Source organism: Capsicum annuum, chromosome 11, assembly GCF_002878395.1.
Source record: "Capsicum annuum cultivar UCD-10X-F1 chromosome 11, UCD10Xv1.1, whole genome shotgun sequence".
In the NCBI taxonomy this organism is placed as follows: Eukaryota; Viridiplantae; Streptophyta; class Magnoliopsida; order Solanales; family Solanaceae; genus Capsicum; species Capsicum annuum.
The window spans coordinates 174,049,623-174,121,711 of NC_061121.1; positions in this window are offsets into that span (position 1 = coordinate 174,049,623).

The following is a 72,089-nucleotide window of genomic DNA, read 5'->3' on the forward strand; positions in this document are numbered from 1 at the left end:
GAAGTAGCAGTACTGGTTTAGTAGTAAAGACAATATCCTTAATTTGAAAAGGAATTTCAAGTTTGCTTACCAAGTTGATATGCATCATAGATGCGAGTCTTCTTATAATCAAGCTTTGGAAGACTAGTGATTTCATGTTTTGCTATTTTTTCAATTTGTCTCGTGCTTGAATAACTAAACTTTATATTCCAAACCTAAGAATATTTAGAAATAGAGGCAAGATAGATATGTCCTTCTGTCCTTTGATAGTGTCTAGGACATATATATTTTTATATCTATTTCCAACAAGAATTTTCTTGCCATGCCTTTCAATTTTACATCCTTCATTTTTGAATCTTAATTTTAGACTAGCATCACAGAGCTAACTTATGCTCAACAGATTGTACTTCAAGATTTTACCTTAATAAATATTAGTGATATCATATGATTCATTAAAGGAGATAATACCAATACCTATTACTTTTCTTTTAGAGTTGTCTCCAAAACATATATCACCTCTATCAAAATCAGCTATAGTTTTAAAGAGGCATTTGTTTCCTGTCATGTGATTTTAACATTCACTATCAAGATACCCTTTCCCCTTTAGATTTTGAGTGGTGTCCCTGAAAAATAGATAGATAACTTAAATCTTGGTAACCAAGTATTCTTGGTTCCTTGGGTTAGTACTTGGATTGGTAAACTCAATTTTGGATCTCCAAATACATTTACAAGGATTTCTAGAACGAAATTTTCAATAAGCATTAATAGAACAAGTTTGCCACAGTGATTACTAGAATGAGAGTATCATTAGTGGTTGAACAAGTATCATAGGTACTATGACTGTGACTGTCTTCTTTGTTTGACTGACTAAAGTTAGTAAATAGTTGAGATCTTTCACAACTATAATATCTGTTATGACAGATATTATGATTGTGACTACTTTCTTTGGTCGACTTACTGGAGTTAGTTGACCATTAAGATCCTTCACAACTATAATATCTCTTATATTACATAGATCTACCACTGTCAGATTTGTCAGCTAACTTAGAAGAACTACTTCACTAATTAGATCTGACAATACTGTGACTAGATGTTTTTTCAAAACTTTTTATTTTGACTTTTAGTTCATCAATTTATTCTTGTGGAAAATCTTTTTCAATTTCACAAACTTCAATTCTAATTTCCCAGTCCCTTTCATCTGAACATAATCTAGAAAAATGCTTTGAATGAGACCCAATTGATCCTACTTCCAAATTTACACCATCCATAACACACTCACTCTTATTCACTTCTCAATGTCGTTCTCAAGAAAAAGATGCTAGCTGAATTGCTAAAATTCTTGTGTCTTCTCCATAGATTGGCTAGTATCTACTGCAGATAGTGAAGCTGCCAACCACTCGCTTCCTTGAAAATTTGGAAAAATACTCTCCCGATACTGTCCTCCACAAAAATAACAAGAATTATTATCACTCAACCACTATCTAACCCAAGTTGATATATCACGAAGTGTGATAGAAAAGTAAATATAAATAAAAAAGGAGCAATAATAAACTATGCATAACTCAATATAGATAAACTAAAAATAAGATAGTTTCTTAGTTACAAGCTGGCAATGGAGCCAAAAACTTATTGCGCCCAAGCGCACATGCAAGTGTACGTGGTATCACCAAGTAATATAGTGGCCTTTTATAGGCCAAGTGTCGATACCTCAAAGATTTTCTTTAACAACAATCTAATTCAAGTTCAACTATTAAGAGTAAATTGGTATACAGGGAACCAAAAAATTTTGGAAGTTATAACTAACTGTAAACTAAAACAAAGCGGTAAACTAAATTGCTTGGACAATCAATGGAGAGAAACACAGGGTTAAGACACCGCGAACAATCATACTACATTATGGACTTCATTGTTAGTTTAAATATTCTTGATATTAATTCATGGGTTTTATTTTATGATCATGGCCTTTTGAGGCTCAAATCACCTATCTAACCTAGCCCCACTACTATGTCGTTGAGAGAAGATGTGAGAACTAAGTTAAATAAATTAATATTTCATCCTATAAGTGAACCAAATCGGGAACTTAGGTAACTTCCTATACTAAATTCGAATTATAGTTTTATTCAATTAGAAGATTATAATCTTATTCTATCTATCCCACATTCTATCCTCTTGTTCCATCCCTCGGGTTCACAAGATGATTATGTATGTATTATAAAGGTCATGAATCCTTAAAATAGAGATAAAAAGGATAAATAGACAACCAACAATGATAAAAAACCATAACCAAATCAATTCACAGCAATAGAAATCATGTTCTTGGCCTTAACCCCGAAAAATGGTGTTTATGTGATCATAGATGTAACTGTAATAACAATGAAATAATACATGTTAAAATCCATAAAAAAAAATAATTTAATAAAAACCTTAATTTAATTTTTCTCCATCACTCTTATATTCCCAAGGTCGTCCATGGTGTGTAACATAATATTTAAGGGTTCTATTTATAGGAGGACACAAGCTGCTGATTTTGACATATATCTGTGGTGCACCATTATCGTGTTTTGAAACTTGAATTGAATTCCTAGGACTTATCCAACTATGTGTCATACCCCTAAACTAGCGCCTATGGTCCTTGGCATGCCAATGACTCCAAAACATCCGTGTTTGCTCAAATCTTGTTTCATGTGGTTGTCCATCCTTTTCAAGCCTTGTGGTGTGGTTTAAACTTGATTTACAGAATGTTTGTAATCCATATATCATAATTATAAACTCATAAATAGTCCTATAGAATAAAAAAACACGTATTAGAGCCCACAACGACATACAATTCAAGACTATGAACTAGAATTTTAAATGAAGAACTAGTTTTGTCCTTTTGATCTTTAACTTATTATTTTGTCTCCACTTGTTTTGATTGAACCTTAAACAGTATAATCAAGTTATTCTACACATAATTATACAATCATACCCTTAGTAACTCATTACGTACACTATAATCTATCGAGATCAACTAGAACAACACATAGCTCAAGCTAGTAATTGATTCCAAACTTGTCTGAAAAATACCTTAAACATTTTTATCAAGTATTTTAACATGTATATTCCCTATTATACAAATATTTACTCATTAATCATAATACAAGTCCTTAAAACAAGATATAATAAGCCAGGATAGCAATACTGAGGTGTATAAATCCACCTCAGATCTCTTTTCTATCTATTAATAAAGCCCTTTTATCATCATGACTTTACTTAAATCAGCTAGGTCAAGATCTAATAGATTATGTAGTTTAGAGTATTCATTAGAAGAATTGGTTCTCACCTGACTAGATTCTCTTAATGCCATGAAGCATCAATCTCCAATGTTGTCATTTTCATTTTTAGATTGTCCTTTATCACCATAAAAATTGAAAGTTTTTTTACTTACTTTGGAGGTTCATATTCTATCTTCTAGACAATCATAAGAAATATGACATTCTTACCATAATTATTGCACTTACTTTAATTCCAATTGTAGTCAACATTCATCTTTCCTTATGATTAATTTGGTTTTCCCCTTATTTTATTTTTGGATCTCCTGTAAGTTTCAACAACTGTCATGGTGATGAAGGCAATTTCATATTCATCAAGGAATTATCTTCCTCTTTATTTGTAACTTTAAAAGCCACAAATTTCTTTTTTTCATCTTGCAGTTGGTCCTTCTTATTCAAAAGAGCTTTTTCAAAAGCAATACGATATCTTATAACATTATCATAGGTCATATTATTTAAGTTCATAATTTAAATAACCACAATCTTAGAGAGCCATAGAGGAGGCAATACTCTAAAAATCCTAGTGATCTGGTTTGCTACATGCTATGTTTTTCTTGCATCTTTGATTTCACCAATAATTTTGCCAAATTTGGCAAATGTTTCTTCTATGGACTCTCCATATTTCATCTTGAAAATTTGATAGTCATGCACAAAAAAAATTACAATTGTTTGTTTGACCTTCTTAGTTCCCTCATAGGTAACTTTTAATTTATCTCATATTTCCTTAGAAGTTTCATAGCATGAGATCTTTTAATATTGTTCACCACTGAGAGCATTATAGCATATTTTTAACCTTTTTATTAATCTGAATAATTTCCATTTTTTCATCAATGTAGTCCTCCAAAGGTGGAATTTTATTAGTAGATACTTGACCATTCTCTAATTTCTTTACATCCTTGTCTTTGTTGGTAGGGACAAGTGAAATATCACCAAGATTGATATCTTCTATACTTTGAAATCATAGGACTTAAATGTCTGTTTCAATCCTTATTTTACAATGAATAAAATGTTTTTCGTTGAAATAAATAGGTCTAGTTTGAGATGTTCCTTTTGAGAATAGAGCTCCTATTACACCCCAAAAAAATCATGAATTTATATAGGCACTTCCTATGTGTTTAATGGTGATTTCTAAAGTGAATTATGATAAGGAATGATAACGGGACCATTAGAAAGTGTTTTAGAAATTTTGGAACGCATTTTGAAACTATTCAAGACCACAAAATAGTAAGGTCCCACATTAAGGGTGTACCATAGAGGAAAGGCACACCATTATGTTGAAACTAGTTATGATTCTCGATAAGAGAATGTGATGCACGATAAGGGCATGCCATTCTCTTGGAGTGGTGTGATAAGGGTGTGTCATACCAAAGGGCATAGGAACACCAGTTTCATTTCTCTAAGCTTGGGTCAAGGGCTTTTTATTCTTTTACATATTAAAATACATTCAAAAAATATTAAACACAATACCCACCCACCTAAAGAAGAGCTTAGAGCTTCTTTTATTCTTTTATTCTCTTCTCCTAAAATCGTCAAGAACACAAAAGAAGAGCTTTACACCAAAAATTCAAGCTTCCAACATTTCAACTAAAGTTTCCCTTTAGCAACTAACGAAGTGTTGGTATGTGAGTTTGTACAAGGATATTCTTTCGTTCTTGTGCCAAAAGTTCAATTTTTAATTGATTTTGAAGAAATTGGCTTACTGTGGTTTATACCTACTTTTCTTATACTTTGAGATTTTGATGCTTTCTCATGAATTAAACATTATTTTTCAAATTATTTTATGTTTGCTTGTATTTTATCAATGAAAAATGATCGTAAGTATTGAGTTTGATATCTTTATATGAAGCTTCTATGAGATGATAAATAATTTAAAGTTTAAGCATAAGTTACTAAGTTTACAATAAGTTCAAGCTTATTAGTTAAAGTTAAAAGTATTACAGCATAATTAAAGTTCCAATTTTGATCTCATGATCTCAAATAAGATACAAAATCCAAAAGTTTCCTCATGAGTATGATTTAAGTAAGATAAGCATAGTTAGTTTTCAGTTTATAAACACATATGCTATTTTAAGGTAGATTTCATAAGTATGAGCATATATATGTATATAATTTAGGAGTAGTATTTAGCACTGAAAGGGGAATGTGGGTTTAGCGCATCTATTTCTCAAAAACTACGTGCCACTATAGGTTTAAGGGATAACTCCCAAGATTGTTTCCTCACCTCTAATGGGTTAAGTTAGTGATTACTCTAAGTAAAGGTTCTAATTTGATAAAAAAAAAAAAAAAAAGGTAGACCAACTCTCCTTAACGTGGGTAAGACATTGGACACATGCTAGCTCACATGGTTTATGTTAGTTATAAGAATCTCCCATAAATAAAACAAAAGTAATGATTTTAGAACCTAAGTGTAATAACTCACAAGCCTTTTTCAGATGTTATTTTATGATTTAGGCTCATTTTATTTATGCTATCAATTTTATTTATAATCAAGGTGTCCATCAACACTTAGCATTCATGTTTTTAAACTTAAGATGTTTATTAGATTTTACTTATTGCATTCATCCTCACATACTCAATACATTCTATAAGTATTGACCATATATATGTCTATGTGCTATATTGTTTTATACTGAATGATCTAGCGTTTGTCTCCAGTAGCTTGGATAGCCACGATCACCACTTTTTATATTCAGACAGTTAGTGAGGCCTCATAGGCTGAGGGCCAACTTCATGATGGTTATAGATACTTATTTCAATTATTCATCTTTCAGTTTGAGTCAACTAGCATTTGTACCAATGGCTTTTTAGTTTTACTTAGAGGCTTTTCAAGACTAGTCAAACTATATGTTCCTTTCAAGATTTTTCATAAATTTGAAAGTTATTAAGTAATGATATTTGTTTGATTATTCATATATTTGAACTCAGTTATAAGTTTCCTTCTGTTTTCCTCATATTTCAAGGTTATGTAGTAGAGTCAAAAGCTTAATAGGTATCATGGGTTAGCTTTGGACACTTATAGTCCCAAGCACCATGTAACCTCCACGGGGTACATTTAGGGTGTTGTAAACTTGGTATCAAAGCCTAAGGTTTTAAAAAGTCCTAGGGAGTCTGACAAGATACATTGCGTAGAGTCTTGAACATGGGTGTGAGGAGCACCACACTTATAAGGAAGAGGCTATAGGATGTATTAAAGACCATTCCTTATTTCATAATATCTATGTTTCTTTAAAGTTATCTCTATTTTCTTTAATTCATGCTTTTACATGACAGAGAATGCCTCCTCATAAATCTTACATATGTAGAAATGGGGATCAGCCAATCCTACGACCACCAACAGACACTCTGAATGAAAATGTCTCTCATGATGAGTTTTGAGATCCTTTCCAAGTTTTAGCTCGGGTTGTGAATGCTAATGCTTTGGATAATCAGCTAGAAGTATTCTCACTTCAGCAGAATGGTAACTTATCTGCAACTAAAGTTTTAGATTTTATGAGGATGAGTCCACCTAAGTTCTTTATGTTAAAGGTGAATAAGGATCCTCAGTTTGTCATTGATAAGGTGAATAAGATTACACATATTATGCATGTTACTAAAGAGAAAAGTGTGGAAATGTCTTCTTATCAATTGAAGGATATTGCTTATGACTGGGTTACTATGTCGAACGAAGGTAGGGGTCAGAATACAGCTTTTCTGAGATAGTATGTATTTTAAATAACTTTTCTAGATAGGTTATTTCCTAGGGATATAATAAATACTAAGTTATAGGTGTTTATGAACCTAACGCAAGACTCTATGTTGGTAAAGGAATATTACCTCAAGTTCACTCAACTAGCTAAGTTTGCACCAAAGTTATTGCTAGATTTTAGAGCTCGTATGAGTAAGTTTGTCACTAGTGTGTCTAATTTTGTAGTCAAGTAGTGTAGGACTACCATTTTGATTGGGGATATGGATGTTTCTTATTTGATGACTCTTGTTCAGTAGATTAAGGCTAAGAAACTGAAGGAAAGGGAGTGAATGAGAAAGAGGGCTAGAATTGGACGATTTGAATTTTAGTCAGCAAATTTTAGAAGGGAAAATCATTCACAATTTTAGGGTAACTCATCAATACCTGCACCATCCACAATCATTTCCCTAGCCCCCAGAACTAAGAAAGATCATTGGAGAAGAGCTTCGACTTATATATCCTAGGGTAGTGTTGTTAGGAGACCCAGTTATCCATCTTGCGAGAAATGTGGTAAGACCCATCCGAGTGAGTGCTTGATGGGAATAGACGGTTGTTATAGTTGCAGTAAGATGAGCCACATGATCAATGAATTCCCTTATTATAAGCAAGGAAGTAGAGAAGATCATGTTCATACTTAGTCCATAAATTCAGTAGCTTAGTCAGTCCACCCAGATCTACAGCAAGGTACATCATCTTGTACCAATGGTCGTCAATATCAAAACCAGTTTTATGCCATACCATCCCGTCAAGAGCAAGAGAGCTCCCCATATGTAGTCACTGGTATGCTTTATATCTTTCACCTTAATATGTGTGTTTTTAGATTTGGGGTCAAATCCTTCTTTTTTGACTCTATTTACTATGGTGAATTTTGGAATAACTCCCGAGGGTCTTTCTGAACCCTTCTTAGTTTCTAATCCTGTGGGTGAGCCAGTTGTCGCTAAAACAATATACATAAAGTACCCTATTATCATCCTCTATAAGTTCATATTAGCAAATTTAATAGAGCTAGAGGTGACAGATTTTAATGTTATTCTTGGATTGGCTCCATTCATTATATGTATCCATTTATTGTCACACGCGAGTGATGAAGTTTTAGTTTCCTAATAAGTCAGTCCTCATGTGTGAAGGTAGTTCAGAATCTCCCAAAATTCATTTTATCTCTTATCTTAAGGACAAAAAGTTAATATCAAAAGGGTATCTTTACCACTTAGTTCGAGTTAAAGATTATAAATTTGAAACCCCAACCATACAATCTCTTCTCTTAAGGTAAAAAAGTTAATATCAAATGGTTGTGTTTGCCACTTAGTTAGAGTTAAAGATACTTAGTCTAAAGCCCAAAACCTTCATTTTGTCCATTTAGTCAATGAATTTCTAGAAGTCTTTGTAAAGGATCTTCTCGGGGTACCTCCCAATAAAAAATAGTGTTTGGGACAGATATCCTTCTCGATACCTAACCTATCTTTATTACTCCATACCATATTGCTCTAGTTGATATTAAAAATCAGAAAGAGAAGCTCAAGGACCTTTTATACAAGGGGTTCATTAGGCCTAATGTTTCTTCATAGAGTGCTCCAATTCTATTCGTGTGTAAGAAGGATGGGACTCTCAAAATGTGTATAACAGACAGTTGAACAAGGTCACCATCAAGAATAAGTATCCCATCCCCAGAATTGCTTAGCTTTAGGTCACCTTATGTTTTTAAAGATAATCTAAACTTGGCGTACCATCGGTTGAAGGTTAAAGAGTGTGACATCCCAAAGACTGCTTTTAGAACCCGATAGACCACTCTGACTTTGTTGTTTGTCTTTCTACTAAAAAATGTTCCTATAGCCTTTATAGATTTAATGAATATGGACTTCAATAGGTACATGCACATGTTTTCCATTATTGTGCACATATGACATACTTTAATATTCTTAAAGTGAGGAGAAGCATACAGACTATTTGAGAACAATATTGTAGAGCCTTAAGGATCATCAGCTTTATGCACACTTTAGTAAGTGTGAATTTGGTTGGTGTCTATTACCTTTTTAGGTCATGTGATTTTAGGTTACAATATTTATGTAACGACCTGAGACTACCCCTAGTCTAACACAGTGCTTAGAACCACAAGTGATCATAATCTAACCCATTATACTTGCATAACTCGTGAACAATTAAATAAGTTACATAACTCTAAAAGAAATAAGCAGAAGGAATGTATTTTCTAAATACGATCAATATAAAACTATATTAAAATGATTACAACTCTTGTTATACAAAACAAAACTAGAATCAAATACATCAACTCTACTAAATGTCTATGAAGCCTCTACTAATACTGACTATAGGTAGTAGGGACATGACCCCCAGCTATCCATAATCAATAAAGCTAAATAAATAAAAAAATATACAACTCAAACTATGATTGACTTGAGCCATCAAAGCAAAAGAAGTCATCACCTACTGACGGGAAGGTGTACACTGTTTGATTATGATGTTTACACTGTTTGATTATGATGTGTGGGCTACAATTGTTACCTTTATTATGAGACAATGTAGCACTTATACATATACGTGGGTCAATACTTTTGGAATGTACTAAGTATGTGGGGTAAATGCATAAGTAAAACAATAACTAAATATACTCATAGACTTTCAAATAATGCATGCTAAGTGTAGATGACTCATATTGAGCTTGAATAAAACAAAGGTTATAAAACCATAAACATGAGTAATGAAGCATAAGGATAAACTTTGTGAGCCATAACACTAAGTTCTAAAAGCTTTACTATCTATTCTTCCTTTTGGGAGGTTCTTCTAACTGAAATAAACCATGTGAGCTATCACGGAGTCCAACGTCTTACCCATATTGAGGAGAATTGTTCTACCCTGTCCATCGGAATAGAACCTTAAATTGAGTGATCACTATACTTAACCTATATTGGGACTTAAACCTATGGTGGCACATAGTTTTGTGGAATGCGACCTTGGTCTCATACCTAACAAAGTGCTAAATACTACTCCCATATTACTTATATACTTATACTTTAGAAAATCCACCTTAAATTAACATAAGGGTTTATAGAATGAAAACCGGTTAAGCTTCTCTTTCCTAAAATCATAATCAGGATGAATGAATGTGGATTTCATATCTTATCTTAAGATCAAAAGATCAATCTTTTCTTTAAATCTTGGTATAAACTTATCAAAGGGCTTAAGAGCATCATCTTCTTGAAAGCTCAAAACTTGTACTTAGGGCTTATAATATATATTCTTAAATGCTTAGAAATTCATAACAAAACTTCATAATTAATAATCTTCTTGAAATACTTCAATAATTACAGTCAAAATAAAGAAATCAAAATCATAATATGAATCCAAAAAAACAAAACATGACCATATGTAATCTTGATGCACTTAAAGCTTTGAATTCATTCTTTCTTTCATATGACTTGTAACACAATATTATGCTTAAAACTCAATTGAAAATATTTAATCAATGTCTCAGAACATACTCATGGTATTCAAGCAATAAAAGAGAATTCTTCATGACAAGACATAAATAAATGAGAACAATTATGCACTTTAATACTTCAATCTTCTTGTAAATCCATAAACTTAAAACAAGATAATTTGGGTATCAACCCTAATTGCAAATCATATAATCTTAAATTCAAAATATGTTTTGGGCAGAAGGATAAAAGAGTGTCCTTGTTCATAAAGCCTACATACCTTAACTGGACGAATCCTTTGAGAGAACTTTGAATTTGGAACTCAACTCCTTAATTCTTGAGAGATGACAGCTGGATTTTGTTCTTGGAAAGAGAGAAAGGTTTTTGAAATCATATACTGATTATTTAGGGTTAAGAGAGTGGAGTTAACATGTTTAAAACTCCCTTAATTGGTTGTGGAGTGATTAGGGACGGTTTAGGGGTGTGAAAAGACTTTAACGCCCTTGATTTAAGTCAAAACAAAGCACTTTTGGCACTGTGAAATCACAATGCGATGCATAATCAATCACACACCCTCCAAGTGGGTGTCGCATGGCTAATCGGACACCCTTTCCATTGACCTTTTACGATTTTCATGTGACGCACAACCTTTGCTTGGCCATAAATTTTTTCTTAGATTTTGTATTAAGGAAAAATGGGTATCGTTGGAAAGCTAATTCAATTGTATACAATTTGGTGGGTCTTGATATGAAAAATTCCACCTATGTCAAAAGTTATACTTGTTAAAAGTTGACCCTCCTAGAATAGAATTTAAAAATTTGGCCAAATTAAAGGCTCTTAGCTCAACTTTGCTTTAAGTAATTTCTATGAACATTTCTCACCTAGAAAGCACTTAACATACTAGGATAATGATCATGAAACTTATATTCACATGGTAATAATTTGGATTCGAGCTTATAAACATAGGAACGACGGTTAGAATTCTAGCCTGAAAATACAGGGTGTTACATTATTTACACTTGGAATCATTCATCCTCGAATGATATATTGGAACTTATTAAGACTTTAGAAGTATGAAATAATGTATACATGACGTGTCTTCTAACAAAGGATATAGCTAAGTTGAAACATTAAAACTTCTATTATGAAATTGATTTCTGAGCTGACTTGACTCTATTGACTTATAAGTTGTTGATTTATGTTGAGAGATTAGAACTCACTTGAAATTCTCATAATATGATCTTACCTATAGAATTGTGAAGTGATAACTGATGCAATAGTATTCCAAGAGTCACTAAGGATGGAATAAAGTGTGTAACTACTCATTAGGAATTATTCCTCAACAAAACACGTATGGGATTCAAAAGAAGAGGTCTTCACGGCATTGCCAAGTACATTATGTAAGAACGAATCATGAGCCAATGAGACTAAGATCGTACAATGGGTATTACACTGTCTGAGCTAGAATACTTGGAAAACTAAGATCATTCATTGAACACTTAAGAATTGAATCATGACTAAATATCTGAACTTTAGATATAATGCATGGATTGAACTGAATTACCTCATGGAATAAACATACTCATGAAACTTTGAATAGTGAGACTAGATGGAAAGATGGAAAACCATAGGAACATGTCTGTCTAATTGCTAAACTAAATTATTGGCTATACGAATTGAATCATACTAAGAGCTCATACTTTGTTAGAGTCTTTCTTCAACACTCTTTGCAAGAAGTTCTAATAATATTTAGGGAGCAAAGAATCTTAGGCATGATCTGAATACGATATCTGAATATGGAATTAAAACATAGCTATAACTTTATGACATGGACTATAGGCCTATAAAACATAAGTTGGGATAAAATTAGTAAGCCTTAGGCAATGCAACTGTTAACTTTCAAGCTTAGCCATACTTCTAAAATACTCCCTCAACTATACTTTTCCCTTAAATACTATGCTCATTTGATTCAACTTATAATTCTCACATGGGCACATATAACTACTCTGACCAAAGTATGAGTCGAGCTTTATACTCTCACCACGTTCAAGCTTAACCCAAAATCACAAGGTACTGCACATGACACGATAATACTAGTCAGAACCATGAATTCAATACCCCAAGCATTTTCAAAACTTTTCATCTATAGAATAACTTTTCTTATCATTTCAACAACAAAACTCAACCACTTACTAGAAATTCATTAGCGCACAACACACCCATCCACAAATATACCAAATTGACATTCAACCCTATCATTAAAACCATATATAAACTTCTAGAAAAACACCCATAAAAGCCTCTTTCTTATATTCTCTAAACCTTTATCATTACCAACTTTCTTGCACTATTCTTAAGAAGATACATACAAAATATCAACTAACTATGACGTATATCAAAAGCTTGGCCTTAATATTACTTTACTTATAGCCTTAGATAAAACATGTATACAACAATCTTTCCTCAACAAGAAACATTTAACTTCATCACCACTATTACCTCCCCCTTAGATTAATGTTTCTAAACTTATGGATCTATTTTGTATTCCTAGAACTTAGCCATAATTTCTTCATTCTAATGTTCTAAATTTTTAACTCATGCGAATGAACCATACTTAAAACATACTAACTTCATTCTTGGACAATCCCCCTTCACGTTTACAATCCTTAACTTTCTATATCTTCAATAGTCATCTCCATAGACACACTCTCCCCAACAAACATACCTATGTCATTAAACACCTAACATGTATCACATTTCTAAACTTATATTTTTTTCTAAACCACAAGAATCAAAATTAGACCAAAAGAGTGAACATTATCTATCCATACTCCTTAGCTATTCAGAATATCATATACTATATAACTAGCATTCTTCCCTTTTAGAAACTCGAGGGTACTACTAACCACACACACCCTTTAATAATTTTAGAAAATGATGCAACCCCTATATCACCTTGGGTACACATCTAAATCATACCTACAATATCATACTTAATCTCAAATCAATAAAATTAAATACTTTCATGCACTGTTTCAAGGCTATTTGTTCACCTCCATATAACTAGCATCGCTAATCAAGCAATCATTATTTCCATCTTGATGATCATCCACTATTTAAAATTAGTGTCAAGTGATAGGCATGATTAACAACACAACCTCACATACTTTTCTCACTTGAAAGCTATAAAATAAAACACCAAGAAATAATAGTCCACTAGAACTTCATAACAACAATAATCGATCATAATCCTATTGTATACCTTATTAGAATCCATTATCACATCCTCCCTCTACACATTGCGACTATTTACCCATCTATACATCTAAATAACTTTAATTGCTCTATAAGTTTCAACTAAACTCCTTTTACAACCTTAAGCCTAAATTACTAATACTTAACCACTAAATACTTTATTAATATCCTATTATTTTCTAACATAATAAATCCCATCAATAACTCCTTTTCTATTTTAAGCAAACAACAATTCACCTTAACTAATAACTCTTTCTCTACCTTTCACCAAGGAACCTGTACCACATTTATTTCCCCTAAACTAACACACAAGGACATATCACCTTACTACTAACTTGATCATATGCAAAAGTTCATCTATATAGATTTAGTCATTCGCCATTACCAACCTTGTTGTCACTATACTTCTAAACCCATACTTCCAATTATAAGATAGTTCTACTACTTTTGAATCATAACACTCAATGTCATAATATCACTCAAATGTACACTCCAAATAACAATTTAGGTTCACACTATCATCTCTTAAAAGCACTAGCTAGATTAAAAGGGTTAATGAGGAATCTGAACAATAACATATTCTATTTTAACTATATAACTCATATGGATGAGGACATAAGCTTTCAACTTAAGGGACTTATAACACACTAGTGAGCTCCTCTCAACCCCTTTGTATATCATCTAAAGTTACAGATAGTAAATTTGAGAGCATTATCTTGGGTGAATTGGAATCTAGTACTCATGATATCTCAGAATAAAGATAGAGAAATATGGAGTAATGCAAGAATCAATAAAAGGTTTAAAAGAATAACTTTTCTGCACGATATAGAGTATGACAGAAAGGAGATATTGCTTAAATACCCTTTAGCCTCTAGAAGAAAAGTAATGACGTCTTTGTACCATTTTGCAAGACTCTACTAGACACAACTTTATAGACATCATAGGACACTTGAACTCTGTGCTTTGATACAAAGTTTGTCATGACTCAAGACTACCCCTTGTCAAAACACGATGCTTAGAAACACAAGTGATCATAATCTAACCCATTATACTTGCATAACTCGTGAGCTATCGAATAAGTTACACAAATCTAAAAGAAATAAGTAAAATAGATGTCTTTTCTGAATATGATCAATATAAAATTGTACTAAAATAATTACAACTTTTGTTATACAAAACAAAACTGGAATCAAATATATCAACTCTACTAACTGTCTATGAATCCTCTACAAATACTGACTATAGATAGAGGACATGACCCACAGCTATTCCTATTCAATACAACTGAATAAAGAAAATAAGATGCTACTCGAACTATGATTGTCTTGAGCCGTCAAAGCAAAAGAACTTATAACTTGCTGACTGGAAGCTACACACGGTCTGATTATAATGTGTGGGGTATAACTGGTACTTATATTATGAGATAATGTAGCACATAGACATATATATGGTCAGTACTTTTGGAATGTACTGAGTATATAGGGGTGAATGCATAGGTAAAACAATAACTGAATATACTCATAGACTTTCAAATAATGCATGCTAAGTGTAGATGACTCACCTTGACCTTGAAAAAACCAAAGGTTGTAAAATCATAAACATGAGAAATGAAGCATAAGGATAAAGTTTTTGAGTGTAATACCCCATAAAATTCTTAGCTTAATTCAGTCCTCTAAGCTTGTTAAGGGGTCCCAGACTTCGAAAATTCTAGCTAAGTATTCAGACTTAATGTCATTCTAGCCTTCAAAAGTTGGCAATCTTATTTCATAGCCCTTACATCCATTAAATGTTGATATTTGAGTTAATTTATAATCAGGAATATCCGTAGGTATTTTTGAACAAGTTTTAGATTTTTTGGACTTCATTTGAAGCTCCTTTGCAATCTTAAAATTGTGGATCAATTGGATCTTGGTGCGCCGCGTCAACTATCGCATTGATAAATATTTTCCCCAGCACCTAGTGTCAATTTCCAGTGAGTTGACGTGGACTCATACTATGCATTGGCTATCACATCAATTCCATTGATATGATGGGTCGGTCTGTGCGTCGATGGTGTAGTTTTTTAGTCATTAAAAGACCACATCCTTGCGGGTATTTGTTTTTCTTTCCCTCAACTATCAGCCCCCAAAACATAAAATTTATCACCATATAAAGCAATTAAACTTATCTATTCTCAAAAATGCTTAAGAAGAAAACCCTAGAAGATTCAATTTCAAATCAAGAACTAAAGATTTCCACCATCAATTTTCAGAAATTCCTTAACTAAGTTATGTGAAGTGTTCTTCCAAGGGTCCCTTCCACCCTTGTTGTCCAAGAAACTATTTTTAGATGTCAAGTATATGAATTTAATGAATTCCATATTGGATTTGATAATATCCATGTTTAAAATGATTAATTGGGTTTTAAATCCATGTTTCATGATCAATTTCAGGTGGGGTTAATTGATCTATATGTGTTACCATGTGAAATCATGATAAAGCCTTCAAATAGTAAATTTAATATTAAAACTGTGTGCTCACATGTTGATTAGTACTATGTTCATAATTAATGTCTTTCAAGTGATTGATGAATAAAGCATATGAGTTGAATAGTGAAGTTATATCATGTTAGCATGTGTTTAATTTCATGACATACAAGAGTTCGTTAAAATGCCCCAATGTATGAAGAATGATCAAATGCTTAGTTTATATGTTTTAAGTTTATGCCATATCTCTTATTTTGTGCTATCGAGTCTTGGGGGTACTTGTAACCAACAGTTTAGCTGATTATTTAAAGACATGGTCAGTCATAGTATAGTAACAATTACGTCACTATCAGTAGTACTCTCAGTCAGTTACAGAACTTAGGAAAAACTCATTAGACTCAGTATTCTTCAAGTCTAGTTTAATACTCAGTCCAGACCTCAGTAAACTCAGTCAGTTAAGAATTCAGTAGATTTCGTCAGTCCACGAAACTCAGTGTGCCCAGTTTAGTTCAGTTAAATAGCAATATCAATAACAACATAATCCAACCTAGTATAGACTAGAAATGTGTTCAGTTTTTATTCAGTTGGGAATAGGATTCAACACAAAGTTAACCTAGGGATGGGAGCATTCCTACCAGAAGAGGGTTTGACCCTTAGTAGCAATCCATTCATTATAAAACTACGTAGCCAACATAGGTTGAGATATTCTCCTTCCAAATATATTAAGGGTTGTTATATCTCATTCGAGTTATCCTGCCAGTGAGGGTTGACAGAAGAGATTCTTTTCAGAGAGGTTTAACTCACAGCTTGTTCTTACCCTTGGCACGGTATTGACACCTTTCCACTTGGGGTTACAGGTTGGACCGCAATTAGTTTAGAGAGGGGAATGTCAATTAGATTATTACCTTTCATAGTCTCGGTTCCAATTTCAGTCTCAGAATAGAACTCAGTTCTGTTCTACAGATTCACAACTACCAGACATAGTCCCTCAGCTCAGTACAGAACTCATTGTGGTTCCACAATATTTAGAATTATCTGATACATTCATTTAGATAGTCAGTAATATAGTATTCACAAACTTAGATATTGGTTATTAGTATTTAGATTTAGTTCTCAGTATTAGCACGATCTCAGTTACAGTCTATATATTCATTTATGTACTCTTACTTAATCATACTCATGTTATTTAGTTATTATTATGCATGCATCTGAAACCATGCATTTAAGCCTACCTCACTAAGAATACAAGTATATTCAAAGTACTGACACATATTTTTCGTTATGTTTTGATGTCTTGTATCATAGGTTCAGACGCATGGGCTCCAGAGCACCCTTAGCAGTTCCTATTCTCAGCTTTCAGAGTGATAGTGAGTCCTTATAGTTTGAGGACATACTTATTATTTATAGAACTTCAGTTTTATTTTAGTAGATAGAGTTATTTGGGGGCTTGTCCCATCCACTTTATTATTTAGATAGTTAGAGCCTTTCCAAACTAGAGTATTTTCAGATAGTTGTCCAGTTTTTTAGTAGTTATATTCAGATTTATTTATAGATGTTAACCTTATGGCATGTGCTTCCACCTATTTCCATAATTATTATAATATTTATTACATAATTATTGTACCAGGTACTAGTCATGGGTTAGCTTGTGGTCCTTCTGGATTGTGAGCATCGTGTAGCATTCGGGGTACAGACTCAAGACGCTACAAACTTGGTATTAGAGCCAGGTTTAACAGTGTCCTAGGAAGTTTGAAAGCCGCATCTAGTAGATTCTTGTGCATAGATATGTTGTGCGCCATACTTATGGATAAAAGGCTAGGAGATATTTTAGGAAAAGTTTCCCCTATTTCCATTTTTATGTCGTCCGAGTGAGCATGAGCTCCAATTACACTCTCTTTATAATCCTAGCTTCTCTTCCATTTATAAAATATTCCTTAAAAGAGGACTGAGTGAAGAGGAATAGGAAACCAGTCGGCCCCTCAGCCCATCTATCTAGATCCTTTAGGTGAGCATGCCTCCCATGCGGAGCTCAGAGAAGCCTTTACAACTCTAGCTCATTCTGTAGTAGCCCAGAATAAATGCTCAGTTGTTATTTTTGCCAACCCAGCTACCAATACTACTGCTACCAAGATTCGGGACTTTACCCGAATGAACCCTCCCTCATATCAGATGAGGACCCTCAGGAATTTCTTGATCAGGTGCAGAAGGTTACCAATATCATGGGGGTGACTGTTGTTGAAGCACTAAGTTGGCTGTATATCAGTTATAGAATGTGGCTCACTCATAGTTCAAATAGTAGAAAGCAGAGAGGGCTGTAAATGTAGGGCCCATAGAATAGAAGGAGTTTGCAGTTGCTTTTCTGGATAGTTTATTCTCATTAGAGTTGAGGGAAATTGAAAATTTTGGAGTTTATAAACTTGAAGCAAGAAAATATGACAGTGCATGAATATTCCCTTAAGTTTACTCAGTTGGCCAAATATGTCTTGCATATTGTAGTAGATAGCAGATCTAAGATGAGTAAGTTTATGTCAAGGGTGTCTAGCAGCGTGGTCAAGGAGTGCAGGACTACAATGTTGATTAAGAAGATGGACATGTCCAGGCTAATGGTCCATGCTCAGCAGATAGATAAGGCTAAGATTAGGGGGGAGGGAGAACAAGAGAGCGAGAATAGGTAGTTTCAAATTCACGTATCCTGAGTCAGGGGGTGGGAATCATTCTCAGTTTCACCTAAAATCCTTAGTTCTAACTCCGTCCTCAGCCATTTCTCCAGTGCTGAAATTTAGAGATGGCAACAAGGATAGCGCATCAGGCCCTAATCCCCAAGGCAGTGTTAACAGTGCCCGAACCAATTCTCTTTGCTAGAAGTGCAGCAAAAACCACCAATGTATCTGTAGAGCTGGAAGTGATGTGTGTTTTGGATGTGGCAAGCCAGGCTATAGAGTTAGACAGTATCCTCTGGTGGGTTTGCAGAGTCAGCATACCTGTCCCCTAGCTCAGTCCAGTCACCCAAATCAGCAGGGTGCCTCATTTAGTGCCACTAGTGGGCAACGCCCAAATAGACTCTATTATCTTTAATCCCGACAGGATCAGGAATGTTTACTTGATGTGGTAACTGGTACATTACAAGTTTATCATTTGCATATTTATGCTTTGCTAAATCCAGGAGCTTCGTTGTCCTTTGTTACTCCTTATATAGAAGTTGATTTTAAAGTCAGTCCCAAAATTCTAGCAGAGCCTTTATCATTCTCTACCCTAGTAGGTAAATCTATCATAGCCCAATGGGTATACAGGAACTGTCTGTATATGGTATCTCAGAAAGTCACTTCTACAGAGTTAGTTGAATTAGAGATGACTAATTTTGATGTCATTCTTGGCATAGATTGGCTTTACTCCTGCTATTCCTCAATCGACTGCAAAAATAGAATTTTCCATTTTCAGTTTCTGAATGAACCCATCCTAGAGTAGAGGGGTAGTACTTAAGCACTTAGGGGTCAACTTGTTTCTTACCTTTGGGCTAGAAAAATGATATAAAAGGGGCGTGTCTACCATCTTTTTCGAGTTCAGGACTCTAGTTCAGAAAGCCCTACTCTTGAATAAGTACCAATAGCATGTGAATTCCCAGACGTGTTTCTCAAAAATCTTCCAAGTGTGCCACCCAAAAAAGGAAATTGATTTTAAAATTGATCTTCTTCTAGATACTCAGCCCATATCTATTCTATCATATAGAATATCACCTGCAGAACTCAGAAAATTAAAGGAACAGTTGAAAGATCTCTTAGATAAGGGATTTATCAAACATAGTGTGTCTCCGTGGGGCGCACCAATTTTATTCGTGCATAAGAAAGATGGTTCCCTCAGAATGTGCATAGATTACTGTCAGTTAAATTAAGTTACGATCAAGAACAAGTATCCATTGCACAGAATTGATGACTTGTTTGACCAACTTCAGGGTGGCAGCTATTTCTCTAAGATAGACCTCAGATCAGGCTATAATCAGCTCAGGATCAGGGAATGTGACATCCTAAAAATAGCTTTCAGGACTTGGTATGGTCACTTCGAATTCTTAATCATATTTTTTGGTCTTACCAATACCCCAGCAGCTTTCATGGACTTGATAAACTATGCGTTCAAGCAGTACTTGGACATATTTGTCATAATCTTTATAGATGACATTCTTGTCAACTCCTGTAGTGAACATGATCATGCCGACCATCTCAGAATAGTATTATAGACTCTCAAAAACCATCAGCAATTCACAAAATTCAGTAAGTACAAATTTTGGCTAAGTTTATTAGCATTACTTGGCCATATCATTTCCGGTGATGGCATTAGAGTTGATTCCCAAAAGACTGAGGTATTGAAAAACTGGCCCCGACCAATCTCTCTGTTAGATATTAGGAGTTTCTTGGGTTTGGCTGGATATTACTGATCGTTTGTTAAGGGATTTTCATCTATTTCATCCCCTATGTCCAGATTGACTCTGAAGAAAGTCAAGTTCCAGTGGTCAGATTGTTTCTAGAAGTTTTTTTAGGAGTTGAAGACTTGACTTACTACAGCTCCAGTTTTGACCCTACTAGATGGTTCCGATGGATTTGTTGTGTATTGTGATGCCTCCAGAGTTTGATTAGGGTATGTTCTGATGCAGAGAGGTAAAGTCATATCCTACACCTCTAGACAGCTTAAGCTCCATGAGATGAACTATCCTACTCATGATTTTGAGTTAGCAGCAATAATGTTTACCTTAAAGATTCGGAGGAACTATTTATATGGTGTGCATGTTGATATGTTTAATGGTCATAAGATCTCGCAATATGTGTTCTCCCAGAAATACCCAAACCTCCATCAGAGAAGGTCGTTGGAGTTGTTGAAAGATTACGACATGAGTTTTCTGTATCATCCGGGAAAGGCTAACGTAGTGGCCGATGCTCTCAGTAGAATGTCTATGGGTAGTGTTGCTCAAGTTAAGAATAGTAAGAAGAAGTTAGCACATAAAGTCCATAAGTTAGACCAACTAGGTGTCGGATTAGTTGACTCAGTAGAAGGTAGTGTATGGGTGCAAAGTAGTTCAGAATCATCCCCAGTAGTTTAACTTTGAAATCGGTAATCTTCTCTTAGTCTCATAACCCATAGGCTAAAGGAAACTTTAAACAATACTTTTAACTCTTTCATATGTCTCATGGAGAGTAAAACTTCTTTAATGCTCAAGAATTCATAACTACTTTGAACTCAAGTACTTGAAATTCAGAATCGTATAACTTTGAAACATACTTGAAGGCATTACATTCACTTTAGGGAAAATACTAATATCAAGGGAAAATACTTTAGTCTTAAGGAAACAATTTATCTCAAAGCTTTAGTTTTAATGGAGATTCTCTTAACTGACATAAACCATGCGAGCTACATGGAGTCCAACGTTTTGTCCTCCCAATGAGGAGACCCCATGTTGGGGAGGAGCGTCATACTCTTTCCAGAGAGTATAACTTCAATTCAGTGACCACTTATCTCATCCTTGGGCCCAATATCTTGGCCTTAGGCCCAAAAATTATCATAACCTCATGCCCAACCTATGGTGGCACGTAGTTCTGGGGTAAGAAACCGTAGCAACTTACCCAACTCGGTGCTAAATACAACTCCCCTTAGATTATCTCGCTCATCTCATGAAAATTCACTTTTAAATAATATCATGGTTCATCAAGAACCCAACAATCAAATCTGTAATCTTATGTAGTGAAGCAGATTTCAAAACTCCATGACCATTATGTCAAAAAATTTCTCAATAATCTCAGAATACTCAAATCATAGGTGATTATAGCACAAAAGTTCATAAAAATTCAATTTTCAAGTAGGGATCATAACCCATAATTTAATCTCAAGGCAAAACTCATCAAAAGCATAATAGATAGCATATCGGTTCATAACGAATGTAGAAATATGGAAATTTCAGCAATTTATCTCAAAATCTCAACATACTCATATGCTTCAATATCTCAAACATTTCAACTATTAATTTCTCAAGGATTAAAATCATGGGGTATATACCCAACTACAATTTCTGAAGAAAACATGTGAAAATCATGCCATTAGACTCTCAATTCATGGGAAACATCGAAATATTACAATCAATAATAATGGGTGAAAACCCCTAATTCAAATTCATGTAAAATCTCATAGATTGGAGAAAATTATAGTTTAAATAAGTCTTTGGGCACAAGGGTGAAAGGATTACCCTTGTTCAAAACCCTACATACCTTAGATTATGAAATTAGATGAACAAGCTTGCTCTAAAATCTTCTTCTTACTCTTGACAGAGGGTTCTTCCAACCTTTGAACTTGGGGAACTCAAATCTCAACTCAATTTGCAGTATTCAGGGTGAGTTCTTGGATTTCTTGGAGAAGGGTTTTAGATTTTCTCTTGAGAGAGAAACCCTAGCCTTTGGATGTTTTGGGAGATAATGAAGCTATCAAGTTTGTTTGAAATATATCTGGTTGATAAAAGAGTGGAAAGACCAAAAAGCCCCTTGTTAAAACCAGTTAAAAACACTAAACGAGGGTTGCGATGGTCGAAGGGACTGTCCCACGCAAGTCCGATGGTCCATCAGGTCGTCCGTCGCATGATGACCAGAAAAGGGACACACTGCCTCAATGAGACAGTCATATCAATGTTCTATTGCAGGTCCGACGGTCCTTCAAATCATCCATCACATGATGGCCATGATGAGACCACACTACCTTAGTGGTGACGGTCTCAGCGACGGTCTGTCATAGCCTTGACTATCTAACATCCCAGCCGTCGCACTTGGGACAGGAAGGGGAGTTTCTTTCTTGGTCGCAATGGTTCAAGTGACAATCCATCACAGACTCGACGGTCTGTCGGATTGTTTGTCGCACCTGGGTGGTTCCGACAACTCTAACTAAAACGGCCATAACTTCTCACCCCGATGCTAGATTTTAACAAAATTGGTATCATTGGAAATCTAATTCAATTCTGTATATGAAAAAAAGTCAAATTTAAGAAAATTCTATATGGTTAAAACACCAATCACTTTGGAAGTCAATTCTCAATCTTTTAGGGCCAGAATTACACTTTGCTTGACTCGCTCTAAGGTTCATACTATGAGGGAACTTTGTGGGGTCTTACAATATCTCCCCCTTGAAAACATTTGTCCTCAAATGTAGTAGTTAGAGTAGGAACATAGGAAAATAGAGTACACAGAGCTAAAGCAATTTGTTAAACGGCTCAAAATCTCTCTAAACTCTTGAATACCCCAGAAATTGCAAGAACACATGCAATAATAGATATATAGCTGAAATTTAGATTAGAAGAGCTAAATTTAGGAAGAATAATACCTTCAGATCGATCTGAACTCGCTGAAAAGAGGTGTGGGTACTTGACTCACATGTCTGCTTCTGTCTCCCAAGTAGTGCCCTTAATTGACTGGTTCCGCCACAACACTTTGACCAAGGGAACCTATTTGTTCCTCAATCTATAGTTCTGAAAATCTAGGATCTCAATGGGAACCTTATCAAATGAAAGACATATACGTGAATCAGTAAATGCGAATGTACTAAGTATGTGGGGATGCATGCATTTATATAAAACAGCATCAATACTCTTTAATTAAATCATGCATATAATAAGTAATGACTCACATGGCTTGAATAAGTATAAAATATAAAGCTCATTAATAATGTAGAATGGAGCATGAAACACAAATCTCATGAGTCATCATAGTTTAACTTTGAAATTGGTAATCTTCTCTTAGTCTCATTACCCATAGGCTAAAGGAAACTTTAAACAATACTTTCAACTCATTCATATGTGTCATGGAGAGTAAAACTTCTTTAATGCTCAAGAACTCATAACTCATTTGAACTCAAGTACTTGAAATTCAAAATCGTATAAGTTTGAAACGTACTTGAAGGCATTTCATTCACTTTAGGGAAAATACTCATATCAAGGGAAAATACTTTAGTCTTAAGGAAATAATTTATCTCAAAGCTTTAGTTTTAAGGGAGGTTCTCTTAACCGACATAAACCATGCAAGCTACATGGAGTCCAACGTTTTGTTCTCCTAAGGAAGAGACCCCACGTTAGGGAGAAGAGTCATACTCTTTCCAGGAAGTATAACCTCAATTTAGTGATCACTTATCTCTGCCTAGGGTCCAATATCTCGGCCTTAGGCCCGAAAATTATCTTGGCCTCAGGACCATCCTACGGTGGCATGTAGTTTTGGTGTAAGAAACTGTAGCAACTTTCCTAACTCGGTGCTAAATACTACTCCCCTTAGATTATCTTGCTCATCTCATGAAAATCCGCTTTAAAATAATCTCATGGTTCATCAAGAACCCAATAATCAAATTTGTAATCTCATGTAGTAAAGTGGATTTCAAAATTCCATGACCACTAGGCCAAAACATTTCTCAATAATCTCAAAATACTCAAATCATGAGTGATTATAGCACAAAAGTTCATAAAATTCAAGTCTCAAGTAGGGCTCAATAACCCATAATGCACTCTCAAGTTAAAACTCATCGAAAGCATAATAGATAGCATATCAATTCATAACTCTTGTAGAAATCTAGAAATTTCAGCAATTAATCCCAAAATATCAACATACTCCTACGCTTCATTGTCTCAAACATTTCAACTATTAATCTTTCAAAGATTGAAATCATGGGGTATAGACCCAACTGCAATTTCTGAATAAAACATGTGAAAATCATGCCATTAGACTCTCAATTTATGGGAAATATCAAAATATTGCAATCAATAATAATGGGTGAAAATCCTAATTCAAATACATGTAAAATCTCATAGATTGTACAAAAGTATAGTTTAAATTAGTCTTTCGGCACAAGGGTGAAAGGATTACCCTTGTTCAAAATACCATATACCTTGGATTATGAAATTGGATGAACAAGCTTTCTCTAAACTCTTCTTCTTATGCTTGAGAGAGGGTTCTTGCAACCTTTGAACTTGTGGAACTCAAATCTCATCTCAATTTGTAGAATCCATGGTGAGTTTTTTTATTTCTTAGAGAAGGGTTTTAGATTTGCTCTTGAGGGAGAAACCCTAGCCTTTGGATGTTTTGGGAGATAATGAGGCTATCAAGTTCATTTGGAATATATCTGGTTGATAAAAGAGTGGAAATACCAAAAATCCCCTTGTTAAAACCAGTTAAAAACACTGATGGGGGTTGCGACGGTTGATGCAACAGTCCATCACAAGTCCGACAGTCCGTCGGGCCATCCATCGCACGATGACTAGAAAAGGAACACACTGCCTCAATCCGATGGTTATATTAATGGTCCATCGTAGCTTCGATGGTCTGTCAGATCATTCATCGCATGATGGCCAAGATGAGACCACATTGCCTTAGTGGCGACGGTCTTAGTGATGGTAAGTCGGAGCCTTGACGGTCCTTCGTCCTTGCCAATGCAATTGGTCCAGGAAGGGGAGTTTATGCCTTGGTTGTGATGGTCCATCGCAGACTTGATGGTTCGTTGGATCATCCATCTCACCTGTGCGGTTCCGACAACTCTCAATGAAACGGCCATAACTTCTCACCCCCAATGTCGAATTTGGATGAAATTATTATCGTTTGAAAGCTAATTCAATTCTCTACATAAAAAAAAGTCAAATTTAAGAAAATTCTATATGGTTAAAACACCAATCACTTAAGAAGTTACTTCTCTATCTTTTATGACCATAATTACACATCGCTTGACACGCTCTAAGGCTCAGACTACGAGGGGACTTTGTGGAGTATTACAATATCTTCCCCTTGGAAACATTCATCCTCAAATTTAGCTAGTTAGACTAGGAACAAAAGAAAATAGAGTACACATAGATAAAGCAATTTGTTAAACGGCTTAAAATCTCTCTAAACTCTTGAATACCCTAAAAATTGCAAGAACTCATGCAAGAATAGATATATATCTGAACTTTAGATTAGAAGGGATAAATTTAGGAAGAATAATACCTTCAGATTGATCTGAACTCATGGAAAAGAGGTGCGGGTACTTGGCTCTCATGTCTGCTTCTGCCTCCCAAGTAGCGCCCTCAATTGGCTGGTTCTGCCACAACACTTTGACTAAGGGAATCTCTTTGTTCCTCAGTCTATGGATCTAAAAATCTAGGATCTCAATGGGAACCTCATAGAATGAAATATTGTTCTAAATATCAGCACTCTCTAAAGGATCTACCATAATTGGAACCTTTTTATTCTGTATAGGTGTTTTGTGCACCACTCTTATGGATAGGAGGCTATGAGATATTTTAGGAAATGTTTCCCTTCTTTCAGTATTTATATCGTGCGAGTGAGCATAATATCCAGTTACACTCTCTTTCTAATCTTATCTTCTCTTATATTTATAGAATATTACTTAAAAGAGGACATAGAGAAGAGGAACAAGAGACCAGTCAGTCCCACAGCCCATCCATCTAGATCCTTTTGGTGAGCATGCCTCCCATGCGAAGTTCAGAGCAGCCTTTACCACCCTAGCTCATTTTGTAGCAGCCCATAATGAATGTTCAATTGCCATTTTGTCCAACCCAGTTGCCAATACTGCCGCTACTAGGATTCGGGACTTCACCCAAATAAACCAATCATTATTTACCAGGTCTAAGTCAGCCTCAAGAATTTCTTGATTAGGTGCAGAAGGTTATCGATATCATGGGGGTGACTGTTGTTCAGAGCGCTAAGTTAGCCATATATTAGTTATAGTATGTGGCTCACTCATGGTTTAAATAGTAGAAAGCAGAGAGGACTGCAAATATAGGGCCCATATAAAGGGAAGAGTTTACAGTTGCTTTTCTGGATAGTTTCTTCTCATTAGAGTTGAGGGAAATTGAAAGTTTTAGAGTTTATAATCCTAAATCAAGGCAATATGACAGTGCAGGAGTATTCTCTCAAGTTTACTCAGTTAGCCAGATATGCCCCATATATTATAGCAGATATCAGATCTAAGATGAGTAAGTTTGTGTCAGAGATGTCTAGCAGCATGGACAAGGAGTGCAAGACCACAATGTTGATTAAGGAAATGGACATATCCAGGCTTATAGTCCATACTCAGCAGATAAAGGAGGCTAAGAATTGGGGGAGGAGAGGGAGAATAAAAGAGCAAGAATAGGTAGTTTCAAATTCATATAGCCTAAGTCAGAAGGTGGGAATCATTCACAGTTTCACCTGAAATCCTCAGTTCCAACTCCGTCCTCAGCCAGTGCTCTAGTGTCAAAATTTAGAGATAGAAAAAGCGATAGGGCATTAGGCCCTAAGCCCCAGGGTAGTGTTAACAGTGCCCGAACTAATCTCTTTTGCCAAAAGTACGGTAGAAACCACCAGGGTATCTGCAGAGATGGAAGTGATGTGTATTTTAGATGTGGTAAGCCAGGCCACAAAGTCAGATGGTGTTCTATAGTGGGTTCACAGAGTTAGCATACCCGTCTACCAGCTTAGTTCGATTGCCCAAATCAGCAGGGTGCCTCATCCAGTGCCACCAGTGGGCAGCACCCAAACAGACTCTATGTTTTTCAATCCCGACAAGATCAGGAAAGTTCACCTGATGTGGTCACTGGTACATTACAAGTTTATCATTTGCATGTTTACGCTTTGCTAAATCCAAGAGCTTCATTGTCCTTTGTTACTCCTTATATAGTAGTTGATTTTGGAGTCAGTCCTAAAATTCTAGCAAATCCTTTCTTAGTCTCTACCCTAGTGTGTAAATCTATCATGGCCTGGCGGGTATACAGGAACTGTTCGGTTATGGTATCTCAACAAATCACTTCAGCAGACTTAGTTGAATTAGAGATGACTTATTTTGATGTCATTCTTGGAATGAATTAGTGTTATTCCTTCTATTCCTCAGTTGACTACAGAAATAGAATTTTCCAATTTCAATTTCTGAATGAACCCATCCTAGAGTAGAGGGGTAATACTTAAGCAGTTAGGGGTCAACTTATTTCTTACCTTTAGGCTAGAAAATGATATCAAAATGGGGTATCTACCATATCTTTTGAGTTTAGGACTGTAGTTTAGAAACCCCTACTCTTGAATCAGTTTCAGTAGTATGTGAATTCCCAGACGTGTTTCTCGAAGATCTTCCAGAAGTTCCGCCAGAAAAGGAAATTGATTTTGGAATAGATCTTCTTCCATACACTCATCCCATATCTATTCAACCATATAGAATAGCACCTACAGAACTTAGAAAATTAAAGAAATAGTTAAAAGATCTCTTAGATAATGGATTTATTAGACCTAGTGTGTCCCCGTGGGGCGCACAAATTTTATTCATGCATAAGAAAGAGGTTCCCTTAAAATGTGTATAGATTACTATCAGTTAAAAAAAGTTATGGTTAAGAACAAGTATCTACTTCACAGAATTGATGACTTGTTTGACCAACTTCAGGGTGGCAGCTATTTCTCTAAGATAGACCTCAGATCAGACTATCATCAACTCAGGGTCAAGGAATGTGACATCCCAAAAACAGCTTTCAGGACTTGGTACAGTCACTTCAAATTCTTAGTCATGCTTTTTGGTCTTACCAATGCCCCAGCAGTTTTCATGGACTTGATAAACCGTGTGTTCAAGCAGTACTTGGACATGTTTGTAATAGTCTTCATAGATGACATTCTCGTCTACTCCTGTAGCGAACATGATCATCCAGACCATCTCAAAATAGTATGATAGACTCTCAGAAACCATCAGCTATTCAACAAATTCAATAAGTGCGAATTTTGGCTAAGGTCAATAGCATTCCTTGGCCATATCATTTCCGGTGATGGCATTAAAGTTGATCCCTAAAAGACTGAGGCATTAAGAAACTGGCCCTGACCCATCTCTCTATCAGATATCAGGAGTTTCTAGGGTTTGGATGGCTATTACTAGTGTTTGTTAAGGGATTTTTATCTATTTCATCCCCTATGTCCAGATTGACTATAAAGAAAATCAAGTTCCAGTGATCAGATTTTTGTGAGAAGAGTTTTCAAGAGTTGAAGACTTGACTCACTACAGCTCCAATTTTGACCCAACTAGATGGTTACAATGACTTTATTGTGTATTTTGATGCCTCCATAGTTTGCTTGGGGGATGTTCTGATGCAGAGAGGTAAGGTCATATCCTACGCCTCTAGATAGCTTAAGCCCTATGAGATGAACTATCCTACTCATGATCTTGAGTTAGCAGCAGTAGTGTTTACCTTAAATATTTGGAGGCACTATTTGTATGGTGTACATGTTGATATGTTCATTGGTCATAAGATCTTGCAGTATGTGTTCTCCCAAAAAGACCTAAACTTCCATCAGGGAAGGTGATTGGAGTTGCTAAAATATTATGACATAAGTGTTTTGTATCATCCGGGAAAGGCTAACGTAGTAATCGATGCTCTCAGTAGTATGTCTATGGGTAGTATTCGTCACGTTGAGGACAGTAAGAAGAATTTAGCTGAGTAAGTCCATCGGTTAGCCCGACTATGTGTCTGATTAGTCGATTCAGTAGAAGGTAGTGCATGGGTGTAGAGTAGTTCAAAATCATCCTTAGTTTTCGAAGTGAAGGAAAACCAGGATAGAGATCCCAATTTTGTCAAGTTAAAAGAATCAGTCAGAGATCAGAAGGTAAAGGTTTTCTCCCAAGGGGGAGATTGTGGTTTGCATTGTCAGGGTCAGCTATATGTGCCAGGAGTAGATGCCTTAAGGCAGCAAATTCTTGCAGAAGTGCATGGTATGCACTACTCTATTCATCCAGGGGCCATAAAGATGTACCATAATTTTTGGGAGATTTACTGGTGGAGTGGGATAAAGAGAGATAATGTAAAGTTTATGGCTAAGTGCTCAATGTGTCAATAGGTTAAGATTGAGCATCAAAAGCCTAGTAGGTCCATGCAGGAGTTTAGCATTCCCACCTAGAAATAGGAAAAAGTGAACATGGATATTATGACGGGATTACCTCGTACTCGTTGTTAGCATGACTCAGTTTGGTTCATTATAGATATGATGACCAAATCCACTCATTTCCTTCTAGGCCATACCTCATATTAATCTGAGGATTACGCCAAACTCTATTTTAGGGAGTTGGTCAGATTGTACGGTGTTCTATTGTCTATTATCTCTGATAGAGGTACCCAATTTACCTCTTATTTCTCGAAGGCATTCAAAAGGGTCTCCATACCTAAGTTCATCTCAGTACAGCCTTTCATCCTCAGACAGATGGTTAAGAAGAAAGGATCATTCAAACTTTAGAAGATATGCTGTGAGTGTGCACGATAGATTTCAAAGGTAGCTGGGATGACCATTTTCCTTTGATTGAGTTCGCATATAATAACAGCTATCATTCCAGTATTCAGATGGCTATATTTGAGGCACTTTATGGGAGGAGGTGTAGGTCTCCCATTGGTTGGTTTAAAGTAGGTAAGGTCGCAGTGGTAAGGCCTGACTTGGTATTTGATACATTAGAGAAAGTCCAGTTGATCAGGGAAAGACTTAAGGCAGCTTTGAGCCGGCAGAAATCTTATACAAATATGTGCAGAAAGGATCTCTAGTTCGAGATTAGTGACTATGTGTACTTGAAAATCTCTCTTATGAAAAGGGTAAAGAGATTTGGTGTAATGACCCGAAATTGCCTCCCGGGACGTCACTCGGTGCTTAAGGCTACAAGTAACCCCAAGCTAACCCTTTGAGCCTATTTCTACTAATGATACTCATTTCAAGATGAAATAATTCAAACACTAGCATAGTCATATGATATGAAGGGAGATACGGAGAAAATGGTCGATCTAAACGACTACAATACTGGAACTCTTAAAACAATCACAATCTGACAACTTGTCTGATAAAGCCTCTACTAATCCATAAACTAGAGAGCCATTGGGACAGGTCTCCAACAGACTTGAAATGAACTGAAAGTAATAACATAGTCTCTAAAATGCAAAAATGTCTGGAATAGGTCCTCGAACGATGAGGACTCACCATTGTAGAAATATAGATAGAGGTACTCGGATGTCACTGATAAGACTGGGACGGAGCACCTGAACCTATGTTATAAGACAATGTAGCACATAGATGTATATGTGGATCAGTACTTGGGAATGTACAAAGTATGTAAGGGTACCTGCATTTATATAAAACAACATCAATATTCTTTAATCAAATCATGCATGCAATAAGAATTGACACATGGCTTTAATAAGTATAAAATGTAAAGCTCATGAATCATGTAGAATTGAGCATGCAACATAAATCTCGTGAGTCATCGTAGTTTAACTTTGAAATCGGTAATCTTCTCTAAGTCTCATAACCATAGGCTAAAGGAAACTTTAAACAATGCTTTTAACTCTTTCATATGTCTCATGGAGAGTAAAACTTATTTAATGCTCAAGAAAATAATAACTCCTTTGAACTCAAGTACTTGAAATTCAGAATCGTATAACTTTGAAACATACTAGTAGACATTTCATTCACTTTAGGGAAAATACTAATATCAAGGGTAAATGCTTTAGTCTTAAGGAAATAATTTATCTCAAAGCTTTAGTTTTAAGAGAGGTTCTCTTAACCGACATAAACCATGCGAGCTTCATGGAGTCTAACATTTGTCCTCCTAAGGAAGAGACCCCATGTTGGGGAGGAGCATCATACTCTTTCCAGGGAGTATAACCTCAATTCAGTGATCACTTATCTTGGCCTTGGGCCTAATATCTCAGCCTTAGGCCCAAAAATCATCTCAGCTTCAGACCCAACTTATGGTGGCACATAATTCTGGGGTAAGAAACTGTAGTAACTTACCCAACTCGGTTCTAAATACTACTCCCCTTGAATTATATCACTCATATCATGAAAATCCAGTTTAAAATAATCTCATGGTTCATCAAGAACCCAACAATCAAATCTGTAATCTCATGTAGTAAAGTGGATTTCAAAACTCCATGTCCATTAGGTTAAAACATTTCTCAATAATCTCAAAATACTCAAATCATAGGTGCTTATAGCAAAAAAGTCCATAAAATTGCAAGTCTCAAGTAGGGCTCAATAACCCATAATTCAATCTCAAGTTAAAACTCATCAAAAGCATAATAGATAGCATATCGGTTCATAACTCATGTAGAAATTTAGAAATTTTAGCAATTTATCTCAAAATGTCAACATACTCATATGCTTCAATAACTCAAACATTTAAACTATTAATTTCTCAAGGATTAAAATCATGGGGTATAGACCCAACTGCAATTTCTCAAGAAAATATATGAAAATCATGCCATTAGACTCTCAATTCATGGGAAACATCAAAATATTGCAGTCAATAATAATGGGTGAAAATCCTAATTCAAATACATGTAAAATCTCATCGATTACAGAAAATTATAGTTTAGATAAGTCTTTGGGAACAAGGGTGAAAGGATTACCCTTGTTCAAAACCCCACATACCTTTGATTATGAAATTAGATGAACAAGCTTGCTCTAAACTCTTCTTATTACTCTTGACAAAGGGTTCTTGCAACCTTTGAACTTGAGGAACTCAAATCTCAACTCAATTTGTAGAATCCACGGTGATTTCTTGAATTTCTCAGAGAAGGGTTTTAGATTTGATCTTAAGGGAGAAACCCTAGCCTTTGGATATTTTGGGAGATAATGAGGCTATCAAGTTTGTTTGGAATATATTTGGTTGATAAAAGAGTGGAAAGACTGAAAATCCCCTGTTAAAATGAGTTAAAAACACTGAACGAAGGTTGTTAGGGTTGAAGCGACGCTCTATCGCAAGTCCGATGGTCCATCGGGTTGCCCGTCGCATGATGACTAGAAAAGGGTCATACTTCCTTGATACGATGGTCAAACCAATGGTCCGTCGAAGGTCTGATGGTTCGTCGGATCGTCCCTCACACGATGGCCATGATGAGACCATACTTTCTTAGTGGCAATGGTCTCAGGGATGATCCATCGCAGCCTTGATGGTCCATCGTCCTCGCCGTCACACTTGGGCCATGAAGGGGAGTTTCTGACTTGGTGGCTATGGTCCCTCGCAAACTCGACGGTCCTTCATATCATCCGTCAGATCTAGGTGGTTCCAACAACTCTCAATAAAATGGCCATAACTTCTCACCTCGATGCTAGATTTGGACGAAATTGGTATCGTTGGAAATATAATTCAATTCTCTACATGACAAAAATTCAAATCTAAGAAAATTCTATATGGTTAAAACACCAATCACTTGGAAAGTCACTTCTCAAACTTTTAGGGCCAGGATTATACTTCGCTTGACATACTCTAAGGCTCAAACTACGAGGGAACTTTATGGGTTCTTACATTTGGAAAGAAAGAGAAACCCGATATATCGGTCCTTAATGAATTCTCAGTTGTTTTTGAAAGGTAGATTATGAGCTTAAGTTGACTTCAGATCTATCTTCAATGCATCCAATATCCCACATCTCCTTGCTAAAGAAATGCATAGGTGACCCAGCAGTCATAGTCCCTATAGAGGACTTCAAAACAACCTCTCTTATAAAGATATTCCAATCTAAATCCTTGACTACCAGATTCGTAGATTGAGGAACAAAAAATTCCCTCTAGTCAAAGTTCTTTGGCGGAATCAGTTCATTGAAGGAGCGGAAGCAAAAGCAGACTTGTGAACTAAGAATCCTCACCCCTTCTTCGCAGACTCAGATCCAGTCCAAGGTAATGGCTTTCCCTAAGCTTATTCAGTTTCATGTTCAAATTTCAGTTACAAACTTGGTATATGTTACCATTGTATTTCAATCATGTATTCATGCATCAGATATGCATGACTAGTATGAAAAACTCATCTTATCAGTAATTCCATTCATGCATTCATGAATCATGTTCAGCTATGTGCTCATGCATCAGATACGCATGTTCAGCATGATAATTTAGTGTATCAGTGATCTCTGTCATGAAACCATGTTTCTGTTGTGCATGCCCAGTGTCTAAGTTTAGTCTCTTAGTATTATAAGTCTCCATAGTCTCATTCAAGGATGAATGTTCCTAAGGGGGAGATAATGTATGACCCCACAAAATTCTTAGCTTAATTCAGTCCTCTAAGCTTGTTAAGGGGTCTCAAACATATAATATTCTACCTAAATATTCAGACTTGGTATCATTCTAGCCTTCCAAAGTTGTTGATCTTATTTCATGTCCTTTACATCCATTAAATATTGATATTTGAGTTAATTCCGGATCAAGAATGTTCCTAGGTGTTTTCGAACAATTTTTAGATTTTTCAAAATTCATTTGAAGCTTTTTTGGAATCTTAAAATAGTGGATCAATGCAATCTTTATGCTGCATCGACAATCGCATTGATAAATGTTTTTCCCAGCCCCCAGCATCAATTTTCTGTGAGTCAATGCGAACATGACGTGATGCATTGGTTATCGCATCAATGCCAATGACGGAGTGCATCGGTCTATATTTTAATGGTACAGTTTTTCAGTCATTAGATGACCGCTTCCTTAGGAGTATTTGGGTCTTTTTTCCTCAACCTTCAACCTCCAAAACACAAAATTTATCACCTTAGAGAGCTATTAAACTTATCTTATCTCTAAATTGCTCAAGAACAAAACCTAAGAAGATTCAATTTCAAATCAGGAACTCAAGATTTCCACCATCAATTTTTAGAAATAGATGTGTGAGCCGATGCTAACACATTTGAAGCTTTTAACTCTTAATAATTGTGAAGTCTTAAGCAACTTTTTTTGTTTTTGATCATTTTTGTGTGTTAATGTAGATACAAGTAATCAGGAGGAAACCATAGGAAAGAAGAATAAAACAGTTGAAATTTGATAGAAATAAGCTGAAATGTATCTGACGATCATTTTGAAGTGTCGTCATATGTGGGATAGGCTGTCAAAGTCACCGTCAAGATTATATAGATTCTGAGAAGAGTAGATGAACTGTGATGATGATTTGGAAGGGCCGTCAAATATTTGACATCTCATCAAAATTGCAGTCAACCAGAGGGCAGAGTATGCTGATTTCCAGTGAAGTGTGACGCCAGTTTTCAAGGGCCGTCAAGATCTTTGACACGCCATCAGGATTATCGTCTGAAGAGTCATAAGATAACAATTCACTGGAATCTTTGATGACATCTCGCACATGTCATTAGGCATCTAATGCGCCGTTAAAGGCACCGTCGTCTAATCCGAAGAGAAAATTGAAACTTTAATTTTGTTTCCTTAATTAGGGTTGACTATTTAAATACTTTTTTTAGTATTTTTAAAGAGGAGGATTGGTCATTATCTAAGAGACATTAACTCTGAGAAGAGAGGGACATACATTGCTCTCTTTTTTCAGTTATTCTTTTTATTTCTTATCAACTATTTTTGGTCTTCCACCGTGTGATTAAATTGAAGGAACTGCTTGTTGTTTTTCATCCATTCATAAGTTGATCCTTATCATCATGAATTCAACTTGTTATTTTGTTCATCAAATCATGAGCGGCTAATTCCATTAGCCGGAGTTATGGGATCTATGGATTAGGGTTTGATATGATGCTAGGTGTTTAATGGATTCAAAGAGTAGTAGAACATCTTGAAATTCTGTTTTTTAACTAAAATCTAGTGGTTTCAAACATTAGATTATGCCTTAGTTTTTATTTGCTTCTAACGGAGAAATAGAATAGATGTCCTGAATTATCAACAGGGACTCGGAAGCTACCAACCTTCTGTTTAATGATTGATGCTGTAACTGGATTAATCTACCTGAGATAACATCCTATTGGAAATAGATAGGTCACTAAATTTGAGAGAATTAGATAATAAATTGTCTGGTGAGGTCGAGAGATAAGCCAGAAAGTATCATAGTCAAGGATAGTCTGCTATTCTACGTACTTCAAGAATCCCAATCATTACCTAGTATCTGTAAAATCCCAAAAGCCATAGTGAACATAACTCTGGTTTCCCATTTATCTTGATTACAAACACTAAAGTATTGAAAGTGATATTTGACTTTCTGTGAAACTTAAACCCCTATCTTTCAGAAACAGCAAACTAACAGTAAAGCATTTCGTAAACAAATCAAAGTTCACACCCTATTCCCTGTAGGATTTGACCCCAACCTAGTTGGGTTTTATATTGACAACGATCGCTTACACCCCTTCAAGAGTGTAATTTGAGTGTTATCAAAAATGGCGTTGCTGCCGAGGAATACGGTTATGGACTAAAAGTTTGTACGTGAAAATTTGCTGATAGTTAAGTTTCCTTGATTTATATTTATTTGTTATAGTTAAGTTTCCTTGATTTACATTTATTTGTTGTTTTTGTTTATTGTAGGTACTGTGTTATTTATGCCAAACACAAGAAGTTACGGAGAACCACTATTACCAATCAATCCGGAACCTCAACTGATAGGAAGAATGGCTGAGCAATAGAAAGTAGAAAGACTAGCTACTATGGCCAAGGCTCAGGTGAATATACAAAATTTGGGTCAACAAGTACGTCACCAGAACCCTAATGATAAAGACTTGGGTGATGAGGAATTGCTGAATCCTCAAAACCCAAGGCAAGTTGAGCAAGTTGCTGCACCAGTGCAGCAAAGCGTCAACAGAAATTGTCCAGTCCGAGGAAGATATGGGCAACATCCTATGCAATATGAGGCTGATAAATAAGATGAAGGGATGGACAGAGCTGGTGCAATGGGTGCTATATTCCTCCACCGTTGGCCCTAGGTGTAAAATTCAGCATAACAAGTACCATGATCCAAATCTTCAATCTGAAGGGGTTATTTGGAGGCTTGCCTGGTGATGATCTGAACATGCATTTGGTGAACTTCATCACCATTTGCAAATCCCTTTTTAATTCGGGAGTGAGCTAGAATGCGATCAAGTTGAGATTGTTTCCTTTGTCTCTGTCTGGGAAGCAACAATATGGTTGAATGAGTTAGAGCCTGATTCTATAACCAACTAAAGAAAGTTGAAACATGCATTCCTAGAATGGTTATTTCCACCCTCTAGGAGAGTATAGTTGAGGGACGAAATTAGCAACTTCAGACAGCTTCCGACTGAAGCACTGCATGAAAACTGGGAATAATTTAAGAAGAAACTTGCACAATGTCTGAACCATAATATGACGGACCTACACTTGATAGAGACTTTGTACAGAGCTTTCAACTCTGTGACGAAGCCTATTGTTGGCAACGCTGCAAGTGGTTCGTTCATTGACCTCTCTTTTCTAGATGCGTCTGACATGCTGAATAGAATGACCAAGCAGAGTCGGGCTTAGCACACTAGGGATTCTGTAGTGGCTAGGTTGACTGTTGCTGGTGGTATTACTGTGGAGCAGTGTAAAAAAGATAAGGAGCAAGATTAGTACATAGCTCATTCGAAGACGCAGATGGACTTGCTGGCTAAGCACTTGCTCTCCGGCAAGACAAAAATGGTTAAGGCTGTGGAATCTTAGGGTACTGTATCTATAGGTGTAGATGCTGAGGAAAATTATGTGAGTAATTAGGGGGGTTTCTGAGGCAATATCCAAGGGCACCAAGTCGGACTTTCTATGACAAGCCTGATTATAAAGATAGAGAGCAGGGACATTGGAGAAATAATAATGACAGGAGTGGTTTATTTATTCCTCCTGGAAGTTGGGATGTTGCAACGACTAGTTCTAGAAAGATGTCCATGGAGGACATGATGGAAAAGCTATTGAAGGGATTTGAAGCTATCAACTCGGGGGTAACTACTATGAAAAGTAAATTTTCTACCCTCAGTTAGTTGGTTAGCTCATACTCTGCTTCTATTAAGTAGTTGGAGAAATAAATGAGCCAACTGTTGCTACTCTGAACCAAAGAAAAACTGGTACTTTGCCTAGTGATAAGTTCAGAACCCATAAATTGATGTCTCTTGTTTGGTGATTACCACTCAGAGTGGAAAGATGTTATCTAGCCCTTCTATGGGAAAAGCTGTGAAGAAGAAGGTAAATATCGATGTATCAGAAGGAAGCAATTCAGTGGAATCTGAGAAGATAGATAGTTTTTTTTATATTTTATAGAAAGAAAACGAAAAGAAAGGGGAAGTAGTATTGAAAGAAATGACATGACCACCACCTCCCTTTCCTCAGAGATTTAAGAAGAAAGCAGATAACGAAAAATTTAGCAAGTTCATAGAAATAATGAAACAACTGACAGTGAATGTTCCATTGATAGAGGCACTTGAGAAAATGCCAAACTATGCTAAATTTATGAAGTAATTGCTAACAAAGAAGCGGATGGTAAGTTGTGAGCCGGTGGACAAAATCCACCACTATAGCACTATTTCTTCACAATCCTTAGTGCAAAAAAAGCCTGACCCTGGAGCATTTACCATACCGTGCATAGTTAGGTCCATGAAGTTTATCAAAGCTTTATGTGACTTAGGAGCAAGTATTAATCTGATGCCCCTTGATATGTACAAGAAGCTTGGACTAGGGGAACCTAACCCCACAACGATGCGTCTTGTGATGGTAGACAGGTCGGTGAAATGACCAGTTGGTATATTACACGATGTGTCGGTAAAGGTGGATGACTTTATTCTGCCTGCAGACTTCATGATACTAGAATGTGATGTTGATTTTGAGGTACCCATCATCTTGGGTAGACCATTATTAGCCATGAGAAGAGTGTTAGTTGATATGGAGCTCAATGAGCTAAAGTTCAGGTGTGGAAAAAGAGAGGCCAGATTTAAAATGTATCCTTCTATGAAGTAGTTAGAGGATATGAATACGGCATCTTGATGAAGTCTAAGTAGTCGAGATAACCCAGTTGTGTTGCGACATTAAATCAGGCGCTGTTTGGGAGGTAACCCAATGTTTTAATTTTATTGCACTTATGTTTTTAATATTTGTAGCTAAGAGTCATACAGAGGAGGTGAACTAGTTTCAATCAACTTGAGGAGGATTGACATCAATTTTGATGGGCTGTCACAGGTATGACAAGCCGTGACAAATAGCATCAAAATACTCAAGTCAAAGCCCTATTCTGTTAAGGCTGACAATAATTTTGAAGTGTCGTCAGGTATCTGACACGCCGTCAAAAGTTTCGTCAAAGGAGTTGAGCCCAGCTTAAAAATTTCATGCTAACCCGGCCCAGCCATAGGTGTTCACATTCCCACATACCATAGGTCTTTTCCTATTAATTTTAATTTTCTTTCCTTAGTGAGTTATTTACCTTCCTTTGTCTAAGTTATTTCCATCTAAGGAAAAAATTTTAAAACTTTCCTTGTTGAAGCCTGAGGATTAAGTCAAGAAATCTTCTCTTTCTCTCATCTCAGTCTTCTTTCACTCGAAGTTCTAAGTGCTCAAATTCCATCAACTAAGTGTCGACACTCAGGTATGAGAAAAACTTCAACTTTATTTTTTTAGATCAATTGTGAACTATAAGAGACCTTGGTTTTGAAGGAGTGGGCTGAACCCATTGACATTCTTCAAGCTCCTTTGAAAATTAGGGTTTGTAGGAGAATGCGGTATAATTTTGTGGAAATCTCAATAAAGAACACGACCTAAGTTGAAATTGAGAATAATGTTCACGGCCTTGCACCTGTGTGACGGCCATTTAAAAATTCTGTCAAAAGCTGAGAAAATTTTATAGATTCTGGAAAAGGTTGACGATGCTTTTGAAGCGCCGTCACACCTGTGACGGCAAATCAGAAAGGCAGTCAAACCTAGGAACTAAAAATAGTGTTGATGTTAAACTGAGGTGACCCTTCTTCTTTTCTTGTTTGATTATGAGTACTAATTAAGGATTTATACATTGTACAGAACTGAGCATGGCACCCAAGAGGAAGAATCCAACCACACCAAATAAAGCAGCTAAAGAGAGTGTACCTCAACAACTTGTCAATGAGCACTTTGATTATGAAGATGAAGAGCCTTTGCTCAGATGGAAAAGAAAGAGGACTAGTCCAAGGACTCCTCCTCCACCTAAGCCTATTGAGGTGGACGATACTGATGATACTGAGGTGAAAACCTCATCTAAGCAAGCTTCGGAGGAACAAGGATCATAACACACTGAGTAGGGGTCTGAGAGCACTGAACAAGAAGTTGAAACTGAAGATTCTGAAAGGCCTGCAGCAGAAGAAACTAAGTTTGAATCACCATCTTCAAAGCAGCAAGGTGATAAGGATTCTCCAGTACGGGGAACTTTGGTGAAATACAAAAAACCCCGATGTTAGGATCAACGTGAGATGGCAAATCCCTGGGAATGAAGTGATCTATTTGGATGGACTTCGCAGAACAGATCGATAAAGTGCCAGAAGGCCAATTCTAGGAGAAAAGAAGATTATCACTAAAGGGTTGATCAGATGCCCTAAGGTGATGCATAAACTCAAGGAGTACGGTCTGGAGTGGACTACTAGGGGAAACGGTGTTTACTGTCCTTTATTAGTCTAGGATTTCTACACGAACTACCATGCTACAGTGGAAAATATGTGCAAAGAAGGGGATAGAACTTCAGATAAGCCTCTTCTGACCAAAGTTGCAGTACGTGAAGTGAGGGTGGATGTATCAGATGCCACCATAAATAGGTTTCTTCATGGGCCAGCCTTTGTCCCATGATCCACCTCACCTACATTCTATGCTCGGTTGAAGCATTGGGAAAATTAGCACAAGTGGCTAGTGACTCTCATAGCAGATGGGGAACCAGAGTGGTTAAATAATTCGGCAAAAAAGATTACCAAAGCATCTCTAAATTCAGATGCAACATTTTGGTGGGATTTAATATGAATTAATCTGATACCCACCGAGGGAGACAACATATTAGGGGATGATCGAGTAATATTGGTTGCAAGCTTGATAGATAAAACCCCCTTGGATTTTGGAGAAATTATACCAGAAGAGATTAAGATTCGACTCGCAAGACCTGATGTTGCATATCCATTCCCATGTATGATTACTAGGTTGTGTGAAGTAGCTCATGTACCTAAGATTTTAGGTATTGATAATGAGATACATGCCAAGAAGACTTACAACCCTGTCAGCAAAAATAAAATTTGGTCGGGCTTGCGACTTGATCAAGATACAGTTGGTGTAGCAGATCCTCCAGTCACTAAGACTATTTCAGCACTAGATGTGGGGGTTCAAAGCCCCGAAACTGTACCACCACTACCACCAGTACATTCATCTCAGGTAGTTTTAGTGCCTCAAAGTGAGCCAACTGCTTCAGTTCCTCTAACAGTAACAAGGTTAGCATTTCAGTCGATTGATATCAGGAAGGTGGCCAGGCAAGCGAATTAGTGTGAGGTGCAACTACAGGCCTTCTCCAAATAATTTTTGTTGTTGTTGTAGACAAAAGAGTCAAAGTTGCACTCGATGTTGTACTAGAACATTTCATGACCTTGCCTGGGTGGGTGGCAGATCTTGAGAATAGATTTGATGCTCGAGAAAGAGAGATGACAGATGTTGATCTCACTACTTTTAGGGTTGCATTCGACAAGGTGAAGGCTGAGGTTGGGATACTGCAGCAGCACCACATTATGGTGCCAACAGGATCAACCATGCATGATGTAGAGGAAGGCATTCCAATACTTGATCTTACTATGGATTCACCGATGAAAAAAAAAAAGAAAAAGGGGAAAAAGAAAGGCAAAAGCAAAAGAGATGAGCCTAATAGTGAAGAAGAGAGAAAGGCTAAAAAGAAACCAAAGAAGAAAGTAGAGAAGAAGAACTTAAAAAGGGCAACACTGGAGTCTCTGGCTGACATAGAGAAATAGGAAGCATCCATCAGAGCTAGAGTTGCAGGTACTTTATCAAGCCAGGCTCCAGCTACTGCAAAGGCAGATGCTATGAGTGGGGAAAAGACAGCTGATGATGCAATGGTAGGGTCAGAGCCCAGGACCCACAGGCTTGACTATTTTCATGTATATCCTAACCCTTGGTGCTTTTTATTTCTTGATTTTAAGTTGAGGGTATAGGGAAACTGTTGTTGTAACATGTTCTATGGATAATTAGGAGTAGTGCAAATACTTGAGGCAGTTAGCTCATTTTGTAAATTTTGAGTACCTCTCCAGTGGTCTGATATGCTTTGAACTGTGTGAAGTGCATCTAGTGTGACCACTGTGTATCTTTTTATAGCACTAGCATGGTAAATAAATAACCTGTAGAAAACAAATGCATGAAACGAATAAGTAGTGATGTGCTATATACTTGTGTGTCATGTGCGTGTAAGGTCTAACTCAGTTCCCATTGTGTGTTGAATCTAGAACTTGCCCATTAGTCATGCCATAGTCATAGGATAGGCGTTTAGGAAAGGAACATACGCCGGTTTTGCATGTTAACCCATTTTAGCTTTAATGACCGTCCAAATGTGAATAATATCCCTTGATCTCTTTTTGAGCCTAAATAGCCTAATTCTTTCTTGTACATATTTCACCTTCCTATTACATCACAATGAACCTGTTTTGGCCCTGGTCCTCCTTACATACTGTGCACCTTGACTTATGCAATTAGCCTAAGTTGAGGGCGGCTACTATAGGGGTGTGTAATGCATTATGAGTATGAAAAAAGATAAAATAAGGAAAATGAATAACAAGTTGGGTGTAGTGAAAAAGCAAATAGAAAAGAGAACTAAAAAAGTTGATCTAATGCGTGAACAGACAGCACCCATCTTGAGAATACTTGACAAATAAAAGACGGAAGAAAAAAAGGTCAATAGTAGAAACCCCATGAGTTAATGTAGTGCCAAGGAGGTATAGTCACTATGAAATACCCTTGAATGTCATACCATCCCCTAAACTATGTTATAAGCTTAGAAAAGCCCTATAGTGATGCTAACTGACTTATCTGAAGACATCGGTACTGACTATAAGGGTAAGCCTATGGTGTTTGATACGCAATGTTGGAACTTCATTCTAAGAGTGAGTCTTACGTTCATCCCTATGTTAATGCATATAAATCTAAGTGAGAAAGGGATTTCTTTATTGTGAGGGCACACCAAGTATATTGCTATTAATTACTTTTTTTGGAGAATGTACTTTGGGTATGTGCTAGGTTGTTATTGCTGAGATTTTAGCCATATCTAGATGCTTGTGAGTTACATAGTTGTTTTCAAATATTAGACAAAGTTGATTTTATTTTGATTGATTATGGAGATAGTGCATGTATTTTGAACTGATAAGAGTAGTTAGCTGCCGAATTGTACTTTGTTTACTCCTAGTTATGTTTTGGTTGTTTGAGGACAAGCAATTGTTTAAGTTGAGGGTGTTGATGTGTGAGTCTATGCTAACATATTTGAACCTTTTAAATCTGAATAATTGCAAAGTCTTAAGCAACTTTTGTTTTTTTAATCGTTTTTGTGTGTTAATGCAGATATAAGTGATCGGGGAGGAAACCGAAGGAAAGAAGAATAAAACAGTTGAAATCTGGTGGAAATAAGCTGAAATGTATCTGATAATCATTTTGAAGCTTCGTCATACATGGGATAGGTTGTCAAAGTCACCATCAAGATTAGACAGAACCTGAGAAGAGTAGATGAACTGTGATGATGATTCAGAAGGGCCGTTAAATATTTGACATCTTATCAAAATTGCCGTCAACCAGAGAGCAGAGTGTACTGATTTCCAGTGAAGTGTGATGCCAATTTGCAAGTGCCGTCAAGATCTTTGACACGCCATCAGGATTACTATCTGAAGAGTCATAAGATAATAATTCACTGGAATCTTTGATGACATCTCGCACATGTCATTAGGTGTCTGACATACCGTCAAAGGCATCGTCGTCTAATTCAAAGAGAAAACTAAAATTTTACTTTTGTTTCCTAAATTAGGGTTGACTATTTAAAGACTTGCTTTAGGGTTTTTAAAGGGGAGGATTGGTCATTATCTAAGAGACATTAACTCTGAGAAGAGAGGGACGTACATTGCTCTCTTTCATCAATTATTCTTCTTGTTTCTTATCAACTATTTTTGGTCTTCCACCTTGTGATTAAATTGAAAGAACTACTTGTTGTTTTTCATCCATTCGTAAGTTGATCCTTATCATTATGAATTCAACTTGTTATTTTGTTTATCAAATCATGAGCGGCTAATTTCATTATCCAAAGTTATGGGATCCATGGATTAGGGTTTGATATGATGCTAGGTGTTTAACGGATTCAAAAAGAAGTAGAACATCTTGAAATTCTGTTGTTTTAACTGAAATCTAGTGGTTGCAAACATCGGATTATTCCTTAGGTTTTATTTGCTTCTAACGGAGAAATAGACTAAAGGTCATGAAGTATCAATAGGGACTCAGAAGCTACCAACCTTCTGTTTAATGATTGATACCATACTGGATTAATCTACCTGAGATAACATCCTATTAGAAATAGATAAGTTATCTAAGTTCGAGAGAATTAGATAATAAATTATCTGGTGAGGTCGAGAGATAAGTCAGAAAGTATCATAGTCAAGGATAGTCTGTTGTTCTATGTACTTCAAGAATCCTAATCATTACCTAGTATCTATAAACTCCCAAAATCCATGGTGAACAGAACTCTGGTTTCCTATTTATCTTGATTACAAAACTGAATTATTAAAGTGACATTTTACTTCTGTGAAACTTAAACCCCCGTCTTTTGGAAATAGTAAACTATCAGTAAAGCATGTCATAAATAAATTAAAGTTCACACCCTATTCCCTGTGGGATTCGACCCCAACCTAGTTGGGTTTTATATTGACAACGATCACTTACACCCATTCAAGAGTGTAATTTGAGCGTTATCAGAAATTCCTTAACTAAGGAATGTGAAGTGTTCATCCAAGGATCCCTTCCACCCTTGGAGTCCAAGAAACTATTTTTAGACTTCAAGTATATGAATTTTATGAATTCCATATTGGTTTTGATAATATCCATTTTTAAAATGATTAATTAGGTTTCAAATCCATGTTTCATGATCAATTTCAAGTGGGGTTAAATGATTTATATGTGTAACCATATGAAATCATGCTAAAGCTTTCTAATGGTAAATTCAATAATGAAATTGTGAGCTAACATGTTCATTAGTACTATGTGCATAGTTTATGCCTTTCAAGTTATTGATGAATTAAGCATATGAGTTGAATAGTGAAGTTATACATGTTAGCATGTGTTTAAGTTCATGGCATGCAAGTGTTTGTTAAAATTCCCCAATGAATGAAGAATGATCAAATGCTTAGTTTGCATGTTTCAAGTTTATATCATGTCTCTTATTTTGTGCCATCGAGTCCTGGGGGTACATTTCCCCGACAATTTAGTTAATTATTTGGAGCCATGGTCAGTCATAGTAAAGTAAAAGTTATGTCACTATCAATAGTACTCTCAGTCAGTTAGTAGACTCTGGAAAAAACTCAGTAGACTCAGTATTCTTCCAGTCTAGTTCAGTACTCAGTCCACACCTTAGTAAACTTGTCAGTTAATAGAATTCAATAGATTTCATCAGTCAATGCAACTCAGTGTACCTAGTTTGGTTCAGTTAACTAGCAATGTCAGTAATAACTCAGTGTAGCCTAGTACAGACTAAAAATTAGATCAGTGTCTATTAAGTTAGGTGTAGGATTCAGCACCGAGTTAACCTAGGGATGGGGTCATTCCTGCCAGCAGAGGGTTTGACCCTTAGTAGCAATCCCTGTATTACAGAACTACGTAGATAGAGTAAGTTGAGATATCATCTGGAAAAATTATCCTGCCAGCAAGGGTTAACGAAAGAGCTTCCTGTCAAGAGGGTTAACTCACAGCTTGCCTTACCCATGGAGCAGTATTGACACCCTTCCAACTGAGGTAATAGTTTGGACCCCAATCAATTTCAAGAAGGTCATGTTAGTTAAATGATTACCTCCCACAGTCTCAATTCTAGTCTCAGTCTCAGAATAGAACTCAGTTAAGTTCTACAGATTCAGGACTATCAGACATAGTCACTTAGCTCAATACGGAACTCAATATGGTTCCACAGTATTCAAAACTATCAGATACAGTTATTCGGATAATCAGTAATATAGTATTCGTAAACTTAGATATCGGTTATCATTATTTAGATTTAGTACTCAGTATTAGTACGATCTCAGTTACAGTCTATGTATTCATGCATGTACTCTTACTCAATAATAGTCATGTTATTCAGTTATTATTGTGCATGCATATGAACCCATGTATTTCAGCCTACCTCAATGAGCATACCAGTACCTACCTCACTGAACATACCAGTACATTCAAAGTCCTGACGCATGATTTTCTTTGCACTATGATGCCTTATATCATAGGTTTAGATACACGGGCTCCAGAGCACCCTTAGAAATTCAGATTCTCAACTTTCAGAGTAGTGGTGAGTCCTCATAGTTCGAGGGAAATCTTATTATTTACAGTGCTTCAATTTTTTTTAGTAGATGGAGTTAGTTGGGAGCTTGTCCCATTAACTCCATAGTTCAGACAGTTAGAGTCTTTCCAGACTAGAGTATTTTTAGATAGTTGTTTAGTTTTTCAGTACTTATATTCATATTTATTTATAGATGTGAACTTTATGGCATATGTTTCCACCTATTTCCTTAATCATTATAGTATTTAGTACACAGTAATTATAGCAGGTACCAGTCATGGATTAGGTTGTGGTCCTTCGAGATTGTGAGCACCGTGTAGCGTCTGGGGTACAGACTTTGGGCATTACAGTGAGCCATAAAACATAGTTCTAAAAGATCTACTATTTATTTTTTCTTTAGGAAGGTTCTTCTAACTAACATAAATTATGTGAGCTATCACGGAGTCCAACATCTTACCCATGTTAAGGAGAGTTGTTCTACCCTTGCCATCAAAATAGAACCTTAACTTGATTTATCACTATACTTAACCCATATTGGGACTTAAATATATGGTGAAATATAATTCTGGGGTATGCGACCTCAGACTCATACCCATCTCGTGCTAAATTCTACTCCCATATTACTTATATGCTCATACTTTAGGAAATCTACCTTAAAATAGCATAATGGTTTATAGAATGAAAACCAGTTATGCTTCTCTTTCTTTAAATAATAAAAAAGATGAACAAATGTGGATTCCATATCATATCTTAAGATCAAAAGATCAATCTTTGCTCTATATCTTGTTATAGACTTATAAAAGGAGCTTAAGAGCATCATCTTCTTGAAATCTGAAAACTTGTACTTAGAGCTTATAATATATATGCTTAAATGCTTAGAAATTCATAACAAAACTTCATGCTCAATAATATTTGTGAAATACTTCAATCATTTCAGTCAAGATAATGAAATCAAAATCATAATATGAATCCTACAAATCAAAACGTAAGCATATGTAATCTTGATGTACTTAAAGAATTGAATCTCATGCTTTATTTCATATAACTTGTAACAAAATATCATGCTTAAAACTTGATTGAAACTTTTTAATAAATTTCTCAAATCATACTCATGCTATTCAAGTCATAAAAGAGAATTGTTCAAGTCAAGACATAAGTAAATGAGAACAATTATGCACTTTAATACTTCAATCTCTTTATAAATCCATAAACTCAAAACAATATAATTTGGGTATCAACCCTAATTAAAAATCATATAATCTTTTCTTTAAAACAAGTTTTGGGTATAAGTATTTTAAGAGTATCCTTGTTCTTAAACCCCATATACCTTGACTGGATGAATGTTTGGAGAGAACTTTGAATTTGGAACTCAACTCCTTGATTCTTGAGAGATTACACTTTTATTCTTGGGATGAGAGGGAAGGGTTTTGGTGTGTATACTGATATTTTAGGGTTAAGAGAGGAGTTAACATGTTTAAAAATCCCTTAATTTATTTTGGAGTGACTAGGGATGATTTAGGGGTGTGAAAAAACTTCAACGCCCTGGTTTTAAGTTAAAGCGAGGCACATTTGGTATTGTGCAATCACCATACAATGCATAGCCAACCACACACCCTCTAGGTGGGAGTCACATGGCCAGTTGCACACCATCCAAGTGGGTGTCACATGGCCAACCACACACTCTTTCTAGTGATCTTTTGTGATTGCCAGTGATGCATGACCATTGCTTGGACATAACTTATCGCTCGGGTTTTAGATTAAGGCAAAATTGATATCGTTGGAAAGTAATTCAATTATCTACAATTTGGTTTGTCTTGAGACAAAAAGTTCCACCTATGTCAAAAGTTATACTCATTCAAAGTTGACACTCATATAATTGAATGTAATATTTTTGTTGAATCAAAGTCTCTTAGCTCAACTTTGCTCTAAGTGATTTCTATAAACATTTTTCACCTAGAAATTACTTAACACACTAAGATAATTATTATCAAACTTATATTCCCATGGGAGTCATTTGGATTAGAGCTTATACACATAGGAACAATGGTTAGAATTCTAGCCCAAAACTGCAGGGTGTTATAATTTATGTAGACCCTCAAAAAATTAATAAGTAAAACACTAACTTAGGCCCATTACTCCATCCAATATTTGGAGTTTTTTGGTTTTAGTCGTTTACCTTAGGATATTTATTGAGGGTTTTTCCTTGATAGCTAAACCATTGACTAATTTGATGCAAAAGAAGGTAAAGTTTCTAGGGTCAGATAAGTGTTAGAAGAGTTTTGCAAGAGTTCAAGAATAGATTGACTTTATCCCAGTGTTATCTTTTCCATTAGGGTTAGAAGGATTTGAGGTGTATTATGATGTCTCCAGAGTTAGGTTAGTTTGTATTTTGATGCAAAATAGGAAGGTAATAGGCTATGCATCTAAATAGCTTAAAGACTATGAGAAGAAATATCCAACCAATAATTTAGAGTTAGCAATTGTGGTGTTTTTCCTAAAGATTTTAAGGTACTACTTGTACGGTGTAAATATTGATATTTTCACTGCTTATAAGAGTCTTCAATATGTATTTATGCAAAAGGAGTTAAATCTTTAATATTGAATATGGTTGGAGTTGTCAAAAGATTATGACATAAATGTGTATTACCATTCGGGTAAGGCGAATATAGTAGCAGTCTCTATGAGTAGATTGTCTATAGGTAGTGTGGATTATGTAAAAAAAAAAGAGTAAGAACTAGCTAAAGAAATGCATAGACTGCATATTTTGGTGTTTTTCTGCTTGATATGGATGATGGGGGTGTAATGGTTTAGAATCACCTTAGTGGTAGAAGTGAAAGAGAAGCAGCACAGTGATTCCATACTTAACCAGATATTGGATATAGTTCAACAACAGAAGATTGTGGTTTTCTCCTAAAGGGGAGATGGGTCCTTCACTTCAAGGTAGGTTATGTGTTTCCAATATTAATGTATTGAGACAAAGTATATTAGTAGGGCCCACAGTTCTAAGTATTCAATTCATCTTGGCGCTACTAAGATGTACCACGATCTGCAAGAAATTTATTAGTGTAATGATATAAAGAGAGACATAGCAGAGTGTGTGGCTAAGTGTCCGAATTATCAGTAAAGATTGAGCATCAAATTCTAAAAGGTATGTTTCAGGATATTGGCATTCCTACTTGGAAGTGGGAGGTCATTAATATGAATTTTGTTACTAGACTTTGTTGCACTAGACATCATCATGATTCAATCTGGGTCATCATGGATAGAATGACCAAATCATCCCATTTACACCTATTAAGGCTTCAAATACGGCAAAAGATTATGCTAAAATTTATATTCGCAAGTTAGTAAGGCTACATGGGATTCACTTGTCTATTATTTCAAACTAAGGTACACAATTTACATTTCAATTTTAGCAATCATTTCAGAAAGGCCTTAGTATAATGGTGAAACTTACTTTGGATTTTTATCTTCAGACAGATGGTTAGGCTGAGTGTATGATTTAGAAATTGAATGATATGTTGAAAGCCTATGTGATTGACTTTATAGGAAATAAGTATGATCATTTACCCTTGATTGAATTTTCCGATATCGATAGTTATCATGCTAGTTTTCAAAAGGCTATGTTTGTAGAACTATATAGGCTTTGTTTTGAGGTTGAAATTTATCACCTAGAGGTTGGTTTAAAGTTCCTGAAGTGGCCTTGGCTAGGCTGGATTCTGTTCTTGAAGCTACGGATAAAGTTTAGTTTAGTTGTGAGAGGTTAAAAACTGCTCAAAGTCGTGAGAAATCGTATGCTGGTATGAGGAGGAGGGAACTAAAGTTTGAAGTGGGTGATTAGGTGTTTTTATGGTGTCGCCTGTGAAGGGAATAATGAAATTTGGGTAGAAAAAAAGGTTAGTCCCCGATATATTGGTCCCTATAAAATAACAAAGTCTGTCGGAGAAAATGCATATGAGTTAGACCTTTCCTTAGAATTAGTCGTTATTCGTCTAGTTTTCCATGTATTGATGCTAAAAAGGTGCATTGGGGATCCTTATCTAGTAGTGCCAATAGAGAGTGTTAGAGTGAAAGATAGATTGCCCTAAAAAGATATTCTATATCAGATTCTTAACCGAAAAAGTTCAAAGGTTAAAGAATAAAGAATTTGTCTCAGTAAAAGTTCTTTGGGGAAACCAAATAGTAGAGGGAGTAACTTGGGAAGATTAGGTAGACATGATGAATCGATATCCACACCTATTCAATTCTAGCACAAAGTTAGTATGAGGTAAGAAATTCATCCAAGTTTTATCTATCCATGCATATCCTTACTCTTACCTTATGAAGTCCATGTCTAGTCCATCATTTTAGTTGTAAGTTAATGTTTGTGATGAAAAATTTTGATTGTAAAGTAAAACAAAATTCATATCTTAATCTAGCGAGCCCATGAGATATGCTTTATTCCTTCCCAACCTTCATTTAAGGATGAATGGTCCCAATGAGGAGATAATGTTAGGCCCCAAAAAATTCTATGATTTTATTTTGGCACTTCCAATGATTTTAATGGTGATTTATGAGGTAGATTATCATGAGAAATTGTAACAAGGCCATTAGGAATTGTTTTGGAAATTTTGGAGCACATTTCAGGGCTTTTTGGAACCCCAAAATAGTAAGGCTCCATATTAAGGGCGTGCTACGGAGGGGAGGCACACCCTTACATAGAAACCAGTGAAGGTTTTCCATAAGATCGTGGCACTCTCTTAGCATTTAAAGCATTTATCTTCTCCCAAAACCCTCAAGAACATACAAGAAGAACTTTTCACCAAAAATTCAAGCTTCCAAGGTTTCAAGTCAAGTCTCCCCCAAGCAATTTACTAAGTCCAGGTATGTGGGATTTGAACAAGGCTATTCTTCCATCCTTGTGCCCAAATATTTTATTTTGAATTAATTTTTAAGAAATTGGCTTACTAGCTTTTATACCTACTTTTCTGATGCTTTGAAATTTTGATGCTTTCTCATGAATTAAAAATTATTTTGCATATAATATCATATTTACTTATATTTTAACCATAAATGTGATCTTAAGTATAGAGTTTGATATTTTTATAAGATGCTTCTAATAGATGAGAAGCGATTTCAAGTTTAAGCATAAGTTACTAAGTTTACAAGAAGTTCCAGCTTATTAATTAAAGCTACAAGTATTATAACATGATCAACATTTCAGTTTTGATCTTTTAACTCTGAGATAATATACAAAATCCACAAGTTTCCTCATGAGTATGATTTAATAAGTAGAAAAATAATTGGTTTTCAATTTGTAAACCCGTTTGCTATTTTAAGGTGGATTTTGTAAGTATGAGCATATTAGTATATATTTTAGGAATTGTATTTAGCACTGAGATGGGAATGTAGGTTTAGCACATACGATTACCTAGAAACTACATGCCACCATAGGTGTAAGGGACCTCACCAGAGAGTGTCTCGATGCCCCAAATAGGTTAAGTTAGTGATCACTCTAAGTTAAGGTTCTATTCTAATGACAAGGGTAGAACAAATCTCCTCAACATGGGTAAGATGTTGGACTCCATGCTAGCTCACATCATTTATGTCGATTATGAGAATCTCCCTCAACAAAAAAATCAAAGTAAGGATTTTAGAACCTAAGAGTAATTACTCAAATGCCTTATTTAGATGTTTTTATGATATATGCTCATGTTATTTTAGCTTTCGATTTTATTTATGATCAAGGTGAGCTCATCTACACATAGCATGCATGTTTTTCATCTTATGATATATATTAGTTTTTACTTAGTGCATCACCCCACGTACGTAGTACATTCCATAATTACCAACAACATATATGTCTATGTGCTACATTATTTTATAATACAGGATCTGGTGTTTCTCCCCAGTAGCTTTGATCGCAACAATCACCACTTTCTATATTCAGATGGTTGATGAGTCATCATAGTCCGAGTCCAACTTCATGTTGGTTCTTGATACTTATTTCATTTATTTAGTTATTTAGATTTCATTCGAGTTAGCTGCGTCTGTCCCAGTGGCTCTTCAATTTTAGTTAGAGGCTTGTTAAGACTAGTCAGACAATGTGTTCCTTTTAGATTTTTCATAGATTTAAAAGTTATTGAGTAATGGTATTTGGTTGATTATTCATCTATTTGAAGTTAGTAATAAGTTTCCTTCTATTTTTCTCATATTTCAAGATTATTTAGTAGAGTTTAAAGTTTAACAGGTATCATAGATTATTTTGGGCAACTTGTAGTCCCAAGAACCATGTAACGTCAAGGGGGTACCTTCGAGGTGTTACAGCTCTAGCAATAATTTGGTCCATGAAGTTTTCTCACTTTGTTGTTAAGTAAATAAATGTGAGTCCCCGCTCTGATACCTATAGACAAGAGAAATAGGGGGATGAATTACTCCTTTTTTGATTAGATAGTCGACTTTCTTTGATAGACAAATAACTTCTAAAGAAGTAATATGATATACAGATTATAAAGTACTGAAAAAGGAATGACACCGACTATTTTATGTTCATTGGGACTTCTAATAGGTCTTACTCCAGTCCCTTGGGTTGCAAAGAATTCTACCATGTCTTTTTCAAAAATCAAAGGTTATAATATTTGAGTTAAGCTACTTAGCATTAACTCACACTTCTTCTCTTTTCTCTCTTTGATACAAAATCCTCACCAACTATGTCTTTCTTTACTCTATTTATGAGTACATAGTAAAACTACAAGAGAATACAATGTTCAATGGAAGTAGAGAACAGATCTAGAGAAGGTTGAGCAGTGTATGTCTCTTCCTTTGTCTTTCATTATTAAAATTATTTTCATTGGACTACTACTAGCCATTAAAAGAAAAATGTACAAGGCAACCTAAAAGATTTTCTTCTTGGAAATAGAATGAGAGATATCTAATTTCCAAGAATAATTAAAGACTATACAATGAAAATATAAACTAACTACACCTTAACGAGAGAGAAGCAACAAAACTTCTTGGTACAAGGAGAACTATTTCCTTGCTTAGGCGATATATGCATCACTAAATGCTTAGAGGATTATAATGATGTTCCTTTTTGAGATCTTTTATTGATACTTATTCCTTTTTAATCTTTGACCAAGAATCCTTTTATTATTGCTTTCCCAAACTCCTGAAAAAAATCAGTCATCAAAATCAACAAAATGAGTAAACAGTAGAGAAAAATTTTAAATATTTTAAAACAAAATCTTTAAAATTTTAAAAATTATTTTTTTTCCTTGGAGAGGGAGATGGGGTAGTAGGGTGTGGGGGTGGAGTAGGTATAGGTGATAAAATAGTTTTGTGTTTATTTTTAAAAAATTTTAAAAGAAAATTGGTGTATGTACAAGGGGCATATTTGGGTTTAGGGGGTCAACGTAGGTGATAGGTGAGGGATAAGAACTTTTTTTGAAATTTTATAAAAACACTAGGGGGGGAGGACTAGTAGGGAAGAAGGTGGTAGGGGGTCGGGGTAGGTGGTACAAGATGGAGGCAAAGAAAAAATTTTAAAATTATGTTAAAAAATAAATTTTAAAAAACTTCTTTTTGGGGGAGGGAGGCTAGTAGGGTTAGGGTAAGCAAAAATTTAAAATAATTTTTTTAAGGGGGGAGGTGGGCTAGAAAGAAGTTGGGGTCGGTGTAGGGGGTATGTAAGAATTTTTTATTTTGTGGTGGGTGATTTTGGGAGTCGTATGAACATTGCAACTTATTTACCCTACTTTGATAAGGAGTCATTTTACATAGTTTGAATGAACTTGTTTTCCTAGGGAAAATATTTTCCAAATATTTTGGCCAAACAAACATGAGAAAATAGTATAACATTTTTCTTTAGTCCGAATACACCCAAAAACTAACTCAAATTGGCATTGAGGACTTGTTTCCTTACGATATCTAGGACTAAATGTGTCATAATTTGCTGACTCATTAGGGTACAAGGCCCTTATAGAAGGTTCTTGGTACCCAAGTTAATCTCAGTACAACTTTACACTCACAGACAGATGGCCATACCAAGCGAACCAATCAGATTTTAGGAAATATGTGTAATAACCCGTCAGGTCATTTTATGTATTCCCGCTTATTTACACTATTAGATCTTTCCTATAGCTACCCCAATTTATTTATGACTTGTTGGGATAGACAATTTGGCTAGCATGCAGTTTATTTGGTTTTTTTAGAACTAATTCCCTATTCTGAAGTCTTTGTTGGTTCAAAATGGCTACCGGGCAAAAACATCAGTAAAATGACCTCATATGCCAATTTTATTTGTTCCAACATCTTAAGAATATCAATTTTAGGTTGGGTGGACCTTTGGCTTTTATATCGAGACACCCAGTCTTATTTCAAACTATTGGTCGGAAGTAAGAAAAATGGTAAGTTGGGTGTAGGACCCATTTTTCATCGAAATAACCTCGAATGGGAATTTTAACTATGCCATTGAGTCTGTAACATTGAATTTAATAGGGTGTAATAGTCCATTTGCGTATACGGGATTCTAGATGAATCAAAGTCTTAACTGGTGCAGTTGCTGGTGCACCAGTGATCGGAGACGAGGATCGTATACGGAATCTGGCAGTACCAAGAAGTGTCGCAAAAATAATTATCCTATCATCAATGTGACATCCTCATCAGCAATACAATAGTCATGTATGTGACTACTGAGTATTGTGTAAGAAGTAAAGTGACAATAGGTGAGTGTCGTGAATACGATCAACAGATCGCGAACGTGACTCTCGTGTACTTGAGAAGGGTATAAATACCCCCTTCAGCCTATTTTTACCCATTTCTCATCCATTCTCAACAGTTTTAAACCCTAAGGAGCGGGATATCTTAGGAATAATAATTACGGGTGATTGTTGATCTTTGATAAAGACTAATTATACGATTTTCATTCAAATTTGTGGTAAGATTTCATCATTTTCATGGTTAATTCTCCCTTTTACCATCTAATATCTGTAAACCTTTATGACATGATTTTAGTACCAATATAGCTCAAAATTTACCCATTTTTAGGGTAATTACTCTCTGAACACATGGGGACATTAGATTTGTTTCGGAAATGCAATTTCAATAAATAAGCCCCACATATAACTTTTGCAGAATTTTAGGCCCAAGCATAATAGTACAATATAAGTATCACTGTTCTTATTTTTATGAGTATATTGTGATTTTAATGGCGTGGCGCCTTGCAAAAGCTTCTCATAAGGGAAAATCAGTGATTTAGCAGAATCTTTGAGCTTTTTTGGCGTCCAAGTAAGATAGGGTTTCCCTCTTCATATATTGAGATTTCAAAGTATCTTTATGATATTATGCTAGATTTGGGATGGGTTTTAGGTGTTGGTGATACGATTGACAATACTTGGGTTAGATTGACCATTTAGGCTATTTGGAAATTGTGATTTAGGCATAATTGGGTTAGTCGCTTAATTACTTAGTAGAATTTCTATCTTAAGGAAAATTAAGGCTTTTCTGACATCTAAAATGAACTTATATACCTAAAGTCTAGTCTAGGTAGAGTTTCCTTATAATGGATCACGGGGATTAGAAGTGAGTCCCTTCAACCCACCTTAGGCGAAGAATTGAACTAGTTTTGATAGACCTTGATACGCTTATTATACATTTTGAAATGCTTATTATGAACTTAATGAGTCTAAGTACTTAATAGTCTTGATGGTTTGATATTGAGAGTTGATGCAAATTATGGTAAAACCCAATAGTTATTAATATTAATAGTATATGTACTAGTTTTAGTTTGGATATTGATTATGATATTGGTGATATATGTACCAATTCGAGTCCGACAATTGATTATTTAATTAATGAGAGGAATACTAGTTCGAGTTCGGCTATTCACTATGGTTTTGATGATATAAATACCGATTTGAGTGGGGTAAGAGGAGGTGTTAATAGTATGACATAATACATATGGGTTCACAGTGATAGCATGAATATTGGTAGATGGTGGTTGCTCGGTTATATACTTTTCTTTCGTGTGACCTCCAGGCTTATAGGGGCATGTGTTGGGTTTTTTACTTTATGCACTTATTGGCTTATGGGGACCAATCTTGTTGAAATAATTGCATATTCCTTATGTTATTGTGTTGGTATATTTATTCAATTATGTATAGTAAGGTTCGAGTTACTTCAAGGTTTGCCCCTTCATTTTAACTCAGTTATATTATCTTGCATCCTATCATATTTATATCATGATTTAGCTCAGTCAATCGATGATGCCTACTAAGTATCTATTATTTTGGTACTCATACTAATCTTTTGTACCTTCTTGGTGTAAATTGGAGTATAGTTGCAACCGCTAATTTGAGGATCGTTCTGTGGAGGATTTTAGAGATAGGGTGAGCACTTGGTGCCAGAATTGCCCCTATTTCCTTCTATTTACCTATGTCTAGTCTTTTGTTTCGAGATAGATTGTACAGACTATTCTAGGACTTATCATGTGTTGCCGTATCTCATGTACTGACTATACTAGGTAATGGGATAGTTTTCTATGGTATGGCTTTCATGCTATTTCTATTGTTTTGCTTATTGATGAATTGTTTTGTCTAATTCTTCCTTTTTGGGGCATTTCCCACCAAGTTAGCCCCTTGTAATTAGCTCTAGTCTATGGTTCATCTTACCTAATGGCAAGATTTAGTAGGTTCCATCATAACTCGTAAATCGGATCATGAAATATTGGTATCAGAGCTTAGCTTTCACTGGTATTATTGGTACAAAATCAAGTGTCTAGTAGAGTCTCATGGATTGTAACGATGGAGCATGATTATTGTATTTGGGAGGCTATAGGACATTCTTAGGATTTCTTCACATCTTTCACTCATTTTTTGCTAAGTGTTTGAGTTGGTTTCTATAGCATTCCTTTGGTTTTACTCTTTCGTAGATAGCTAGGACACGCTCTACTGCTAGATGAGATGAGGGTCCCAAGATCAAAGAATCATTATTTTTGAAAATGGGTGAATTTCAAGCTAATTTGGGGTTAAAATTAAGCCCCCAAGGTTGTGGAATTTTTGGTCAAGAAATGAAAAATTTTACCATGAAAGGGGTGAAACCTTTACTACAAATCGAAGGGAAATCACGAAAATAAATGTTACCCAAGCTCCTAGAAAACACAAAAGCTCCAATTTAAGCTATCTCACTATTTTGGGTTTTATCTCTCTAGAAAATGAATGAAGAATGAGAAAAATCGGGCTAAAATGGTTTATTTATACCTCTCCCAGGTATTCGAGTGCAGCGAACGCAACCAGACCTTTGTGATCACGGCATATTAGGACTGGAAAAGTGGTTGCGATCATGACAAGCCACCACAATCGTGACACTTGGGTCCTTCTAGGGGTATCACGATCGCGGCCCTTGCCTTGCAATTGCGGTGCACCAGATAACAACAGTAGACTTAGCATTTCCCAAGTCTCGACCAAACCCTCGAGATTCATTTGAAATGTTGTGTATGCAAATGAACTATATAACCATACCAAATTAGACATTTTGGACTCCATGACATAGTCAAAATTTCCATTTGAGGTCATTTGACAAAATATGTGTCCCACACCCATATTCCATTTTCTTAACTTTATGACCAATAGGTCGAAATAAGCCTGAGTGCCTTAGGACCCAAACCAAGAGTTCTCCTAGCCTAAAATCGATATTTCAAAGATGCTGGAAAAGTCAGGATATGAATTCAAGCTCATTTGACTGAAGTTTTTGTTTGGTGGCCATTTGGATCCAGTAAAGACTTCAGAATATGGAGTTGTCTCTAAAAAACAAACGAACTGCCCGATAACCGAACTGCCAGTTCCATTAAGTCATAAGTGACTTGGGATAGCTATAGAAAAGCTTTAACGGTGAAAATAAGAAAAAATATGGAAAAGGACCTGAAGGGTCATTACAATATCCAATACTAAAGGAACTTTTTTACACGAAAGTTAAGGAATAGGTATACCTAAAGTCTCGAACAAGTAAGGATATTGGGTCCATATATTGCTCTTGATCTCCTAAGTGGACTTCTCTATTGGGTGGTGTCTCCACTGAACTTTAACTACAAGAATATCCCTAGTGCAAAACCTCCTAACATCACTAGCCAAAATAAGCACAAGCTCCTCCACGAAGGTCAAACACTCATCCAACTAGACTGAGTCCCATCTAAGTATATTAGATGGATGAGGAATGTATCATCATAATATAGAGACATGGAAAACTAGATGGATAGCAGTAAAATCTTGAGGTGGAGCTAACTCATAAGGCACCACAACAACTATGCGAAGAATCTCAAAAGGTCCAATATATCTAGGGTTGATCTTTCCCTTCATATCGAACCTCATCATACCCTTTATGGGTGATACACGGAGGATTACTCAATCACTAACTCCAAATCTCAAGGCATAAAAGCTATGATCTTGATAGGACTTTTACCTACTCTGAGCTGCTCTAGACCTATCCTAAATCACTCTATTTCTATCCAATGACTCCTAAAGCAAAGCAGTACTATGGGGCCAAACCTTGGAAGTTTCAAACTATCCAATCAGAGAATGATATCTCCTACCATACAAAACCTCAAAATGCGCCATCTCGATACTTAAATGATAACTGTTGTTATAAGAAAACTCTTCCAAGGATAAAGTTATCCTCCCACTGGCCCCTAAAATCCATAACACAGGCTCAGAGCATATCCACAAGAACCTGAATAGTCTGCTTGCCCTAGCCATTAATTGCAAATGAAAGGTTGTACTAAGATCCACCTGAGTATCCAACCTCTCCTCTAAAAATCTTTCCAAAATCTAGAAGTAATGATGGAACCTCGGTCTAAAATGATAAGTATAGGCATACCATGCAAATGGACTATCTCACGGACATAGATGTAAGAAAACTGCTCTGCGCTGAAGGATATCTAAATAGGAAGGAAATGTGCTGATTTGGTCAATTGATCCATGATAACCCAAATACCATCAAAACCATAGGAAGTGCGAGGAAATATACTAACGAAATCCATAGTAATTCGTTCCCACTACTATTCGAGAATGGGCAACCTCTGAATCAATCTACCTGGTCATTGGTGCTTCGCTTTTAGCTACTGACAATAAAGGCAACAATCTACAAAATCTACCATATCACTTTTCATACCACTCCACCAATAATGTTGTCTCAAATCTAATATAAATCATAGTTATGCCCAGATAAAAATAATCTAGAGCTGTGAGCCTCATGCAAAATCAACTGAATCAGTTCATCGATTCTCAAAACACAAATGCGGCCATCAAATCTCAAAACGCCCTTGGAATATATGGTGTTCCTTTTAGACTCACCAGTCAACACCTGATTATAAAGGAATCTAAGCTCACTATCCTTAAACTAGAGATCCCAAATCTGCTCACAAAGCAAAGACCTCACCTCAACACTAGAAAAAATCCTCCTAGGGTTTGAAATACCAAGGCGAACGATCAAGTCGACTAAGGACTAAATGTCCCATGCCAATGGCCTCTGAGAAACTGAAATATAAGCCAAACTACTCATACTCACAACCTTCTGAGTCAAGGCATCTTCTACTACATTATCCTTTCCCAAATGATACAATATAGAAATATCATAATCTTTAAGCAACTCTATCTATCTTTGTTGCCTAACATTAAGTTCTCTTTGGGTCATATGAAGATGAAGACTATGATGATTGGTGAAAATCTCACAATGCATGCCATAAAGATAATGCCTCCAAATCTTAAGCATGAAAACTACCGCTGTCAACTCCAAGTCATAAGTAGTGTAGTTGCACTCGTACACCTTAAATTATCTCAAAGAATAAGCAATAACATGACCCTACTACATTAAAACACAACTTAGACCAACACCAGAAGCATCACAAAATACGATGAATCCCTCACCCTCTGCAGAAGGATCTAGAATAGGAACCAAAGTGAGAAAATCCCTGCGCTTTCCAAAGCTTGACTCACACTCTTTAGACTATTGAAAAGGAACCTCCTTCCAAGTTAATCTAGTCATAGGAACTAAAATAGTAGCAAAACCCTAGACAAATCATCTATTATAATTGGCCAACCCAATGAAGCTATGAACCTCAGTTTGAGATATAGGTATAGCCAAATCATGAATCGCCTCTATCTTAGTTGGGTTTATCGTAGTGCCATTCTTAGACAAACATGTCCAAGGAATGTCACTGACTCAAGCCAAAATTCACACTTAGATAATTCGATAAAAGGCACATGATCTCTCAAAGTCTGGAGCATAATCCTAAAATACTGAACATGCTCCTCTCTACTCCTTGAATATACAAGGATGTCATCGATACCCAATCACAAAGGAATCCAAATAAGACCTGAGCACTCAATTAATCAAATCCATATATGTGGTTGGGGCATTATTCAAGCCAAATGACATCACAAGGACCGTATAATGACCATAACATATCCTAAAGCTATCTTTGGGATATCCTAAGCCCGAATCGTCAATGGATTGTAATGAGATCTCAAATAAATCTTAGAAAACACAGTTGCTACCTGAAGCTAGTCAAACAAATCATCAATGTGATGCATAGGATAATGGTTTTTCATAATTATCTTATTAGCTGCCTATAATCAATACACATACGCATGGAGCTATCTTTCTTCTCCACAAGCAATACAGGGGCTCCCTAAGGAGACACACTTGTTCTAGTAAAACCCTTACTAAGAAGATCCTAAAGCTGAGAATTCAGCTCCTTAAGCTCAGTAGGAGCCATACAGTAGATGTAGCCTATTTAAGTCCAATTTTGCACACAACAGTGTTTATCAAGTTCACAAGCATAGGTTATGCACACAAAGTTGTGGATTTACATAAGGATTTTGACTTTTTATTCCATTTAGGGCATGATCACAAGTTTTTCATTCAAGAACAATGCACTAATTTGAATTTTAAGATTATTCTAGGCTCCTACAAACAAGGTTTTTGAGTTTTCCATAATTTTTAGGAATATTCAAATACCAAATCACTTGTCTTTCTTAATATCACAATGTAATGCTAGTCGAATCAAAGAAATTTATGTTAATTATGGTGGTGGAAGTAGAAGATCAAAAAATCCTGATGAAACCCTAGCATGAATGCTTTGTGCATGTAAATGGACTAATTAGTACTTAGAATGAGAGGATTTATTTCCTTTTATGTAGTTTAGATGGAGTTGCAAATTTTGAAATTTAGAGAGAGTTATGAAATCTAAGAGTAGTGGACCATTGGAATCAAGTTTTGGGTTTATAAGGGGAGAGGTTAGATCGGATCGGGTCGGGTCACTTGGGGCAGACCCAGATTTTAAAAATTTGCCAATTACAACCCATAAGTGGCCTTTCATAGGTGGCAGAATATTATTTACCCCTCTAAACTTTTGTTTCTGATTCTTATGACATCACTTACGAGGTCATAAATGGTACTTATGACCCCCATAAGTAGGTTCATAAGTAGAAGTTAAGAGACCTAAAATTCTCAGATTTTCCCCTTGACATCTACTGCATCACTTACCTAGCTCAAGTGGGACTTATAGACCCACTTAAAAAGAATTTTATAAATTTTTCAATGTTTTACCATGTTCTAGGTAGTTCCTTACACCTACAAGAAAAATGTGAACACTAAAATAGTGGGTTGCCTCCCACCCAACGCTTGATTTAATAGTGCGACACGATGTGTCTATGTTGATTACTCAGACTTCACTAACAAGCCTATGGGTTGCCTCCCATGAAGCATCTGATTTAATGTCGTGCCATGACTCGATTGCCTTGGCATCTCAGACTTCACAAAAGCTTACATTTACAACTATTTTTACCTCATCAGTGTTACCCAGATAGGGCTTGACACGTTGCCCGTTCACCTTGACACGTTGCCCGTTCACCTTGAATGGGGCTACACATCTCTTTTTATCTCAATAACACTATGTAGGAGCACCCTAATGGAGGTGAATGGTCCATACCACCAATACTTCAACTTGCCTGGAAACAAGAAAAGTCTTGAATTATATAACATGACCATGTCACCGGGCTCTAACACTCTCTTCTCGATCTTACTGTCATGATACAGCTACATATTTTCTTTGTATGGAGTAGAACACTCATAATCACGAAAACTTAATTTGTCCAACTCATTCACCTTGTTTATCTTCAACTTAGCTGCATCATGCCACTCCAAATTAAGCTTTTTCAACACCTATAGTGCTTTGTGTTCAAGTTTGATTGGCAAGTGGCATGCCTTTCTGTACATAAGATGATACAGAGAGGCACCTATGGGGGTCTTAAAAGTTTTTTGATAGGCCCACAAATCATCATCTAACTTCCTTCACCAATCAGTCCTATTGGAATTCACAGTCTTCGCCAATATGGACTTGATCTCCCAATTAGAGACCTCAACCTGCCTACTCATTTATGGATGGTAAGGAGTTTCCACCTTATGATTCATGCAATATGTTTTGAGTGGGTCCTTGAAATGGCAATTGCAAAAGTGAGATCCAGCATCACTAATAATTGCACACGGAGTCGAGAAAAGATATTATTATTCAAGAATACAGTGACACTTCGACCCTCATTGCTAGGTATCACAATCACCTCCACCCACTTTGAAACATAGTCGACTACCACTAGAATGTACTTCATCCCATAGAAGCTCACAAATGGAACCATGAAATCAATCCCCATACATCAAACAACTCCAACTCTAAGATAGGTGTCATAGGGGGTTCATGTTTCCATGAGATATTGCCTTATTATTAACACTGGTCACAGGCTTGAGAAAAGTCATGAGCATCCTTGTAGATAGTTTTCCAATAATACCCATACTGCAAAAATTATATGGGTTGTGCGGGTACCACCAACTGATGATGAATGAAAAGCTTCAAGGATGCTCATCATCTCCACCTTAATAATATATCTACGAATAACACCATCTGCAAAAATACAAAAGAGATAAGGTTAATCCTAGAAAAATTTTCTCACCTCATGCATGAACAGCTTACATTGCTGGAATGATAAATCTGTCAGAACCTCATTTGCCAAAAAGTTGGCAAAATCAGCGAGCCGAGGGATTAGGTCTTCAGATGTTGCCAACTTCAGATGCTGCCAAGACACACTCATCTTATAAAGTATCATCAATATTAAGCTCATTCGCTAACTTCTCCATTGCCTCTTCCTCATGGCAATATAAGTGATCCATAACTTTGTTGTTAATGCCTTTCCAGTATTTTACCTCAAAGTCAAATTCTTGTAACAAGAGGAACAAATGTATCAACATTAGTTATGCATCTTTCTTTGACATTAAATACCTCAATGTTGCATGATATGTATGAACTATGACTTTGGTCCCTATTAAATAGGACCAGAATTTCTCAAAGGTAAAAATCACTGTAAGTAACTCCTACTCAGTGACTGTATAGTCTGTCTATGCGGGGTTTAATGCCTTGCTGGCATAATAGATCAGGTGAAGGATTTTCTCATATATTTGGCCTAGGGAAGCACCCAAGTACACTCCACTAGCATCGCACATAACCTCAAATAGTAAAGACCAATCAGGGGGGACAATAATGGGAGTTGAAATCAACCGCTTCTTAAGGAACTCAAAGGCCTTGAGACATACATCATCAGATACAAATTTTACCTCCTTCTCTAAAATCTTGAATAGATGATTAGCAATTTTAGAGAAGCCCTTAATGAACCTCCTATAAAAGCTAGTATGAACTAAAAAGCTTCGGATACCTTTAACTGAGATCGGAGGAGGTAACTTTTTAATTGCCTTTATATTTGCTCTATCCATCTTAATACCCTACTTTTATATTTTGTGACTGAGAACAATACTATCCTTTACCATAAAATGGCACTTTTCCCAAATCAACACCAGATTATACTCCTCATATCTTTGATATGTGTTGGTCAAATGGGCCAAACAATTATCAAAGGAGCCCCTTATTACCAAAAAGTCATCCGTGAATACCTTTATAGTGTATTCCACCGTATCAGAAAATAAAGACATCATACACCATTTAAAATTAATAAGAGCACTACGTAGTCCGAATGACATCTGCCTGAATGCAAAATTCCCATATGGGCAAGTAAAAGTCATGTTTTCTAGGTATTCAAGAGTAGTAGAAATCTAATTGTACCCCGAATACCCTTCAAGAAAATAGTACCAACCCCTGCCTGCTAGTCTGTCAAGCATCTGATCTATAAATAACATAGGAAAATGGTCCTTTTAAGTCCAAGTATTCAACTTTCTATAATCCATGCATACTCTCTATCCAACAACCACTCTCATTAGCACCAATTCATTCTTCTCATTTAGGACCACAATGATCCTACCTTTTGTAGGTACATATTGAATCAAGTTGATCCACTTGTTGTCTGCAATAGGGTAAACCACTCCAACATCTAATTACCTGATGATCTTTTTCTTTATTACCTTCTGCATATGGGATTCAACCAGCGGTGGTGCTCGATGTAGGGTATACACTCTGGTTTAAGTTGCATTTTATGAGTACAAATATCGAGTGATATCCCCACAATATCTGCAATTATCTATCTGATGGCCCTCTTGAGCCTCTACAACACTGATATCAGTACTTCTACCTGTGTCTCCAATAAATAAGTAGCAATAATGACTAGAAAGATATTTTCAGCCCCTAAAAATGCATAACATAAGTGAGATATGAGGGCCTTCAATTTGAAGATCGATGGCTCCTCAATAGATGATCGAGATAGATGGGTGATTATACTCTTCAAATTAATATCTAGCTTCTTTAGAGCATACTTATAAAAACCTCTACTATACAATGCACTCGTCATACTTATTAATGCCATCACTGTCAAAGTTCATGATAACCACTGCTAATGCCTCAACCTCAAGTCTTTCTAATGGGCACAGTCATTGCATCATCATCAATAGTATTAATAGCAGACACCACTCTCATAATATTTGGCTACCGCATAGACTGACACACATTAAAAGTAAGTTGCTCATCATTAAGTCTGAACTTTATCTTCCCCATCTCCATGTCAACCAAGGCCCAACTAGAGCTAGGAAAAGAATTCCTAAGATAATAAGGACTTCAAAGTCCATCTCACAGTCAAGGATCAAAAAGTCAATTAGAAATGTGAAGGATACAATCTTCACTAAAACATCACACAATATACCAATTGGTTTCTTCATAGTTCGGTCAGCCATTAATAACCACATGGATGTAGGTTTGGGTATCCCCAACTCCAACTATTTGTACACTATTAGATTAATACTAGCTCACAAATCACATAAATCTCGAAAGAAGTTGAAGGACCCAATGGTACATGGAATAGTAAATGCTCCAGGGTCCTCCATATTCTCAACCAACAATCAGGAAACAACAGCATTGCAATGGTTCTTATTAACAGCGATCTCAAAACTCACCATCCATTTCTTCGTTACAAATCCTTCATGCACTTAGCATAGTCAGGCATCTTCTCCAATGCTTCTACAAGAGGAATATTAACAGTCAGCTCCTTCTTATTGACAAGAACTACCGATGTTTCCCTTACTCTTGTTTCTTCTTCAATCTTTAAGGAAAATGCAGAGGAGGTTATAGAATAGTCTCAGTATGTTCTCAACTTTCTTCCCCTTTCTTATATTATTCTTAACACCTGTCAATTTTTGTGATGACTCACCACTAGTCACAAACTTTTCAAATTCAACTTTGGGTGCCTCATCTACATCAACAATAGCATCCCTAGCTTCATCAATTACAAGAATGGGAAGATTAATGGTGGCCTTACCACCTAGAGTGCTGATATATAAATAGTAATTGTAATTCTTTATATTCTACATAATACTACTCAAAAGAATACTTATTTGACCCTGAATCAAGGTTACCGACATCTGACCAAATTACTGGTCAAGGTTCTTGATCGAAGTAGCATGCAATTCCACTTTCTTGGTCAAGCCTAAAATGTCTACCTTAATCTCCTTAAGGCAAATTTCTTGACTTTTCAAACCCTTACCAGCTAAGTGAGAAATGCCTCTATCCTTGACTTAGTGTCACGGCTCCCCAAGGGAATATAGATACCATTTTTCTCCTTATAATCATCCTTACACCTTCAGCCACCATCTTTCTCTCTACTTCAATCCCTATATCTATCCGTATAGTAATTCCAATCTTAGTTCCCTTGCCTTGAGTTCCAATTGTCTTGACCAGATGATTGGACCTTGTCTCAGAATCCCACTAACTCTCTGTCTAGATACTTTGCCTCTTCATCCACATCAAAATCATATAAACTAAAAGCTTTACCTTGTGTGCCTATAAAATTCACCTTCTCAAAATTCATAGTTGCAAACTGCTTCATCAGTAACCCAATATCTATTCTCAGCTATACAAATTCTTGAGCCACTGAATTATCTACAACTCAAGGCTTTCCAAAAGCACTAATAGTATAAGTACCGACACCTCTCTCTACCTCTCAAGTATGCGACCCTCAGTTGGTAAGAGAGATGTGATCTAAGATTTCTAATGCTACATCCCAACACAGGTTCATGAATGCTCCACTAGTAATAGTATCTCCCATAGCTTTGGAACTGTTATTTAGGGAACGATAGAAATTCTCTAGAGATTTATCCCTGAAATTTTATGATTAGGCATCATCATCAACTTTTTCTTACACCAAAACCATACCTCATACATTGGTCTAGAATGCAATTTCCTAAAATTGTAGATCTTATCCTTCAATTGTAGTATTCTGGAAGGAGGGAAGAAATGATTTAAGAACTACTTCCACAACTAATTCTAAGTTGTAATGAACCCACAAGGTAGTTCCTCTAACCATAATGTCATTTTACCAATTAAACAATACGAAAAAACATGAACCTTAAAGCTCCTTGATCCACCCTAGGCATAGTGATGAAGTGTAAATTCTAAGAAAATTTATAAGGTGTATGTTTGTGTCATTAGTCGGCCGGCCAAAAAACACACCTTTTAGGTTCAATAATTGGATCATAACACTAATAATGTCAAACTTCGCCCCCTAAGAAAAAGAAGGAGGAATGATGGTTCTTGTCTCGATAGGCTCTTCATACCCCATTTCTTCATCATGATCTTTATATGCTAGCAAAGACTGAAAAGTTGGTAGAACTAGATCTCTATCTCTTCTACCTTGGTTGAATTCTTCTTGACGATCAGCTTTCTATCTCTGTATCACGTCTAGAGCTATATATTGGGTGGCCTTATTATCCCTCCTTGCATTTTCTTCTGCTAATAACTGTATAGTGGTTTGCTCAGCTGTCTCTTGAACAACATATAGAGGTAGGGGAGAAAAGTCCTATAGATCTTCTTGAAGCCCCTTATGATGAGCTTATGGTTGTTTCCAACATCCGATGATTCTATTATAGGATTTTTTTCTAGATCTTGATCAAATGGGATTAAGGGATAGCCTTGACTCCTAGTACTAGTAAACAGTCAAGAGCAACAAGTATGGATTGCTTTTGATTGTAATTAATCTGAGATGAACACTAGGTCTGTGTTCCCCCCGGCTTCTTAACTTCATAGATTTGTCATGCTCTGTTGAACTATTATAATATCTTGTATGTGGAATCTAATAAGTTATGTATCACTAACCGTCTTGCAAATGCCTTTAATAAATTTCACTCGTTACCTTTTGAGTTTTACAGTGTTGCCTAATCCTTATCCTATATTTTATTACCTTTTGAGTATCAAGTTAATTAGATGAGGGTTGATAGCCTCAAATTACTATCGTGATCTTCTTTTCCTAATCTTTATTTCTTTTGTAAAATAAGTAGCGAATATAGGAAGGTTCTCAATATTGGCCACTACTAAGAAAACTATTAAATCGAAGACGATCACAATATATGCAAGAATATTGATCAAGAACAACATTGTACTTCCTCTACTTCGTAATTCCACTAGGATTCCCACAACCCTAGCTAAGGGATTTAACCTTCCATAGTTATAAGAAGCTCCATAGGATTCATAAAACAAAGCATAGCAATAATCTCACAACAATTGCAGAATAAAACCCAAAGTCTCAATTAATAATCAACCAAAAACCAAGAACAAAAAGATTCCAAGATCAAAAAATCAATCTTAGAAACAAATATATGTTTTTGAATAATATGATTGCGTGAACTGACTAAAAACAAAAAAAGAGTATTCATAGGTTATAAAAAACCCTGTAAATCTAAACAAAAATATACAGGAAAAACTAAGTCGGTGGCCACTAATGGGCCCACTTACGAGCCGTAAGTGGCACCTACACCATGTATGTGGCCATCGTAGGTGACAGACTTCTTCTAATCTTCAGTACCTTTCAGTACTTGTCCCCACACTAGCACTTACAGGGTATAAGTGGTACTTACATCTCATATGTAGCCCATCGTAAGTACTAGTGAAAATCTTTAAAATTTTAGAGCCTCAGATCTTCAATCTTTGATACTTGTGATGGCACTTACGGCATCGTAGGTAGTACTTATGGGCCGTAAGTGACTCTTCATTAGTGTCAGCCAAAACCATCATCTTGTAAGGTCTCTAAAATTAGCATTTCTAAAAATTACGAAGCCACTCACAATAGCGTAAGTAGTACTTATGCCATATAGTTGACCTTGTAAGTGAGGTGTTCAATAGCCTTCAACTACTTTTCATATTTTTAGCACCCAAAATCAAGTTTTATATAAAATAGACACAAAAACATATCATATCTACTAAAACAAACCTAAGTGCTTGTATATTTTCTGATTTTAAGCATCGAAAGTGCTATGAAACCATGGCACATCACTGATTGAACCGTCTGGGTATTGGGGCTCGATTTAGATATTATTTGTTCAGACTTGTCAATTACTGAATTATGGTTATTATGGTTAGTCATGGTAGGCTAATGTTGGACTGATACTAAGATTTGTTGTATGATTTTGATTCCTTTCTTTTATGATTATTATATAACTGATAATTATCTCATGGTTAGACACTATGGTTAGGGACCCTAATTGGCCTAGTATTAATTGCCTACTTAATTAGGATGCCTTGAGATGCTAGGTTGGTTATCTTAGTCCTTACCTTGAGTATTATATACTAATAATTATCTCATGGTTAGACACTATGGTTAGGGACCCTAATTGGCCTAGTATTAATTGCCTACTTAATTAGGTTGCCTTGAGATGCTAGGTTGGTTATCTTAGTCCTTACCTTGAGTAATATATATATATAAATATAGATATAGATAGATATTCGAGCCAAAAATTCCCAAATTCAAATTTGAAATCAAGATTTAAAAGGGTTTTAAACAACATAATCAAAGTAAAATAATTGATATAGTGATTTAGAGCTTATCCAAGCTGGAAAATGGAATAAATATCCCAAAAATCCTTCAACCCGAAGCTCAAAGTCTTAAAAATAGAAGAAACATATGAAAATGGGTTTTTATAACAACCCAGTTATAACTGCTAAAGTAGTCAAATGACAGCTTCAGCGGTCAAATGATTGTTTCAGCAGTCATTGCTTAAGTGATGGGTTGACCGCTTAAGTGGACCAGCCCAACTGTGTGAGGCCTCTTAAGTGGTCGCCCACAACTAAAGCAGTTGCAGTTAAGTGTTCGCTTTAGCGGTGGTTGATAGGTCAACGTGTATGCTAAAATGGTGCATGGTCCACTAAAGTGGTTACCACTTAACCGGCCCTTTGGCTGCTTAAGCAGCTGCATTGGCAACTTTACAAAGTTGAAAAGTTGCCAATCAACCCCTCGGGATTCGTTTAGAATTCCCATGAAGGAAAACAAAATATGCTACAAGGAAAAATTCGATGTTTCGGACTCATTGCCAATATCAGATTTTTAAAAAGAGGTTGTTTTCACAAAAATGACCCTCGAGACTCAATTTCACTAATTCACAAACCAAGGGTTGAAATAAGATCCAAAAGACAAAAAATCAAACCAACCATGCTACCTAGTGCTATCCGTTTTTCCATTCGACATACAAAATAACAAATGTTGACTGAAGTTAACTATGAGGCCTTTCCAGCCACTAAAAACCACAAACTCGTACAAATCATTCTGAATTAGATCGAGAACCATGCCAACCATCCCCACACCCCAAAAAAACACATCACAACCATAGGAAGGGGTGAAATGGTCAAAACACAAAAAAGTGGAAGGTTCACAAAATCAAGTCACTACAATATCTACGACTAAGAGGCTAGTTTGTCCTCAAACTAAAGGTAAGAGAATACCTAAATTGGCAAAAAGTTAGGGATAATAGTGATGCATGTCGGACTGACCTCCCAAGTGTCCTCATATATAGAACAGTGTCTCTATTTAACCCTGACCACAAGAATATCTTTAGAATGCAATTGTCTAAAATCCAAGGCTAAAATGTAGACCGACTCCTTAACAAAGGACAACCTCTTATCTAACTACACTGTGTCCTAATGAATGACATAAAACTCATCCAGGATATAACATCGTAGCATGGATACATGAAAACCTGGATGAATGGCTGAAAAATCTGGGGGCGATGCTAACTCGTAAGTTACTTCCCTAATAATCTAAAGAATATAAAATGGCCTAACATACCTGGGGAAAAGGTTGACCCTCTTCCCAAATCTCATCACGCCCTTTATGGGCTACACACAAAGGAAGACTCAATCCCCAACACTAAACCTCAAGGCATGAAGTCTACCATCTGTATAGCACTTCTTCCTACTCTGAGTCTCTCAAAGTCTATCTTGAATGACCCAAATTCTATCTAAGGACTCGTGAAGCAAGTCCACACCTCAAGGTCAAATATCAAAAGTTTCAAACCAACCAGCTGAAGATCAACAATGTCTACCATATAATGCCTCAAAAGGTGTCATCTTAATACTCGAATAGTAGCTATTATTATATGCAAACTCTGCCAAGGCTAAATGTTGTTCCTACTAAACTCAAAAGTCCATAAGACAAGTGCAGATCATATCCATCAAAACCTGAATAGTCCACTCGGACTAACCATCGGTCGGGGGGTGAAAAGTTATGCTAAGATCAACCTAAGTACTAAACTCTTCCTAAAAGGTCCTTCAAAATTTAGAAGTGAAAAATGAACCTCTATATGAGATAATAAATACTAGTACACAATAGAGATAACTATCTCACAAATATAGATATGGTCTAACATCATAGCACTGAAGGAATCCAAAATAGGGATGAAATAAGAAAATTTGGTTAATCGATCCATGATGACCTAGATAATTCCAGAACCACAATAAATAAAAGGAAACCCAGTCACAAAGTCCATAGTTATATGTTCCCACTTCTACTAGGGAATGGGTAACCTCTAAAGCAAACCACCAGGTTTCAAATGCTTGACCTTTACCTACTGACAACATAGGCAATAAGATATAAAATCTGCTACATTATTCCTCAACCATCCTACCGGTAGTGTTGTCTCAAATCACGATACATCTTGGTCATTACTGGATGAATAGAGTACCTAGAACAATAGACCTTCTCTAAGATCAATCTCACTCAATCACCCACTCTCGACATACAAACTCAGCCTCCAATCCTCAAAATACCCTTAGAATCAAGAGAGATTCACTTAGCCTTTCCTTTCAACACCTTATCCCGAATCACTCTCAAATAATCATGATCAAACTAATAAGCCTGTATCTGCTTCACCAAAGTACATATAGCCTCCATAAATGCCAAAACACACATAGGTA